Here is a 72,089-nt window from a genome sequence, read left to right as displayed (position 1 = left end):
GTGAGATACTCACGGATCAGGGGACCCCTTTTGTTTCCAAATTGATGAAGAAGGTCTGTAAGTCACTAGACATATCCCATATTAAAACCTCTGTTTACCATCTGCAGACAGACGGCTTATGTGAGTGCTACAATGCCACCTTAAAACTGACCTTAAAAAATGTGTTAACCTTAGAGGGCCGGGAGTGGGACATGTTACTCCCTCTACCTCTGCATGTCATCCGAAGGCAAACCCAAACTAGTCTTGGGTGTTCTCCGTTTAAGCTTCATTATGGAAGAGAACACCAGAGCCTCCTAGAAATCACCAAAGAAGTCTGGGAAAATGAAAAAGAGGAGGAGACCAGATCTTTTCTTGAATACACTTATAGCCTCCACACTCGACTACATAAACTGAGGGAGTTTGCAGATGCCAATCTAGAAAAGGCCCAGGTAAAACAACAATTGCACTATAACAGGGGAAAAAAGAGGCGACACCTAGCCGTAGGTGACTGGGTGTTTGTGCTCATGCGGTCCGCTCTAACAAAGACAAAAGCTGGCTGGCAAGGGCCATACAAAGTTGTGCAAAAAGTAGGTTTGACATCATATCAAATATAGTAATTGTAATTGTACAGGAATTTAAATAGCGCAAATCACCAAGCGGTTTCTAAGCGCTTGCTTAGGGAACCCGTCCTGGTATTCCCCTGTGAGATAACCCCAGCAGGGTATCCGCAAGGTGAAAGCCAGGCATCCCGCCGCGTGGGGCCATTGTGGAGATTAAGCAAGCTATTGCCCAGAGTCGCAGAGTGTGAACCCGTGAATCGAGTAGGCACCGGAGCGAGAATTGTCGAGTCCATGGACATTTTAGGACTCAAGACCCCGCCGACCGGGAATTGAACCCTGGTCCCGGGCTGACCTCTGCTTCCAGGTCTGCCTCCTCTAACCAGTGAGCCACACTTCTCCACATAGGTCAGCGCTAAACGCATACAGCTGTATCACATAAACCTACTTAAAAAGTGGCTTGGTCTCCCTCCCAAAGATGTACACGCAACTGATCAGGTGAAATACTCAGAGACCACTTTACAACAACTGGTCATAAACCCGGAGTTGTTGGACGAATAGGGAGAAGCTCTACACGAGACCCTCCGCCCCTTTGCCCACCTATTTTCCGACCTCTCAGGACGGACTTCTCTGGCAGAACATTCCATCCATACCCTGCCAAGAAAGATCTTGAAACAAAAACCATACTGCATACCTGCTGCTCCCCGAGAAGCCCTAAAACAGGAGGTGGAAAGCATGCTCGCTGTGGTTGTCAAAAACCGTCCCAAAGCGAGTGGTCCTCCCCTATTGTAATAGTTTCTAAACTGGACGGATCTGTCAGTTTCTGTATTGATTTTAGAGCAGTCAATTCCATTTCCAAATGTGACGCTTATCCCATTCTCCATGTCAATGAATTGATTCAAAAACTAGTTGAGGCTCAGTTCAAAACAAACCTTGACCTTACCAAAGGCTATTGGCAGGTGCCTCTTAACCCAGAAGATCAAGAAAAGACAGCCTTTTCTACACCAAAAGAGTTGTATGAATTCACAGTCTTGCCTTTTGGGTTACATGGCGCACGGCCTTTCAGAGGCTCATGAACAACGTATTGTCAAAACATCAAGACTACTCTTCTGTCATCTACAGTTCCACTAGAATATACACTTCCAGTATTGTTAGCAGGTCCTACGGGCCCTTTAGTCCGCAGCGCTCCACATTAATGCAAAGAAATAAAGGGCATCTTTCCGGAAAGTGAAATACCTGAGGTTCCTTCTTGGAAATGGCCTGATCGAACCACAGACAGAAAAGTTAAAAGCAGTTAAAGCAATAGCAGAGGCTCCTTTTCCGTCAGGGCGTTTTTGGGCCTCGTTGGCTATTACAAACGTTTCATACCACAGTATCCAGAACTGGCCACTCCACATACAGATTTGCTTCAAAACAGGGTTAAACCCAAAGAACTCCAACATCCACCCCCAGAAGCAAAGAAATATTTTCTAGCTTTAAAAGCTGCAATCACTTCAGCCCTGATACTATGCTAGCCCTACTTTTCCAAACCTTTCGTGTTACACACCAATGCCTCTGGCCATGGGCTAGGGGCAGCACTGTTGCAAACCTCTCCCGATAGTATAGAACACCCGATCTTCTTTATCAGTTGCAAGCTCTTCCCTAGAGAACAGAGATACCCAATCATCGAGATAGAGTGCCTTGCGATTAAGTGGGCAGTGGACAAACTGAGATACTATCTAGAAGGTACCCACTTTCTTCTATACACTGACCATGCCCAACTGCTCTGGATGAGCCGCAACAAGGGGAACAACCCACATATCCTCCACTGGTTCCTTTTCCTTCAGCCCTTCTCTTTTGAGGTTATCCACCGCAAAGATATGGACAATGGGAGTGCAGACTTCTTTTTCCGTCTCCCACTGTTCCCAGACCGGGAAATGACTGGGGAAGGGGTGTGTGACGACGGACGGACCATGGAGGTGGATTCGCTGGAGAGGGAATGCTTTCCTGCTCACCTTTCTCCCTGTCCCCTTCTTTATTCACAGAATGTGCCGTCGAAACACTGTCTCTTTAATCCTGTGCCTGTTCCGGGTCAAGTGGCTGACTCAGGTGACTTGCTCGGATTTAAAAACGAAGAATCCAAAGAAGGGATGTTCTCATTTGGTGCACTGGAAGAGGAGCACTGAGGATTCGAGGAAGACGGCCGCTGTGTTCAGACCTTTGTCATCAGGTCCCAGCTGGGAGAACGGAGGACCCTCTTGGCAGACGTGGATCCCCATCCGGAAGTAGGAGCCGGCGCTTGGGAGCCGAAGGAGGAGAGACAGACGGGATGCAAGACCCCATCCGGCAACACGAGGAAGCCAGCCACGGCCCAGGAGGGTCGTGGCTTGACAAGAAACGGGGACGCATTGGAGCAGTGTGGCGCCATACGGGTGAGGGTGGGAGTCGCAGGGGAGGTAATATAGTTGGGACGGGAGATTGAAGGGCTAACCTACGCCTAGAGCGCTTCCTGCTGCTACTGCGATCACTTCATTGGTGACAGTAACAGGTGTTAACCCCTGACACTCCCCCTGCAACCTGCACACAGATACCAAGATAAGGACATTACCCTTACCGGGTGTTTTCTTTTTGTTTTCTCCCCCCTACATGCTCCACTGGGTCTCAATGAGGCACTCATCTAAAGCCTGAAAGAAGAAGAAGTCGGAAGCCCCTTCCCCCCTATCCTCAAAGGACAGAGAGGAAAAGAAGACCGGAAGCTGGCCCACAATTCCCATAATTCCTTGTTTCAATTAAAAATAAAACAGCCCATAGTGAACACTTAACTGTTTGTCCTGGTCTGCTTCTTCACCACGCCACAGGAACATTTATATTTTCTTTACATTTCTTTTTCACATTCACTTTGCATCTTTTTGGCATGAAAGTTACTGAGGAGGAGCAGTCAATTGTTACTATACAACGTAATGTGATTTGGCAAAAGGGGAGTAAAATAGCATGTGTGGCTCACTTGATACTGGTGATAATAATAGTATGTGGGGTGTCGTGGTTTTTGGAGGATGCATACAGTGTACCCACACGTAGTACAGGCAAAGCAATTTTCCAGAGACACAATAAATGGGCTGTCCTGAGCAATGTGTTTGTAGAGACACATAAAAGGTTCTTTGGGAAAAGAATGCCTAGTTATCCCACCTGATCTGTCACTAGCCTTTGAACGGCATACCCGTTGTCACTTGTGAATTATACGTACACCCGAACACCTCACTTTGCAGAAGTAAGGGGAGTGTTTGGATTTGGTTACCCTGGACCATGTTTGTATCATATCATAAAAATCCACGAGGCATGGGTTACCCCAGGTGAGATAACAATACTTATTGTGATAATTTCTATATGGAAGCGAAGAATTGAACTTTGGTGGACTGGCATTACAAAGAGTTGACAGTATCCCGGGAGGCTGGTTATTATCCTGCTTGTTGCCCCATACTGAAGAGCACGGACACTTCACTGTACATTGATTGTTCCGGGATAATATTGTTTAAAGATACAGTTCCCTTAGTGAACAAAGCTGATTTGAGCACTTTCGGAATTAACTCTAGGTACTCTGCAGTAAACAATGACAGGCCAATATATGCACCCCCGAGGTTCTTTCCATCAAATGGGTCTTAGTCCAATGTCCACAATGGTACTGATGATGTAGCTCTTGGAATGGTGTTGCCATTGAATGTTCCATGTAAATATGCCCGAACTGAAACGAGATTGGTAAGGAGGACCTTAATGAAAGAATTTTGCGAAACGGGTAACAGATTTGAAAGTAAATAGCTATAGCAACAGAATTACATTTGGATACATCCTTTCTTCCATATTTACATTGGGTGGTACTGCCATGGCCATAGGTGAGAAAGCTAGGGAATATTTTGGATGTAAGCTACAAATCCTAAAAAATACCCCAGTAGCAGCCTTGATTGATATCACTACCCAGTTAGAAAGTTTGCGGGTGTATTCAGAACAGACTAGGTATGCAGTAGATTTTATCTTAGCAAAAAGTGATGGTGTATGCGCAGTAATCGGTGACCAGTGCATGGTCGGTATAAAAAATTTCGAGAAAAATATAACGTAGCATATTATGGATATAATTGAACATGTACAGGGAATGAAAAGTGGGAATTGGTCTTTTTTTGGCAGTTGGGGTTGGATACTTCAACCACTGATTTATATTATTGTGGTATTAGTGCTCTGTTGTATTCTCATACAATGTCTCCCTTGTTGTTGTTGTTACTGTGCTACTGTTTTCATGCCCAAAGAGAAGATATCAGCCCATGTTACAAATGCCGCCATGATGCTTCAGGCCGAAATTGATGATCTTATGAATATTGATGAGGGGATATTTGAGGATTCTTTCCTTCTTGCTGTACCATTTCCTAAAGTTGATTGTAAGGAGTGCCCATAATCTCACCCCAGTTATGTTTTTCAATTCTGATGCTCTATCAATTACTGACGTATTGATATTGTTATGATGATGCTGTCTGCTCTAATTCATTTTTGCATATTAGAAAATGTTTTTAGCTCATGCTAAAAGGAGGGTCTGTTAGATTAGGCCATTATTGCTGATGCAGTGCCTTGAATAAGTTTGTATTCGCTGCACCATTTTCTGTTTAGACGCCATTTTGAAAGATGATTGAAACTAATCCTTGCTATTTCTGAGAAATGCCCTTTGCTGAGTTTCGTTTCAGCAATGAAAAACTGTTAATGCCAGTGCATAGCTTTCCCACTTGATAGAGGCCCTCTCCCACTTGTCTGGTAGGGTAAACATCGTTTACCACACATGCGAGACAACGTATGCCATTAGAACTCGGTTGTTACAACGACTGCGTTTTTACAACGCATAACATTGCAACACAAGTCAGATTAACGACTTGCGTTAGGGGGCAGAAGGTGTTGGATTTAAAATCTGACACATTCCCTACTGTTGCACAGACTGAAGTTGGAATAGTAAATTATACTATTCAAACATGTGAATCTTTGAAATGATACCAATACTGGATAACTGCAGTTATAAGTAAGTAACTTATTTCTTATCCAGTATTCAGGTATCTTTGATAGATTCACCTGCTTCATTCAGAATAGCAAGTATTAATGTATAATAAATAAGAACCCTTAGTGGATGGTGGGTAGTACCATTAATATTTTAAAATAGATACACAAAAGTATCGTATTACGAAAGTGCTGAAATAAAAGTAGCTGCATATAAAGGTGTTGACATGTGAAATAAACATCTCTAAGTCAGCTTGAACAGTATACCAACCGTTATAAACAATCTAGAAACATTTTATTTGTTTTTTAAAACAAATCAAAACGGATAATAGAAAAAAATCCCCTAATTAAAGAGGCTCACCTCAATTAAATAAATTACGTAGAACAGCTTGTCCCACTGCTGCATCAGCACGTTGAGTCGTTTCCAGGCAGTGGTGCTGCGTGAACGTATGCGTTGTTTTCCACGTCGCAGTTTTGTAAATTCTTTCCAATGGCACTCCAGCGAACAAGGCAGCCAATGTAGAGACTGCCATTGTGGAGTAAGCTTTTACTGTCCTTGACAAAGGCTTGCCCGCTTTGTTCTTGTAAAATTGTATTGTAGCTTGCTATCCATCTTGCAATAGTAGTTTTAGACACTGCAGTGCCCTGACGACCTTGTCCATATGCTACGAACAATTGATCTGTCTTGCGGATAGATTTAGTCTTTTGCAGATAAAATTGAAGACATCTTTTGCTGTCTATAGTGTGTAGTGTTCGTTCCACAGATGTTGAAGGATCCGGGATGAAAGTCCTCAGAATGACAGGTTTGTTTAAATGAAACTGCACGGAACTTTAGGGATAAATTTCAGATTTGTCCTGAGGATAACCATTTCATCTGTAAAACGAAGGAAAGGATGTTTTATGGCGAAGGCTAGTATTTCCCTAACCCTTCTAGCTGATGTTAGTGCGAGCAAGAAAAGCCTATGGATGGGTTCATAGAGTTGCTTCATTAATTGGGATAGGACTACGTTCAAATGCCACTCAGGGGGCGGGCTTTAACATGTGGATAACTACAAAATAAGCCTTTCATGAATTGTTGTACCACTCTGGTAGAGCAAAGAGATAGATGTTTTGGGGAGCATCTATATTGACAGATAGCTGCAAGGTGAAATTTAATTGAAGAATATACCAGCCCAGTTTTAGCCAAAAACAGTAAGTATGATAGAATTTGTTCTGGATTGAAAGGTACGGATGCACCTTGTTTCCGAGACATCTAAGGCAGATTTGTTTCTATTTTAATCTGTACGTTTTGTTGGTGATGACCGCACGAGATCTGGCGATAATATCTTTACACTCTTGCGCAATTGTCAAATCCTTAAATTCAAAGAATTAAGAAGCCATGCATGCAAACAAAGAGACGCTGGATCCGGGTGACACATTTGACCTTGGTTCCTGGTCAACCTGGTTGGTGTCGGTAGTAGACGGATTGGTTGGGCCTCCGAGAGGAGGAGAAGCTCTGTAAACCAGTGCTGCTTGTGCCATCTGGGGGCTATCAGAAGTCGGCAGAGTTCCATTTTTATTTTTGTAAGGACCTTGGGTATCGGTGGAATAGGAGGAAAAGCAAAAGCATAAATTTCTGGCCAACACATTGAACGGGCATTCCCCCGAGAGTTTGGGAGAGGGAATCTGCTTGCGAAGAACCAACATTTGGAGTTGGTGTGGGTCGCAAACAGGTCCAGCACTGGTTTCTCCCAAAGAGAGAAGACCCTGTCCAGTTGGTCTTGTTAGAGCTCCCACTCGTGGCAGTTGTCTTTGGTTCTGCTGAGGGTGTTGGCAAAAGTATTCCGAAGTTCTGGAAGATGTTCTGCATTTAGGGATATTCTGTGAAGTGCCAGCCAGCTCCAGAGTTGTTCAGCATCCTGAGACAGAGTCAAAGATTTTGTCCTTCCTTTTTCTTGATATAAAACATGCTTGTGGTGTTGTCCGTCCGAACCAACATCGATGAACCTTTTATTTGAGGGAGGAAAGCTTGCAGGGAGAGAAACCTTCAACTCTAGCCTGTTGATATGCATCTGATGCTGTGAAGAGGACCATTTCTCCTGAATCTGAAGGTCTTGAAGGTGACCTCCCCAGGTTTCCATGAACGCATCAGTGGTGACTATGAATTTTGGAATCAAGGGTAGAAATGAAAGGCCCTTTGAGAGATGTGACTTTAAAGTCCACCATTCAAACGCCTTTCTTATGCATGGAGTTATAGTTATCATGTTTTCGAAGGATCCTGTAGTTTGAATCCATTAACGCTGTAGTTCCTCTTGCAAGGGCCTCATGTGAAGACGAGCTAGTGGCAATAGGTTGATTACTGAGAAGAGCATGCCCAGCGTATGTCCTCACAGAAGTGTACTTTTTTTTACAGTTTGAGAGCCTAGGTTTGCAACTATTCCTGCCTTTCTTGTGAGAGAAAAGCTTTGTTGAGAATGGTATCCAAGTTGGCCCCTCGGAAAACCATTGTTTGGCTTGGGAACACCAATGATTATTGTTGGTTTATAGACAGACCTAATCTGCAGAACAGATCCATGCATTCTCTTATAGCTTCAGCCACTTGAGAAGCCAATGGTGTTTTCAGGAGCCAATCGTCTAAATATGGAAACACTTGAAGACCCTGATTCCACAATGCAGCTTCTACTGGGGCCAGAAACTTGGTAAAGGTCCGTGGAGCCGATTTCAGGCCGAAAGGTAGGACTTGGAACTGATAGTGGGTATCAGCCACTGTGAAACAGAGAGCGTTTCTGTGTTTGGGATGTATAGGAATGTGGAAATACGCATCCTCTAACTCCAGCGATGTCATGTAGTCCCCGCTGTTCAGAGGCCGAAAGATGTCAGAGAGTGTAACCATTCAGGAAGAAGCTGGAATAGATGCTTTTCCTTCTTTGTGCTACCGGAACCCTTTCTATTGCCCCTTTCGGTAGCATATTTTTTGCTTCTTGCTTTAGTAAGTGAAGACAAGGAGGTGCGATCCCCTGGATGGAATGTTTGGTGGGCCCTGGACGAATTAAAACGGCCGGCTAGTTGTCAAAAGCCAGTTGTAGCTATGTCCATAGCGCAGTCTATAATCTCAGTCACTGTGCGCTCTCCTTCAGCCAAGATCTTACGAAATTCCTGTTTATTTTCGTCAGGTATAACATCTATCATGGCTCCGATCTTGGATCACATCTGCCGATTGTAGCATTCCAGAAAAGCTAAAGCATTAGCAGCCCTGACAGAGATAGCGGACATAGACGAGAATCTCTTACCGATGGAATCCAAATGATGCCCTTCTTTGTCCAGGGGGAGACGTGATAGGGGTGGAAGGGTTCTTTGATCGTCTTTGAGCCGCTTGGGAGATCACTGAATCCGGTTTGGGATGACCCGTTAAGCATGCGGGGGAATCCTCTGGCGCTCTGTATTTTTTATCTAATCTCGGCAGTACAGGCCCCACAGTAGCCAGTTATTTTATTACATTAAGCCCTTCCTACCAGATGTGGTCTACAATGGGTACAGATCTTACGGATTTCTGTGATTGCTCTTTAAAATCATAAAGGAAACAATCTGATTGCTTGACTATTGTAGGTAGATGAAATCTTGATGTAGCCCTGTCCATTAAATTATGAAATCCTCCACTGTCCTCAGGAGGTGAGTTAGAAGGATGACAAGGAGGAGTAGACGGTATAGGCAGAATATATGTATCCCATTCATCAGTAGTTGGAGGAGGATCATGGATTTCACCCTCTTCAGGCTCTTCTTCAGGAGAGGTGGGATTCTCTCTGGGAGGAACTGGGATGATGGGACGTGGCATTATCCTAGGAGTATCAGGAGGAGGCAGTGTTGGAGTAAGTGGTATTACAGGTGGTGCCGATGGAGGCGGTGGCACAATAATGTGTTCTTCCTGTGACTGGAACATTTTCATATAATCCGTGAGCATGGCCTGAAAGTCTTGAATTAAAGAGGAAGGTAATTGAGCAGGTTCTTGCCTTGGTGGATCAACATAATATCTAAAATGCTGATATTGAGAAGGAGGAACAGGATAGTGTTGGTAGTACTGCTCCTCATCATATTAGTCCTCATTCTACTCCTGACTCTTGACATTGAGTTTAGAAGGACTATGAGCAGCCCCAAAGGGACCATCATCATCCGTTTCTTCTGAGTCTAGGAGGTGACTTGGAAGCAAAGGCGAAATCTTGCTTGGTGATTGTAAACCAGGCTGCAGCAACACTCTAGACGATCTGGATGGTGTGGATTGCATCTGCATTGATTTCATCTGTGGAGAACTCATTGATGGGACCGCCGATGATGAGATAGTCGGTGACCCTGATTTCTTTGTCAACAGCAAAATCATTGTCGATAGTGTGCTCGTCGACGGTGTGCATGACGACGGTACGCCTGTCGATGATGGAGCTTTCGTCAATGATGGAGCGGTCCTTGATGGTGGAACTGTGGTCATTGGTGAAGATGTCGCCGCCGCCACAGGCGTCGACGATGACAACCTCAGCGCTGAAGCCTGAAGCTTTGATGCTCGCCGTTGATGTTGCAGGAGCCGTAGACGGACTCAGCGGCGAGATAGTCGTCATCGTTGTTGTTGCTGAAGAGACTAGCATCGGCTGAAACTGATGCTAACAAGGATCTATGGCTGGATTTAGGCTTGGAAGGGCCCAATTTTTCCTTAGAAGTCCCAGAATGATGAGTAACCAACTCTGAGGAGACTTTAGGTTCTTTCTCCTTTTTCTGAGCTTCTTTGGTCAGATGAGAGGCTTTCAGGTGTGTCTTTACCTCCTCAGGCTGACCATCAGGCGACCCGGGTCTCTTATGGGCTTTGGAGGAAGTGCCGCTCTCCTCATCAGAAAACGCTCCTTGAGTCTTCTTTAGCCACAACAAAAGTCTGCCTTCTCCATCTCTGAGAGTCTCAGTTGAGAAGGTGCAGCAGATTTTACATTGTTTTGCCTCATGATTGGGATAAAGACAATAGATACAATCCTTGTGGGTATCATCAATGTGAACCCTTTTTTCTCCACAGGATTTACAAAGGTGAAATAGCCATTTCCTATCAGACATTGTCAGAAAACAAATTAGACTTACCTGAGAAAAATGTAGAAAAAACTGAGCAGAGCTCAGGGAGACTCCCTTCACACACGATGTGCGATGAAAATCTGAGGGACTCAGCATCTCTTTGGGAAGGTTCTAGAGGGTGCTGGTTACTGATTGGTTGTAGTTGAGTTTGGTCCTTTTTTTAGAAAAGGAAGTATGTAGGCTATTAAATGCATGGTTTCTTCCATGATAGCCTATGAAGTTCTTTAATTACTGTTTTATTTATATTACCGTGGGACTCCCACTTCGACAGCGGGGAATAATTCAAGCATATGAATCTATGAAAGATACCTCATTACTGGATAACTACAACTATTCACTGCTGGAAGGGATAGAAAATTGTTTTTGGCATAGTTCTGATGTTTGCAGAGCATTCTAGGTAAGAAAAAACTGGAGGAATTGACACAAGACACAGCATTGGATTCCCCTATGTCCACTGGGTCTCTAATTTTCTCAAATGGCTTGGAATGGTGGAGCTGTACAACAACCTCTCCAAACACATAACCCTAGAGCTTGCTAGGGGAGGGAACTAGATGCTATGGGGTGTTCAGTGTGAGCTGGCCTCCAAGCCTAATATGTACACACAAAAGAAGCTACCCTGAATAAATCTCTGATTCTATACACAAAAACAAGCACACTCCCCGCAGCGGGTGAGAGGAGAAGGCGCCTATAGGAAAACATTGAGGGACGCACCTCGAGGCAGGTGTGACTACAGGGGTCCCTCAGCCCCCCTTCCCATGGGGCACCCCAGCCCCTGACTTGGGTTTCAAGGAAACCCCAACTTTAGGTAGAAATTGACAAAGGACATTCTACTTGGTGATAATATCTAAATCAGAAGAGATTAGAGAGGAGCCCTAGTATTCTCATCCTGATGAATGCCATGGACCCTCCGGGCCAACACGGCAGAAACATGTTGACGACATTGATGGCGATGGGGTATTAGTTCCCCATTTCTCCACACTTGCTTTTTAATATCTAGCAAACACCTAACAAATAAATTGCATTTGGTGTTCGCATTGATTTTTAACCTCTTACATTTTTTTAGATGCCCTGCTCCTCACCTAATCAAGTGTAGGGTGCTTGTTTTTGTGTATAGAATCAGAGATTTATTCAGGGTAGCTTCTTTTGTGTGTACATGGTAAAGCTGTCCCCAGGTTCAAATATAGCAGCCACCCTCCATGTGGAATGCCATGCCCAAATGAAACCATGAGAAGCGCAGAACCCAACGTCCTTTTGAAGGCACAGTCACTTTATGGATTGTATCACTCCAGAAAATATCCTTCTTCTTGGAAATAATGGCTAAAACGTGGGTTAGGGTATAGATTAAGCTAGGGTCAAAGAATAGAGAACACAGGTGTAGACTAGTAATATAGGGGATGATTAGGATATCGGGTGGACGACCCCATCGGACAACAGGACCACCCGAGTAGCTGTTAGCGGTCCCATCAGTGTGATTACAATGTAACCACCTCTAAGGCGGTCACACTGTCTATCTTTTGTATTGCAGCGGGTGCTGTGTGATGCAGCACACGCCGCAGTACGAAAAATAGACAGAAAATATAACCCTGCCCGACATGGCAGGCACCATGTGGTGCCTGCCATATGGAGAAGGGATATGTAGGGGGCATCATAGGTGCCCCCCAACACCCACATCCAAGGGCCAGGGGGGAGGGGGGCCACTACGGGCCCCCAATGTCCTTTTATGCCAGCCTTTTCATGGCGGGTAAACCGCAATGAAACAGCTGGCGGGAAGGGACATCTTAATCCCTACGGCAGTGCCTGACAGGCACTGCCACCATTGTAGGGATTAGGACTGCCTCCAACACACCGACGGGTACCTCAAGACAATTGGATGTGTGACGGTCGGGCTTTCCAACCTCCATCCTTCCGCCTGCCATTATTATATGGTGGGCGGAAAGCCTGCACACAATGGCGGTGAGACCGCCACCAACAGGTTGTCGTGGGGGTCTCACCGTCATTGTAATCGGCGCCATAGTTCCTGTGATGGGCCACTTCTTCTCTTTGGCACATTCACTGACAATGCACACTGCAACAAGGCATACATTTAGTTCAGTAAGGTTCAAGGAACAAATCATTCATGTGACTTCCCATCGATTATTGTATGAATGCTCTACCTGCTGGTCTTACGGGCAGTAGCAAATCTCTGGTTCAGTAGTCAAAAGTTTGATGATTTGTACGTTATTCTGGTTCAATGTGCTAAAGAAAGTATGAGGTCAAACCTATACTGTGGTGAGCACAACCCTCCAAGTCTGCCCTACTGTCTGGCTGTGTCACTTACACGACTGAACCTCGTTTGATAGTGACTATGCATAAATAACTTAGAATGCAATTTTGTGAATGTGAAATTGTTGACTAAATGCTGGATTATAACATATTACATTTGCTGTTGGAAATGATTTCAGGTCCTCCTTTGTGTGTCATAAAAAAGTATCCCTGGTGTTCAGGGTGCATTTCAGCTACCCGTAGGGATGCAGATAGTGACTAACACCCCTGTTATGTGAACACAGGCACACATATACTCTTGAACACCCTCAACTAATTCCAGTCGACAAAAGAGTTTACTGCTACATGCCTGATGTGGTGTTATATGATCACTTCCACCTACAAACTGAAACAGCTAATCTAAACCATTTCCCTACTCCAGATCCCATGGCCGGCCTGAGGAGTAGAAGGATTTGAGATGGGTTGGGGCGGGCAGTTGTCAGGAAGGCTGCCCCTCCCCCAACAAAGTTCTCATTGTTTTCACACTTTGTAACCACTAGTGTATAGACTAGTGTCCTATTTACTATTCCCACTTCAAACTAAGCAGTGGAAAAATTGTTGCATTCTGGGGACGGAGAAAAGGTAGTATTCACAATCCAAAATAAACAGAATTGTAGAAAATATTTGTCTTTGAGAGTATCAAATTTAGTATCCACAGTCCAAACTAATCACCATTCAGGAAAAAAATTGTAAATGTATTTAACGAAATAAATGATTATAAAGTAATTTATTACTTAATACGGTCAAAGAGGTAGCAAAATAAATGATTTAAAATTAAAAACTTTAAAGGTAATATAAAAATAAATAATTAAAACATTTAATAATACCTGACCTAAATTTATATTAACACAATAACTTCAGTATTGAAATGTAATTCTAAATTTTTTTTTATTTTTTTAAAAATCTTTTTATTGAAAGAGTTTTTTTCCCACATTTTTATGTACAGAGCACGGCAGTAAATTTCATTACAGACTAAACATAGAGTATATAACATTTGTTTCAATTTCCTTCTTATTTATCAAATCAGCTCTTTTATACTAAAAAAAAAAATATAATACAGTCATCAAATTACATATCTTAATATTACACACAGGCTCTTTCTTCCAGTGTTCCTACGCTCCTTATTTTGTCAATTAGCCAGCAGATACAATTAACATATAACCACTGAGCAACCAGGACAAAAAACTTTACTAATGTTCCTGTTTGTTGCAAACAGTACGGTGTGGTAGTAAGGTGTGAATCAATAGGTAGTATTCACACCTTCCTTTTTATAAGTGTTTTGTGTACTGTTTGCAACATTAGTAAAGTTTTTTATCCTGGTTGCTCAGTGGTTATATGTTAATTGTTAAATGTTGTAAGTGTTGTACATATAATTTTTTTTGTTCACTGCACCGTTCACTGTCATTTCTTTGGGTTTAGGACACGTTTCCGTTCGGGCTTGATGGCACCAATGATGATAAAAGGGCCATCCTGGTGAGTACCAACCAGGGATCCCATTGGTGGTGCGCCCGTGAGGTGCCATCCTGCCTTTCTCACCTTTTTCTGTTGTCAGTCTAGGTGAATGTGGGCTGTATGTTGGTGTAAATGTTTGTTAACCAGAGGTGGGCTATTTTAATAATGGCAGCAGACTGAGACATCCCCTACTTTCATTTTCTGCAAAAGGAGAGGTGTGTTGTAATTGCGATACAACCAGTGATGTCTACAGATCAGTAAATAAAAACTGCCTTGAAAACTAGGGCAATTTGTGTTTGACCACCCAGGGAATGCCAAAGAACAGCCCGCCAGACAGGAGAAATCTCCTAATCTGGCAGGCAGTTCAAACATGGGTGAGACAGTGGGGATACTGGGCTGTCCCACTCCTGTTCTGTCTAACTCATAATGAGGCCCTAAGTCTTTTTTTCATTTCTTTTAACCACTTACAGCAATTGACACAATCGTTTGCAATGCAATAGGTCTTGCATTTGTGAGGGTTTGAGCTATTTTCATTGTAAATGACAATGTCTTTTATTTATGTGTTTGAAAACCTGCAAGCGGTGCATAAACATGCACTTTGTAACTTATAGTCCTTTCTTACGAGAAGCAAGTCTGGCAGTAAAAGAGGTGCAGTTATTGCCAGACTTACATTTCGTAAGCAAGGACTATCAGTACAAAGTACAAATTTACACACCACTTGCAGGTTTTTAAAACACATAAATAAAAGGCATTGGGGCATATTCTCAAGGAACTATCGCAGCATTATTGGCACTTTATTGCAGCAAAAGTTGCGATAAAACTAACGCTCCATTCACAAGCTGGTGCTAACAGCCCATATTACCAGTTTACCTGCAATAGCAGCCGCAAAAAACATTGCCACAGATGACCCCCGCAACTTTCGCTAATGAGATGCAGAGTAGGCGTTCCAGTGCAATAAGCCGCGACAACACCACTTCTCAACATTCTCAACGACCAGCCAGATCAGCAATAAGACCACAAAACATGCGATAAGGCGTGTTAGCTGTATGAAATTAACACCTGCTCTGACCTGGTGTAAAGTCGGACGACAGCCTACACCAAAAAAGGGAGCCCAGAGCCACACCTGAAGGGCAACAGATGCCATGGAGCCAACGATCATGCAGTCCTGACACCCAAGAGGGCTACAACACCCACCGCCACCACCCCCAAGACCACCCCCACCCCTCGGACCCCCACCGCCCTCCCGGACCAACACCGAGGCAGCGCAGACAAAGAGAGTGACGCTCAGAAAACGCACCAACCTCATAGACCCAACACCAAAGAATGCCATTGCCCACTACAGGCTCACAGGGACAACCATCCTGACCACCATTGCCTACAGACTGACGGTACCAACACAGCCAACCACCAACATACAACCTCAGACAAAGCTGCTGGCCGTGCTGCACGTGTGGGCCACTGGTACCCTCCAACCAACAACTGTCAGAGTCGGAGGAGTATCACAGCCAGCCCAATCCATGTTCCACACAACGGTCGTGGAAGACATCATCAGCCTGGTATACTTCCCCCACACTGAGCAGGAACAGCTGGAGACCAAGCAAGGTGACTATGCCATAGCTGGTTTGGTGTGAGGGTGCAATTGACTGCACACATGTCCTACTTCTGCCCCCTGATAACACTGTAGACAATAACCGCAACAGAAAGCACACATATTTCATCAATGTGCAGGCAATAGTGGACCACCCGGGAATCTCCACCCACGTCGACGCCAACTACCCAGGCAGTGTGCATGGAATGGAATGGAATAGGATTTATAAAGCGCGTGGTTTACCCGTGAGCGTCCCAGCGCTAAGAGGAGAGATTAAACCAGAGCTAGCGGAACGGAAGAAAACCTTTAAGGGAAGAGGAAGGTTTTCAGAAGCTTGCGAAACTTCTGTAGACTAGGTTCAATACGAATCTTGAGAGGAAGGGAGTTTCAAAGCTTCGCGGCATTAACGGAGAAGCGACATCCTCCTGTTTGAGCCTTCTTTACTCTAGGGACATTAGCGAGGTACAGGTGGTCAGATTTGAGTGCCCTATTGGCTTTATAGGGGCTGACCAAGCTTCTTAGAATGGAGGGGGGCCTTGCCCTGTAAGGATTTGTGCATAATGCACAGGGATGTGAATTTGATTCTCTCCCTTATTGGCAGCCAATGGAGGGATCTGAGGGCGGGTTTGGCTGATAGCTTGGTTGAGGATCCAGTTAGCAGTCTTGCCGCCGAGTTCTGAATATGTTGTAGTTTATTTATAGTGGCTTCTGGAGCACCCAAGTATAATGCATTGCTGTAATCCAACCTGGAAATGATCAGACCCTGCACAAGAAGCCTCCTAGAGTGGAAAGGTAGGAGAGGCACGATTTTCCGTACAGTGCGGATTAGGCCAAAACATACCCCGGCCGCTTTCATGGCTTGGGTTTTGAACGAAAGATCTTGGTCAAGCCATACCCCAAGACTTTTGATTTCAATTTTTGGTATTGGAGTTGGTCCCAGACATGTGGGCCACATGGAGCTCGACACAGATGTGGTCCTATGGCCTAAGAGCATCAGCTCTGTTTTGTCTCCGTTTACTTTGAGCATGGATTTTTTCATCCAGCCAAAGATTTCTGACAGACAGGACCGTAGGTTCTCGGAGCAGTGATCAGATTGATTAGGTGAAACGACCAGTTGTGTGTCATCAGCGTAGGTGACTAATTTAATCCCAAAGGGGGTGACAATATCTTCCAGTGGGGCCATATATGCGTTGAAAAATGTCGGGCTCAGAGACGAGCCCTGTTGTACACCACACTGGAGAGGGGTAGAGTTAGAGCAAATGTTGCCTTCTGATACTTGAAAGGTTCTAGAGTGTAAGAAGGATTCTAACCATGCCAGGGCAGAGCCCATGATCCCCAAGTTACTGAGGTGTTTAATAAGGATACGGTGGTTAACCGTATCAAAGGCCGCGCTTAGGTCCAGGAGGATCACTGCCACTGATCCTCCTGAGTCCAAGATCTGCCTCGCCTCTTCAACCACCACTATAAGGGCGGTGTCAGTGGGCGAAAGCCTGTCTGGGAGCTGCCCAGCCGCTCACTTGCTTCCAGAAAAGCAGACAGTTGCTGGTTGGAGAATTTCTCTGCGATCTTACTAATCCCTGGCAATAACGAGATAGGTCGATAATTAGCCATCTCTGAGGGATCTAGCTGTGTTTTCTTTAGTAAGGCTTTCATTATAGCCTTCTTCCACCTGAGCGGAACAATACCCTGGGAGAAGGAGGAATTAATTAAGTCCGTAGCTAAGGGGGTGATGGTTGCAGACACCAATTTCATGATATGCATTGGTGCCGGATCTCGCGGGCATCCGCTTTTTATTGATCCCAGTGTTTTTTGGAATTCCTCCCTATTAATTGGGGAGAAAGCTTTCAAACGTGGTCCAATCCCTGGGGCATTAGGAGTGTTAAGGTCGAATGTGTGGTCGCTGCCGGGTAGACTTTTTAGAATATTTAGGATTTTGCTGTTGAAAAATTCCGCGAGTAGATTACATCTAGATCCTGAGCTATCGGGAACTAGGGGAGGTTCTGGAACTTTCAGGAGTTCCTTCACTATCCGGAATGTCTCTCTGGAGGAGTTTGATGAGACATTAATTCTCTCCTCATAGAAGGCGGCCTTAGCGACTTTAAGTGCGGTTTTGTAGGACCTAAGGGCTGACCTGTATGCGGCTTTCGTGTTGTTGGCCCAAGCTCTCCTCCATACCCGTTCTAGTTTTTTACATCCTTTTCTTTGGTCCCTGAGTTCTGGCGTATACCAGGGGGATTTAAAAGGTCTACTTTTCTTCTCTACTCTTTTCCTAGGGAGAGCATAGTCCAGGGAGTGTTCGATCCAGAGAGTAAAGTTACTGTCCGCTATCAGCGGATCTGGATCATGTGTAGGAACAGATTGCTCTTGCATAATTGCTACATCTTCAAACAGTCCATCATCAACCAGCACGACCAAGGTGGCACCTACGGAAAAGCACTGCTCGTTGGCAAGTACTTAATGAACACACCACACACCTCAACTCCACAATCATGCAAAGCACACCACTGGGAATGCACAGGTTGCAAACTCACATACAACATGCCAAACAACATGCCCACCCACCAGACAAGACAATACAACTTACCTGGGACATCAATGTACATAAGCCATCAACAGCATTACACCTCCGCCAGACAATAGCAGAATGTGGGGAGAGGTGGGAACCAGGCATGTGCGAAGAAGGCAATTGACCCATGAATGAGATTGTACACAATGCCAAGTGTGGCATGGATGTGCTGGCCAGACTGCAGTATGTAGACCACACACATATCCATGTCGACACACACTGCTGGTTTTTGGAGTGTAGTCAGCAGTGGACGCAACCGTGCCACCCGAGCCAGTGGTGAAGCTCATGGAAATGTAGCTTGTTAAGTCCCCCCGTAAGCGTGAGTGGAGTGGAGTGGGCTGGCCTGGCGTACGCCAAGCCAGCGTAGGGGTGTGAATAAAAAGAACGTAGCTCTGGGCGTGGTTCTCTCCTGGAATGTCCAATGTCTCTGCCAGGGCGGCTCCTCTCACCCTGCCATGAGGCTCACACCGTCGCCTTGAGTTGTGTTGCCTATGATCCTGTGTGCCTGCTGCACCCCGGGCCGCTGGTCTCCGAACCAGTCTTGCCCGCCCCTGCGCACACAGGCCTCAATGTTCACCTCCCGACACTGGCGTGTGTCGAAGAGGGCCCACCAACGGCCGGTGCAAGCTCCAAGCCTGAGGCCCCCGACCCTGGCAACCTGCTACGACCATCACGGCCTCCTCGAGCAGGGCCCGCAGTATTCCTTTTTCGTTGACATACTCTACTGGCTGACACAGCGGAATAGTAGGTCACACGTTTGGAACCGAGTCTTGATTACACTATGCAGAGAACATTATTTATCTGAGAAAAACAAAACAGGTACCAACCAAACTATGTTTCAACTCCCGTCACTGCAGGAAAATAACAAACCAATTTTATTTTTAGGCTTGTTGGGCGTTTCTTGCCCTTTTAATTACTTTTTTAGACTTTTTTAGCAAGATTTTTATGTGTAAAAAGAAAACAAGACATTTTAAAACATTTACACAAAAATACAAAACATTCCTCACATATATATACACAAATTAAATACAAACTGTACAAGATATTTCTTTGATCCAATTAATGAACTCAGATGCTTTTCTAAATTTGACAAAGTAACGCTTGATGTAGAAGACAAGATATTTAAATAATTAAATAATATAAACCATAGTCCAATTCATAGGTCTATAAATCAATTGATGTCATATTTTCTGTGCCTACGCGTTTCGAACCAGTTGACTTCAATTCATAGGTTCTCTTCAGGGCTCTGTCATTTAGTGAGTATCTGCAAGTATGTACAGAGATGAAAAAAGTTTTTAATTTTTAGTTCTGAAAAAGATTTTTCTTATTCAATACTCCAAAACCATCTCTATTTCTACCTGTTTATCCAGCAGCCGCCGGTCTACAGGTTTGACATCCTCTTCTTTTCTTTTTAGTCACTCTTCTTTTTAGTCCTGTACCTTAATAGGGAATAGACTTATCACTATTCTGTTTAGACGCTTCTTAAAGTCCAACCATGTTTAGCCTTACTTTCCTAAACATACCTTTTTAATCCCCGTGGGTCTAATGCACCTGGGTTGAGGTGTTCCTCTTATGGGTGTTGTTCCTTTCTATAGGAGACCTGTAAATTAGAAAGGTGTTTTTATCAGCCCCCTATTATTGATAGCTTTTAATACTGACATTCACGATTAGTCATCCGGGCATACCTGTTGTGGTGTATCACCCTCGTGGTGACAGCGCGTTCAGTCTCTATTTATCAGCACAGTGTGCCATCCTTCAATATGTTCACACGTTCTAGGGAATTAAAATATTTCTATGAGGTTGGTTCGATTTAAACTAGTTATCACACTTTAGCACCGACTTTCACGCGGGGGAAGGCATACCTTCAGTATTCAGGCGAGGGTCCGATATTGTTCACCCTTGCGCTCGTTCGTACTTGCAAATACACTTGTGTCGTTCACCTGTGTGGTTGAACGCTAGAGTTAGTCTCAGATTTGGTCATTTTTACCTTTTACATTTTAAATTAACATTTCTGGGTTGTTCTGTCTGGCCCTTACCTCGATGCGGCGCGATCCGGCAACTGCAATAGCAATCCGTGGATCCCGCCGCCATCTTTGTTTGGGTTATTGTAGTCAATCAGAAGGATTGTATGTCGGCCATTTTGGAAGAGGTTATCTTCATTCTTTCAATCTTTTAAACATTTCGATCTTACTAGTTTACGTTAAAATCATTGTGGGCCAGTGATTTATGTTTATGGTGTGGAGTGGTCCAGAAAACAATGCGTTGGCATTTTAGTCGTTGTTCATATTTATAACCTTTTTGACCGCCGTATTTTACACGGGGGATTCATTTATCATTTCTTTTGCATAGAATCGCTTTGTATGCATCCTGGCATAGTTTATAATATTGATCAGTCAATTGTGCTTGGAAGCCCGACATATTGGGTTTGGAATGGGAGGGTTCATTTCTATGTTGACAGCGGTGGCCATCTTTAAATGGACCTAGATACCAGCTGGCAGCCTTATATGCCCATTGTGTGTGTCTCCCTATGCTTATAGACTGGAGATTTCAGATAGTGAGTTGAGGCCTGAGAGGGCACTATTAAATTTCAATATAAGGTATGCTTCTTTTTGTAGTAGTACTCTCTCAGGGTCCACTGACGAATTTCTGCCTTGAACATTAAACAGAACTGACCATTGAAAGTCATTTTCACCATTGCAGTTCTCTACAAAATGCTCTACCATTGGGGCAGTTAAAACTTTATTTTTTATTCGGGATCTGTGTTGGGTCATACATGTGTTTACTTGCTGGGTGGTCTTTCCAATATAGATCTTTGGGCAGGGACATACAATTACATATATAACGTTTTTGGTTTTGCAATTTGTAAAACCAGAATGCTTCCATTTGATATTGCCATGGGAAAATTCTTCGCCTTCCATTGTGTTGGCACATGCCACACAGGTGCAACATCTCCGATGTCCCGTTATGGGTTTTAAACCCCATTTTGTAATTAAATCACTTTTTGGCTTTGGTATCATTATGTCGGCTCGCACAACCATCTGGCCTATACTTCTGTTTTTCTTGTATTCGAATAAGGGCCGGGGGAACAAACATTCCAGGTTCTCCAATAAGTGCCAGTTTTTTAATACTGCTTGTCTAATTTTGCTACTGTCCGGACCAAAAGTGGTCACACAGACCAGTCTGTCTAGCTCTGGCTTCTCTTTTGTCTGTAAAAGACATTCTCTTGGTGTAAAGTGGGCCCTTTTGCTTGAATGCTTTAATAGTTTCCAGGGGTACCCTCTTTCTTTTAATTCGTCGCAGAAGGTGTCTGCGTGTTGTACAAAATCTGAGACGTCAGTACAATTTCTTCGTATACGAAGTAATTGTCCATAAGGCAAATTCGCCTTTAGATTTCTTGGATGGGCACTTTGGTGGTGTAGTATTGTGTTCTTATCCGTCTTTTTTCTATACAGAGATGATTTGAGTCGTCCTTCTGTGCATGTAATTTCGACATCAAGGAAGGTCATTTTGGTAGTACTAGAATCTATTGAAAACTTGATGTCCTGATGTCTAGTATTGAGCCACATGTGGAACCGCATCAATTCCGTGTGGCTCCCCTGCCACAGGAGCCACACGTCGTCGATGTAGCGGTACCATTGCTCTATATGTTCACAGTAGGGGTTGTTATGATCAATGAACTTCCTCTCATACTCTGCCATGAACAGTACGGCCATTTCTGGCGCGTATGGACAGCCCATAGCAGTTCCCTTGGTTTGCATAAAGAACTGCTCATTAAATCTGAAATAATTATTTTTTAGGGCGACCTCGGCTAATTGCAGGATGAATGAAGTGGGTACCCGGTGGGTCTGGGACGGGCTTCCAAGTACAATTCCATTACTTCCAGAGAACATTATTTATGGCAGATTTTATGTCACTATACTCCATTCGATGTGGTGCCACCAAGTCTGTGCATAGGACTCCAACCACACGTGTCTGTGTGCCCACGCGGACAACTGCCCTTGGGGCACACTAAGCTCGAGTAGGTCAAACATTTGGAACTGAGTCTTGATTTCTCAATGGCAGAGTAAATATCATTGCACGCTACGAGAGGTGTAAGAGGAAGACGCGTTTCAGTCATGAGACAAAAAGGATCATCGTTATGGAGGTGATCGAACAACACCAACAACTGCCCTGGTGTCGCTAACTCTGTGCATGGCGAGCCAACCACTTGTGGCTGTGAGCCACTGCTGACCGCTGCCTCCGGCATACACTGCGGTCGAGTAGGACACACAATTGAAACTGAGTCTTGATCATGCAATGGCTGAGTTCATTACATTGTACTGGCATCATCGCAGACTGCATCCCCTCTCAGCCCCGGTGCCACTAAGTCTGTTCCCCGACATTAATGGACACTCTCTGGTAGAACTTTGGTGGCGTCTGAGTTTATGGACTGCGGGTTGTGTTCATTGTCATGTAGCTGATACCGACGTGCTGGTAATGGCGAGGCTGTAGCATTCCACTCCTCAATTTTCCACTTCCGGATGGTGTCTGCCCTCTGCATCATGCCCTGGAGAACACCCTCCACTGTCCCCTGCATCCCTCCACCTCGGACATCGATGAGGACCTGCTCAGTCCACGTGGCCCTACCTTAGTGCACCACAACTCACCATCTTGTGGCAGTGTGCCTGTGCCGGCCACAGTGCATCCTGGGCCACTAACTCTGTGCAGCTCAAGTCAGGGACCCGGTCTTCAAAGATATTGATTGGCCTCTGAGACAATGGCCTTGGGTCATCAATACAGAATGCAGTGTCAGCCAAATGGCACTGTGCCCTGTAGGCACTCCTCTCGAGACGCGTTCTCTTTCAGTAGTAATGATGTAATCTAATTTTGTTTAAACAATGTAATCAACACAAGTTCATGATAACTCCAAAGGACTTCTGTTTATTCCAAATGTGATGTGTTATCACTTAATGGCATTCGATTTTAACACACGAAAATTACATTTTCAATGAAGATTTCGCTTTTTCATTTGATATTATCTCAAATCGCGATTTGAGATAATATCAACTGAAAAAGCAAAATTTTGGAGTGCCATTTGGTTGACACTGCATTCTGTGTTGTTACAATTTTCCATCCACCAGGGTCAGAGGGGACTATACCCGGAGGCACCCAAAAAAATCCATTTGAAGTATAACATTCAAAATAACAGAAGGAACAAACGGTGTGCCGCACACTCCAAATTATTTCTCTTGGGTCATCAATGCCATGTGTCTGTGGCCCTGCGCTGTCTGCTTCCTCCGACCTGCACTGCGGTCCACCAGGGCTCACACATCAAATCGAGTCCTGACCGGCCGAGACGTCACATCACCGCAGGAGGCACACACGACCACCGCCAGGACCACCTCCAACCGCCAACTGCCAGAGTCGAAACAGTTGTACTGGCTGACTAATGGAGTTGAGAGTCGTGGATGCCATCATCTGCCTGATACCCTGCTCAGCACTCCAGGTGCCACTAACTCAGTGCACCACGAGTCATCATCCATTTCTGTTTTGGTTATGTGCTGTGAAGAGCTCACGCAGCAGTGTCACCTCAGGCAATGTGGGAGACCTGGGACGATGGTGAGGAAGATAATGCAGGTGTGACAACCCCCACTGCAGCTGCATCAAGGATATCTCAAAGGGACACAATCCTAGACATTTTCTTCACATGAGCGTGCTCAGCTCTAGTGCCGCAACCTCAGTGCACTGCAACTCACGGACACTTCTGTTTGCTCATTAGGTGATCTCTGTACTTGCTCCGGCTACCACCATGATACTCCGCTGTTGTCTCTGCAATGCTGGTGTTTTCTGTTTCTGTTTTAATGGTGTTCACTGTTGTATTTGTTGCCAGCACCAACAACTCCGTTAGGTCTGGCTTACACCACCCCACACACATCCAGCACAGGCGTCACTGTACATGTGACCCTGAAAATAAAGGGGCCGGGCGCACATGCCCGCAGCCAGTTCCACAAACTATATGAGTGTGTACGTGTGGTCATAATGTATGCATTAGGCCCCGGGTCCTACCACATTACATTGTGCTGTGTACAGCAGATGCAACTGTGCCGCCACTGGCAGCGGGTACTACCTTGGATATATAGCTTTCTCGTCAGCCACTCAATACGTAAGAGGAGTGTACTGGGCCTTCGTACGGTGGTCCAGCGTGGGTGTGTGAAGAAATGCGTTACTTACCTGTAACTGCAGTTATCCAGTTTTGGTGTCTTTCATAGATTCACATGCCTGAATAATTCCCCGTTTTCGAGACGGGCGTCTCCGGTGCATAGAAAAGTAATGTCCTATAGACATACATAGAGAATAGTAGGCCTAAAGGCCTCACCTTAGTAACATATCCATGTCCTTTTGTAAAAAGGACCAAACTCTAGATAAGAGCCAATCAGCTATCACCTCCCTCTAGAACCTTCCTGGCAGGAGCCTCAGTCCCTCGGATTTTCGTACGCACTAAGCTAAGTAGGCGTGACACTGAGAGAGTTAGTTGAGTCCTTCCAGGGAAGGCGGGAGGGTTGCTTATGAATCTATGAAAGACACCAATACTGGATGACTGCAGTTACAGGTAAGTAACGCATTTCTTATCCAGTATTATGGGTGTCTTTCATAGATTCACATGCCTGAATCAGAGTAGCAAGCAATGCAGAGTGCACATTTCTGATGGAATAGCATATACAAGTCCTTAGATTTTTTTTTTTTATTTAAATTTGTTTTTATTGTTGCAGTAAAGTATATCAGTGCAGAGTAAACAATCCGCCGACGTGGCCTCAACATTCAGCCACGAACAGCTATGTGTGCAACGTTTTCTCATTTTATAGACTGGTACACATATACATGACTTCGGTTAATCAATGCATTATGATCGTGCAAAGATGCCTGCAGGCTGGAAAGCGGTGGAACAGTATCGCCATGGGGGCGATGAATAGTAACAGGCGGGCACACTCCTGCCATAACAGTGCCGGATCTGGGTCTGTACTGTGCATATAACGGTGTTACCAGTGAACAGAGGGGGAACAGAACTGTGGGAGGGAAGCATGTAGGCGCTAGCAGGGTTCAAACAGGGGGACATTGGCGGCGGGAGTCGGGGGGGGGGGGGAACCCACGGAGCCACGCACCCTTCGCCCCAAAATGGGGGGGGGGGAAGAAGGGGATTGGCAGGGGGGTTGATGTATCTCGGGCAGGCGAGGTGTTGGTCGGGTGGCAGGGCATACGAGAGTTTGCTTAGGATACAGGGGGTTATCGGGACTCGACTCTGGGGCGGCTTACACCAGGTAAAGGCTACCGGTCTTCTCGGGCGGGGGGAGGGGAAGGGACAGGTGGGTCTTCTGCCTGCGTGGATTGCCGGAAGCTGTGAAGGAGCATGGCCCATTCCATGGAGATGGGGAGTTTACGCGCGCCCTTGGCTTCTTCTTCCCTCAGGGCGTCTTCCTCCGCTGCCGCCCATTTACTAACCGCCCCCTTCCATTGTGCTATGGGGGGGCCCTCTGGGGATCGCCAGCGCATGGTTATGCATCTATTGGCCAACAGGAGCGCTAAGGACACGAAGCGTCTATGCACCGGTTCTTGCTTAGAGACGTGGAGGATGCCTAGTGTGCTGGACTCCCAGGTGGCCAGCGTAGTGAGACCCGTGAGTTCCGATAGTGTGTCGTGTACCGCCCGCCAAAAGGGTTGAAGGTTGGGACAGTCCCAAAACATATGACGGAAATCTGCGGCAGGGGAACAGCATCTGGGGCATAGGAATGGTGTGGAGGGGTAGAACTTCTGTAATCGCGCTGGGGTGAGATATGCCCTGTGTAGTATATAGTATTGGATGTTTTTGAAGCGGGCGTTCCTAGAGACGCGTTTTGGGGCCTCGAGTGCTTTAGTCCACTCCGAGTCGTGTAGAGCGCGGCCTATGTCCTCTTCCCAAGTAGCACGGAGGGTCGTCAGGGGAACGTGTGAGAGTTCCCGGATGGATCTATACAGCCATGTGACCAGGTGGCGACCCACCCCCATATGTAGGATAGTATGTATTACTGGATGCGTGTCTGGCTCGCCCGTTTGGAGATTGAAATGGGGCCGGTATCCATCGAGCAGTTGTCTATATCTAAGGAATTGGCCCGGGGGGAGCCCGTATTCTGCGATCAAGCGGTCGAGCGGCTTCAACTGACCCTCCTCGAAGAGCGATTCCAGATCTGTGATGCCACATTGGGACCATTCGGCGAACAGTGGAGCCGTGAAGTAGGAATCCTGCCTGGGGCTGCCTATCAATGGTAGCAGCGGGGAGTACAGGGGCCTATCGGGGGATAGCCGGTGGATCCGCATCATGCACCGGCGCGCTATCGCCACATGGAGGGGGTATGTGCGCCGCGGCCTGGTGCCCGGGAGGAGTAGACGTGTGAGCTCCGGGGTCGCGATTCTGCCGGTGGGGGTAACAGTCTCCTGAGGGTAACGGTCCGCCGTCCAGTAGGACAGCCATTGGAGCTGTGCCGCGAGGAAATATGCCTCGAAGGATGGTGCTCCGAGTCCCCCCTGTGTCGTGGGGAGTTGAAGAGTTTTCAGGGCGACTCTGTGTCGGCCCGCACCCCAGATAAGTGTCCCTAAGAGGGAGTCAACGTCGCGGAAGAAGGAACTGGGCGGTATTACCGGTAGGTTTGTGAAGTGGTAAAGGAGCCGGGGAAGCATCCCCATTTTTGCAAGGGCTATCCGCCCTATCGGGGCTAGCGGTAGTTTATTCCAGAAGGCGACTGTCGGGCGCAGACTAGCTAGTACATTGCGGTGATTGCCTTCAAAAATGTCTGCTGGAGAATGGTACAAGCGGACACCGAGGTACCGGGGAGCCTCCGCGGACCATGAGAGTTTATGCGGTCCGAGCTCTACTTCTCGGGGGGGCAGGTCCGGGTGTAAAGGGTAGACTGTGGACTTGTCCCAGTTTACTTGCAGTCCCGAGGCGTCTGCAAACTCCGCCAGTGTTGCCCCAATGGGGGTTAGGTCCGTTTCAATGTCTCGGACGTATATGAGAAGATCATCCGCGTACATGGACACACAATGGGTGCCGTCTGCAAGCGGTACGCCCCAGTCTACACCCTCCTGGCGCAGCCGAACCGCCAGCGGTTCGACCGCCAGCGCGAATAAGAGGGGCGACAAGGGGCACCCTTGTCTTGTGCCTCGTCGAACTTCAAACGCCGGTGAGATGCGTCTCCCGATACGGACTCGAGTGGTGAGATCGGTGTATAGGAGGCGTGTATACGCCATGAGCGTCGGGCCGATATTGAGGCGCCGCAGGACCGAGAACAGATAGGGCCAGGTGAGGGTGTCGAACGCCTTTTCCAGGTCCATAATGAGGCAGGCGGTGCGGGGAAATCTGTTGCGCACTTGGTCTTGAATATGGAAGACTCGGCGGAGGTTCTGGGAGGTATTTCTCCCTGGGACGAAGCCGCATTGGTCGGGGTGGACCAGCGGGCGTATGATCTGTACATATCGATCAGCCAGGATCTTCCCTAGAATCTTACAGTCAGTCGACAGGAGCGTGATGGGTCGGTATGACCCCATATGGAGCGGATCTCTGTGAGGCTTGGGAAAGGTGACAATCACGGATTCTCGTAGCGACTGGGGTAACCTCCCTAAATGGAGTGACGCCCCGAACATCCGTGACAGACGGGGGACCACCAGGGGAGAGAATGTCGAGTAGTATTCTAGCGGGAAGCCGTCTAGTCCCGGCGCTTTATTCCGAGACATGGCGCGTATCGCCTGGGTGATGTCAGAGGGAAGTATCTTGGCGTCTAGTGTGCGCTTGTCGTCATCCGATATCGTGGGCAACGTCAGAGGGTCTAAAAAATGTTCCACGGGAAACGGGGAACAGTGGGCCGGGGCTTCGTACACTTGCGTATAATGGCGTTGGAATGCCAGGAGAATCTCGGCCTGTGATTGCACTAATACTCCCTCCGGGTTGATAATGTCCGTGATTGGCTTGATTTCGGTGTCTTGCTTCGCCATCCAGGCCAGAAGCGCCCCGGTTTTGTCTCTGTCTTTGTGTACCCTAGAGGCGTATGCCCTGAAATTGTACTTTCGAAGGTCAGCGCAGGCAGTCTGATACTCCGTTTTAGCCTCGGCCGTGAGCACGGCGTGTTCCTCCGAGTCGTCAGGCCGTTTAGTGAGATCAGCTAGAGCTTGCTCTGCAGTTAAGAGCGTCCGTTCTAAGGTGCGGCGGACCCCCACTATCTGTTTGATGCATTCTCCCCTCGCCACCACTTTAAACGCGTCCCATTCCACCAGTACCGATGACGCTGTGTTCTCGTTGTGTGTGAAGTAATCGTGTATGCTGGTTTTGTGTGCGTCTCTGAAAACTGGGACCGTTAGACAGTCTCTAGGGAGGCGCCAGGTGGGGACCGGTGGGTGTGGGGGGCGCCAGGTAAGACGTATAATGTGGGCGTCGTGATCTGAGAGGATCCGTCCCAGATAATCTGTAGACGTTATCTTGGGGAGGATTGGAGCAGAGCAGAGGAAACGGTCTAGGCGAACTCGGAGGTTGTGCGGAATCGAGTGGAAGGAGTAAATGCGAGCCAGTGGGTGTAGGTGTCGCCATGCGTCAGTGAGCGCCCAGTGTGTGGTCCATGACCTGAAGAGGGCTGCCTGTCGGGGGGCCGGGGAGTGTGCGGGGGGAGGGTGTGAGCGGTCCAGAAAGGGGTCTAATGTGCAGTTAAAGTCACCTCCTAGTATCCACGGGACTGTGGTGAACTGGGCCAGAACTCCCGTAAGGTGATCCCAGAATTGATCCTGATCCGTATTAGGGGCGTAAATGCTGCCGAGGAGTACCCCTTGCCCATCAAGAATTCCTTCCAGAAGCGCATACCTGCCTTCTCTGTCTACCACTCGCCGGAGCACCCGGAAGGGAGTACCTGGCCTCACCCAGATTAACGCGAGGCGCGCGAACGCTGAATATTGTGTGGCACAGATGGTCCCTCGCCATTTGGCTTGCAAACGATTGAGTTCAGCAGTGTTAATGTGTGTCTCCTGTAGAAACGCTATACCGGCTGACATGCGCCGAATGTAGGAGTACACAGAGTAGCGCTTGCTGGGCGTGTGTAGACCCCGTACGTTTAGTGTAAGGATATTAATGTCTGAGTGGGGGACTGCCATTCCTAGGGTGGTGTGGTTGGGGAAGGGGCCCCCCTACAGTTACCGTGGGCCGCCCGTGTATGTGTGTCACATGTGTTCCTGCGCGCCAAGCTTCCTCAAACGTGGGGGGGGGACTGGGGGAGTTAACAACAACTAGAACCTTGGGTGGGCAACTGTCCCAATACTGAGGATACGTCACTGGGGGTGGCATATCCAAACTAGTGTCCCACTAGGGGGGAAATTCAACAGAAATCTGCGGGGGTGGCAGCGTGTGTCGCTGCTGGGCCTGTGCGCGGGTCGGGCTCTAGTAGGAGAAGTGTCTATCGCTCGCTGGCGCTTACAGTCATCCGACAGATTAGTCTAGGCTTCTAGACGTCGCGCAATACAACAGGCAACCATGAGAAGGATATATCAGTTGACAGTTCAGCTTTCACGAGGAGGTGGCAGGCTGGCTGGCCAGGGCAGCGTCCAATGTGAGTGCCACAACGAGGGGGTAAGAGATTGGGCCAAATCCCAACATAGTTCCATCACTGTCCCGGTCTTTCTCAGGTGTGAACAGGTGCGGCTGACCTTCCAGGTCCGAAGCCGGGGGTGACGTATGCAGTCCGGTTGCCGCCCGTAGGGCGTCTCGTCGCTCCTGCATGATTTGTGTGAGGTCGGGTGAGCCCGTGGGGGAGGACGCCTGGCTCTTGGGGTGGCCAGATCGGGCACGGCTTGCGCCCCGTCTCCTGGATCGTCTGGAGTCATTGGTGCGTGTCTTCTGGGGTCCGGGTTTAGGGATCAGTGGGCAATGAAATTCAGTCCAATCCTGCGCGTCCGCCGCCGTATTGAAGAAGAGGGCTTTCCCTTTGTGGATCACCTTAAGGCGGGCAGGGAACAGCAGGGAATATTGAAGATCATTTGCGCGGAGGCGCCTCTTGACTTCCAGAAACGTGGACCGTCGCTGTTGGACCTCTCTGGCGTAGTCCGGGAACACCATAACGTGTTGGTCTTCCACCCGCAGGGGGCCCGCCGTCCGGGCCGCTCGGAGCACCGCATCCCGGTCTCGGAAGTGCAGGAACTTGGCTAGCATGGGTCGTGGGGGAAGACCAGGTTTGGGTGCCCGGGCCGGGACCCTGTGGGCCCTCTCGATGGAGAAGTACGGCGACCGGTCGCAGTCCGGGGTGAACGATTTAGTCCAGGATTCCATGTAGGTCAGAGGGTCTGAGTTTTCAATCCCCTCCGGTAGGCCCAGGACGCGAATGTTACAGCGTCTCGAGTGCCCCTCTAAATCCACTGTGCGCTCTTCCAGGGTCGTCACGCGGCGCAGGATCTCCTGCATGTCTGCTTCTTGCGACTTCACCGCGGGTTGTAACTCAGTCACGATCCGCTCACCCTCCTTCACCCTGTCCGCCAACTTACGGTGCTCATCACGGATTAGGCTAATGTCTGTCGTCAGGGTGCCCAATCTCTCCTCCATCGAGAGGCGAGACATTTCTATTGCCGCCAACACCTGGTCCAGCTTCGCTGATAGCGTAGGGTCGGGTTGCGACGTATTGGTCTGCATCCATGCCCTCGTCTGTGGCATCTTCTCGACGGCTGTTTCCGGGACCGCCGCCGTCTGAGTGGCCCTCGGCTTCCCCATGGGTGCTGTCAGAGGGCAGAGGGGGGGGGTCCCCCTGGTCGTCGTGTGTCTCGAGGGCGGTAGGTCGTCGTCTCGCAGTGTCGCCGGGTAGGCGGCAGTTGAGTGTCGGTCAGCTCCCTCAGTCCTCTCCGGGCCCAAGGCGAAGCCCGCTCCACCTCGGGGAGCCCCCACCAGGGGTGTCAGGGGTGGCTCGCGGTCGCCGGGGCCAGTGGCTCCGACTGTGGGGGGGAGCGCGTGGGCGTCCTCTCTTCTCCGTGGGGTGGGGCTCAGTACCAGCGTTGATCGGCAGGGCAAGGTCGGGTGGCGTGGGCCAGGGGGCTCCGGGACGTCGGATGGCCACCGGTAACGTCTCTAGTGCGAGTGGGGCACTCCTGCCCTCAGGGCGAGGCTCGCGGCTGTCCTCGGCGCTAGGCCTTCATGGGCGCCATGTTAGGGTCAGGCACCCGGGTCCACCGGGCAGTTTGTGGAGGTGAATATGTCCCGGGCCTCCTGATTGGGTGGCGACGTGCTTAGTGGCTTCCCACGAGGTCCGGAGAGAGGAGGGGGCCACCGGCGTTGAGATCCTCGGGGGAGGGGGGGATAGCGCAGCACTCACCGCTCTCAATGATGGTGGCGGGCTTCTGGAGTGTCTAGCCCCGTGCAGGTGGCGCGCTCCTCGCAGTCCGCGGTGGCAAGCTGTCCAATTCTGGGGGCCGATCAGGCTCCTGGCGGGGAATTAGCTCCGATGTGTCGGAGCCCCGGGGCGGCGGCCGCCATCTTGTGAGTCGGGGCTCCGGGACGGGGGAGGGCGCTGTCCGGTGCCACCGCCTCCGTAGGTTCTCTCGCGGCTGTCGGCCGGCCGCGTTCTCCGGGGCCGCCGTGTAGGGAGTCACACGGGTCCGCAGGTCGAGGCCGGGGCGCCGGCGTTGAGATTTCCGGGGGGGGGGGGGGTGGGAGAGGACAGCACTCACCGCCCCCGATGAGGATGTCGGGCCTCTGGAGTGGTCAGCTCCGTGCAGGTGGCGCATTCGCCGGCTCCTGACTGAAGGACTGGGTTCTTTAAGACCCAGCGGTGCCAGGGAACAACACCTGAAACCTTCGTGGGTAACCTGCTCCGGCATACGAATGACAGAGACACGGGACACTTCCTTCGGCGTCAAAGATTCAAGGTTTATTTGCTGCAGGGAAACACAGAAATCACAGAAGTACAACGAGTGTAGTTCGGGGAGACTGCTTCAAATTGGTTCTGTGGATCGCTCCTTTTATACATGATTCTCCCATAGGTTTGCATAGCACACAAAAGTTTACAACCCGGTTCCCACAACTATCCCCGAGAGGGGTCGCTTTGGTCACTTTGATATTCATAAGGTCCGGAACATAAGTGCGGAAACATTTGGCGGTTCCCAACTGTAAAAACCCATCTTCCCACCATTAGTACATTCCAATCAGCAGTAAAACAGATCGAAGAAGGAACAAGGACAGGTGCGGAGGAAGATGGAAACAGTGGGGAGATTGGAAAAGGTGTAAAAGGGGAGGTATCGTGAAACACGAACTACAGGCATCAAAGGGACGTGCCTAATGAGATGCACGGCTGAGACAATAAACCGGCACGGCGAGATGAGCCTCGAGCGGGGGCCATCTGCCTTACAGTATCATCCCCCTCATCATAAAGACACTTACAAAGGACATGTGTCTTCCGCAAATATCTTGGGAGTCCCAGGGTCGCGAAGCGGACAACGTCCGTTCGCTGGCTACTTGAGGGCAAGAGACAAAATGGATGCCGTATCTAAGATGGAACCCGTGGGTACAGATGAAAAACCCACGTAACAAACGAACGGTTTAAGTTAGCACAGCGAAACTGCGCACACTTACTAAACTCATCATTTGCGGTTCGTAGATACCAGACTCGACCATATTCGTGCGAGTCGAAAACACCACTTACAATTGTCACGGAACCTCAGACGCTCCTTTTGCCCTCATGTAGGCAAGCACTAGTCGGAATCATACTCGATATTCATCAGACCATCTAGATGTTGCTGTAGCATAGCTCTATCCAACCGAGTTCCATTGGTAGCAGGCGGCTGTCTCATACACGTTGTAGCACAGAGGCCACATAAGGCAGGACCACACTGCACACAAAGGCAACACGTGAACAGGAACGCCACAACAACTCCGATGATCATCAGAATCTTCCAACCCCAAGTCGACATCAGGCCCCAAAACCACCCAAGTAGCGTCCAATCCCCTACATCCACGTGTATGGATTCAGAGATTTTATGCAACTTCGAGATGGCTTGATAGACAGTCGGAGCGTTATCAGGAATGAAAATACAGCAGCTCGAATGGATCACCTTACATACCCCACCTCGATCTGCTAAGATCACGTCTAAAACCATACGGTTTTGTAACGTCATAAGTCTATCCGCCTGAAGTTCTGTGGTGATATTACCAAGGGCACTGGCAGTAATATTAGCTGTCGATTCTACCACTCGAGTCAACTGTCTCAGGTTCCTACTATTAACCATAGGTCCCCAAAACGGGAGGAAACCCTTGAAGAAGTCTCCTGCCTCTTGACCGGCAGTATCCTCTTCGCTAATTACGCCTCTCACAACTCTAGTCTTGTGATAATCTGCATCTACAGTAAACGTCGGAGGCAACAAGTTTGCGATAAAACATGAGCCCATGAAGTCAGTGGGCAACCATGCATACGCACGATCATGACAGACAAAGTAGGTACCCTTGGCAGCCAGAAACACAGGAGACGAGATCATCGGCAGTATGTAATTTTCAGTGCAAGCACTCTCTCCAAGTCGGGCTTTCGATCTTCGGCCACGACCCATTAGACAATAATTACCAATGTGGGGTACGACCCATATCGGAGGCGAGCTTTTAAGCTGTTTATCACTCGTGAGCACACTGTACTCGACCTTACTCAGGACCCTATAGGCTTGTACCTCTTCCACTGGGATGAGCGACGGCTCATAGATATCTCTATCTAAGTCTTCTATCGCTATAGACAAAGGCTTATAGTACGAGCCAGGGCCAAGGTAGGGAGAACGTGGCTCTCGATTGGGTTGAGACTCTAGTGCGCTTCGAAACATTGTTTGAAATGCTCGAGCGGACCCTTGGGAACTATACGGTAACACCAGATATGGAATTCCCTTATCCGTGGTATGTGGCATCAACCCACACACCCAACAATTAGTAGTGTTAATCACTAACTGATGCTGGTGAAGGAGCTGAATAAAGGAATTGTTGCGGAATTCTGCACGTCTAGCCTGTTCGTGTTCGGGTAAGAAGTGAAAAGAATGGGGAGATGCAACAGTGGTAAATTGAGGATTAGAGGTAGGAGTAGGTATGGCAGGAGATAAGAAACAAGACATCATGTAATACACCCCACCCGCCAATAATGCAGAAACAATCAAAAGCAATACGAATATTTGGAACATAAAACATTTGGTACGACTAAGTTGTTGCAACTTGAACCTTTGCGCCTGAGCTTCTTCCAAGTCCATCAGCTTCGAAAATGCCATCCCCTACGACCGTCCACAACGTTTCTTGACGCACTTCGTTCTGTGTAGCAGTAGTCAATCCCTAGGAGTTCCCAGGAACCGACGGTCTTTAACCTAGCGTCAAGACCTACTAACCAGAAGGAAGTACACGCGCGGCCCTACGGCCTTTATTCACAATTATGTGTATGCAAAGTGTCTCTCAGCTGTGGAAGCAAAAATATGAGGAACGAAACTCAGTGTATATATACAAAAATAATTACAATGATACGAGTGTTCAAACTGATCGTGGAAAACTTGATAATGCAATTGTCAAGGGACAGAACAGGATCTTTTATTAGTCTTTAGTGCTGGATCGCAAAAAGTATCGGGTTTTCCCAGGACGTGTCTGCTCGTCAAACAAAGGATCTGTTGAAGGGACAGCGTTCTGTTGATCAGTCGAATGTCCTGGTCTTGAGTCTTTTGATGACAAATGTTCAACAGTGTCTTTCTGCTGCACTGAGGATTCTCCGACAGGTTGTGCGTCGCTGAAAGGTACAAACGCCGGCAATCCTTCGGTTTCAGTTGATACAATGCCTCTCCTCACCCACGAGTCTGCCGGCAACGGAATAGGGACTTTTTTGGTATGGGTGGCATGCACCCAGTTTTTCCGCCCCTCGAGACGAACAGCAGTTCTCGTGGCAAGGAGGACCTGGTAGGGTCCTGTGAATCTTGGCTCCAGATTCTTCTTGCGCGAAAAATTGCGCGTCACCACCCAGTCTCCGGGCTGGAGCTGGTGGCCTGGACCCTCCGTCTGCGTCGGCAATGTTTCGTAAACCTGTTGGTGAATTAACCTCAGTTTAGCAGTCAAGTCATGAAGATAATCGATCAACATTGGATACTCAAGATCACAGAACACACCCGGTCTAGGGACCCCCCAAACATTTGCAGGACGACCGAACACTATTTCATAGGGGCTAAGCCCTACTCGGGAGTGTACGGTTGCCCTTGTTGACAGTAATGCTAAGGGTAAAGCGTCAGGCCACGAGAGACCAGTCGTAGCCTGAATCTTTGCTAGCTTCAGTTTAAGGGTGCCGTTATACCCTTCAACCAAACCAGCTGACTGGGGATGATTGGCGCTATGGAATTTTTGATTAATTCCAAGGCCCTTACACACACTCTTCATCACACTCCCCACAAACTCACTTCCGTTATCCGACCATACAATCCGAGGCATTCCATACCGAGGAAAGTATTCCTTCAGTAGGATTTTCGCAGTTGACAAAGCAGTGTTGTCCTTAAGAGGGTAGGCTTCGATCCATCGGGAGAACGCGCAAACCACAACTAAAACGTATTTCAGGTTATTGCATCGCTCCATATGGATGAAGTCTAGTTGGATCACCTCAAAGGGACATGAAGGGGGAGCAAAACTACCAGGAGGAGTTGGGGTTCCCTTACCAGGATTGTACAACATACATACCATACAATTCTTAACCAATCGTTCAGCACATTTCGTGATACCATCATTCTTCCACACAGGAGACAACAACTTGCAAATACCTTTCGCGCTAATATGTGCTAACCCATGTGCCATTGTCACAACAGCCAGCACATACGCATCAGGCAACATCCATCTTTTCTGGTCCGACAAATCAATCCAACAACCATTCGCATCCAACTTTCCCGTACTTTCTTTCCACTTCGTCTTTTCAGTCTCGGTGGCCTCATTCTGAATTGCTTTCACACTCTCGATAGTGTCCTCACACATACTCGATTCTGTAGGCCACCTAACCGAACTCGTCACATACATTCGAGTGCTAAGGTTCCGGGCAGTCTCCTTAGCAGTCTCATCCGCAAACGCATTACCACGACCAACATCATCCGTCACCTTACGATGCGCACTACATTTAACAATCGCTACTTGCTTAGGCAACGTAAGTGCATCCAAAAGATCATTCACAAGCTGACCATGCTGAATCTTCGTACCATGCGATGTCAGAAAACCTCTCTCTCTCCACAACCGTCCAAAACTATGTGCGACGCCAAAAGCATATTGGCTGTCGGTAAACACATTCACACGTTTCCCTTTTGCTAACACACACGCTCTAGTAAGAGCGATCAGTTCTGCAGCTTGGGCAGAATTCTGATTTAGTCGTGCAGTCTCAACAACAGTATTCAACGTTACAACAGCATATGCAGTAGTCACATCGCCATTCGGTAATTTAAAACATGAACCATCCACATACAGCGTTCCATCTGGGTCTTCCAAAGGAGTGTTTTTAAGGTCCACTCGACCTTTTGTTTCCTCTTCTGTCCTCAAATAACAGTTGTGTTCTGTTATTTCATCTGACTCTGAGCTAATTGGTAACAAAGTCGCCGGATTCAGGACATTACAACGTTTTATCTGAATGTGGCTTGCCAGCAACGTCAGCTCGTACCCAGACAACCTTGCACTCGTCAAGTGCTGAGTTTTCGTACGATTTAAAAGAGTGTCGACTGCATGCGGAACCATCACCGTAAGCATATTATCCATGACCAATCCTGCTGATTGTCGGATGGACACCGCAGCTGCCGCTGTTGCTCTCAAACAACTCGGCAATGCTCTAGCTACCGGGTCCAAGGTCGAGGAAAAATATGCACATGGACGTTGCTTACCACCAAAAGGTTGCGTTAAGACACTCAACGCACAACCTTCCCTCTCATGAACATATAATGTAAACGGCTTGCTATAGTCAGGAGTACCTAACACAGGAGCCGAACACAATGAGTCACGTAGTTCAGAAAAACTTTTCTGACATTCTTCCGTCCATGGTAAAGGAGTTGAAACATCCTTGCACGTAAGAGCTACCAATGGTTTCGCTAGCAATGAAAAATTTGGAATCCATTGCCTGCAGTACGACGTGATACCTAGAAAGGCACGCACATCTCTTTGGGTTGTTGGCACAGCCATTCGCGCAATTGCTGCAATTCTCTCTGGGGTCAACCGCCTTCCCTCCTTTGACAATAAGTGACCTAGATAGGTTACTTCTTGACAACAATATTGGAGTTTAGAAGGTGACACCTTGTGATTTAACTCGCAGAGATGTTGCAGCAGCGATACCGTAGCAATTTTGCAAATGTCCTGAGTATCTGCAGCCACCAATAAGTCGTCGACATATTGGATTAAGGCCGCACCAGCCGGCAATGAAAACGCATCCAGCTGACCCTTCAAGGCTTGACTGTAAATCGATGGACTCTCACAGTAGCCCTGAGGAGCGCGTTTGAACCGGAAGCTGCGTCCACCAAGAGAGAAACCGAAAAGGTCTCTGCTCTCTTCTGCAATGGGAATGCTGAAGAACGCATTCTTCAAATCAATCACCGAAAACCAAGATGCAGAAGCTGGAATCAGAGTCAGTAGTGCCGTGATGTCAGGCACAACGGGGAACTGAGGAATCACAATTTTATTCACCTCCCGTAAATCGATAACAAAACGATAAACAGGTGGTTTTGAAGGATCAGTACGTTTAAGAATGGGCAGTACAGGGCTGTTGCACACGTTTCCCCGCGTCTCCTCAATAACGTCTTTCTCGATCAAATCATAGATGATCGCTAACAATGCTCGTTCACCATCAAGAGAGATACGATACTGGGGAATACATGGCAATCGCACATTGGATCTCAACTGAACTACATAAGGGGAGATGTCAAGCAGGCCCACGTCATTGGGACCTGTTGCCCACAAAGATGCAGGAAGAGAACTCAATTCCGGTGGAAGCTTATCGAAAGACAAGTACATAGGAGAGACAACCCTCTCTCCTAAAGTAAGCTTTACACCCGCAGGAGAACAATACAGAGTTGCATACAAACGTTTAAGCAAATCCAGGCCCAAAAGATTTTCACCACAACCCGTAGTCAAAATCAACGGAGCTTCTAGCTCACGAGGCCCAATTGTAAGGGGCAAAGGGCGCGAAACTGGATTGCTAACGGGGGCGCCAGAGAATCCAACGGAAACATTTGTTAAGCCAGACAAAGGTGCGCCAGGGAGTTTCGAATGCTTTATGGAACTTTTCGCTGCACCAGTGTCCAACAGAAAAGGCTCAACGACGCCCGATGTAGCAACTGCGACGTAAGGCCCTCTCTGATCAACCGGAACTGATACCACTCCCTCTCCTTGTCTATGGCTGTCCTAGTAATTACTGTCGTCAGTTCCCTGATCGACGTAATAATCGTCTACATTGTACTGCGCAGATCGTCCTTGCGATGATCCACGTTGATCAAAACAATTATCGGAATTTGATGAGTTATCTGGGCGGTCATTTGGAGCACCACGACCTCTACCGCGTGGTGCCTGCTGCGAACCACCACAACCTCCTCTAGATGAATTAGCGTTATTACGATCGTTTAGAACAGAACAATTGAATTTGATATGACCCTCCTGTCTACAATAGGCACATTGATTGTACCCTAATGAAGATCTTTGGGAAGAGGAGTCATTTCGAGATTGTGATCGATTCGAGTGTGGCTGCGATCTATTTTGCTGCGAAGCATTCTGATTCGAACGTGGAGGATAGGCCTGCTGTAACAACACTTTAGTTTTGAGTTCTTTCGTCTTTTTATCAGCACGGTCGTTCTCTTCTTTCTCTCTATTCTCATAATACTGTGCCGTAGCCAATATTTGAGCCGAAGTAGAAACGGCCCACGCACTTTCTGAATTCTTCAATTTATTGCTCAAATCGGGCAATAAGTTTGAAACAAATTTGTCCACAAACAACCGTTGACCACCCTCAGTGCCCATATCCTGACCACTATGGTCGATGAATGCCTCCTCGAACCTCGTAAAGAAGTCGGAGACACTCTCGTCCTTCTTCTGTCTACAAGCCGACAATTTGTCCCAATTCACCCTCATAGCTGGCATAAGAGTTTTCATGAGCGTAATTATTCTTTGAGGAAGAGCAGCAATCAACTGCTCGGGTTTAGCACCACCAGTTTGCAACCCATCCGCCGCTACAATGGCAGCCCAATCACCACCTAATTCGTTTGGATGATTCTCCTGACGAATCTTAGCCCATACCGGTTGAGGCACGACATTGCCGAACAACATGTCGATATCAGCAAGATTCATTATCGTAGCGTCTACGAGCTGCGATAATTCTTTATAGTACCCTGCAGGATTTTTGCGAGGGTCAGGCAAGGATTGCTTCACCTGTAACACTTCAGAGCGTTTCCATGGGAGATGTATCCACACTCTCTGGAAATGTGGCAGAATAATAGGAATAGCATTAGCATCACCTGGCATCCATACTGGTGGAACTTCACGCATAGGAAATTGGCCAGACTCATCTGGCTGTCTTTCAACATCCTCAACAAACAGGGCTTGGGGTATAGGAGTGGGACGAAAAGATAGCAACCGCTCGACAGCACGTCGAACGTTGGTATCCACTATCAGTCCAGTCGAGAACTGAAGCTGCAAATCAGACAAAGCGGTCAGCACCTCGTCAGGTGCGTCGGCCGATATCTGATCACGAAGGACCTTACACATTTCTTCGAACACGAATCTCTGGGTTGGTATATTAAATTGACAGAACGTATCGAGTACAACACGCGGTGGATTTCTAAGAGGATGTGTCATCCAACCCATCGCCATATTATATAGCGAAGCGCGTTCCCTGTTACCAGGAAGCTGACTACGTCTCTGAGGACCATCTGAACCAGCGGACCCAAGAACAGGTCCGAGAGAATGAAAGAAGCTAGCCGCAAGAGGAGAAGTACGACTACGAGTAGAGGGAGAAGTATAGGACACAGGACTAACAAGCGAAGGAGTAGAAACAGAAGCAACAGCAGGAGTTAACAAAGCAGGAGCAGTGGCGGGAGCAGGAGTATGTGGAAGCGGAGGAGCAGTAGGGATAGCAACAGGCAAAGGAGCAGGAACAGTCGGAAGAACGGGTGCAGGTTGAGGAACAGGCGGAGGAAGAATAGGTGGAAGAATAGGTACAGGGGGAACCACAGGAGCTGTGGTACCCTGTACATACGGAGGGGGCGACTTCATAAGATAGGACATTAAAGGATCCTCAACTGCTTCTTCCTTCTTCTCCGACTCCGTAGGCAAAGCAGGATAGCATTTATCTATAGTCATGCGCTGTAGTCTATCGAACACTTCCTTTTCCTTAACCTCCTTATCACGCTGAAATTGCTCTGCTTTCTTTACAATAGTAGCAACACCATCTCTTTGATTTCGTTTAGTCTGTCTGATTTCTTTCTGTCGGGCTTCTTTACGCCACAACCGAAAGGTATCAAACATGGCCGGCCTTGACTTTTTCTCGAACAATTTAGCCTCTAGGTTATCTAAGATCGGGGTCTCAAAGCTACCATGAGGTGGCCAACTAAGGACACCGTCCTTCTTAGTATAGCGAATCCAATAATCATTAAAAGTAATCGGGCCTAGCCCATGTTTGCTGTACAGTTCATAAGTCGGAGTTCCAACCGGAGGTATCGGACACGAGTCCTCCAGTCGGGAATCCGCACCACAACGTCTGAAACAACTAAACAAAGTACTACGACCAGGCATCTTGCACACTAGCCGAGTTTCACAAACTTCAAGGGTTACGGGATTTACCAAGTCCCAGCAAAAGCAAAAACCCTCGGTTTTTGGCGGCTGCAGTCGTCAAACAACACAACAAAGTACCAAGAACTACAAATGCAATGGAACCATGCAACCACTAAGCAACCACAACCAAGAACTCTGGGAGCGACCCACAAATACTTAACTCAAAGATCGATGGCGTCACCAGGAAGGCCCGTCAGTCGTCTCGCTCTACCAAGGTCTACGCCAGGCGCCAAAACAGGTCTACAGTCAGGGCAGCAGTCCGTCGCAGCCGTCAGGAGGCGGGAATCTTCGCGGGAAAAGTCTTCGGGCCACTTATTTCGACAACAGGATCGATGAAGCGGAGTGCACCTTCCCTCGGAAATTTCACACGAAGTTCCTCACGATCGTCGGGCTTGGACCGGTACCACTGATGCAGCCCCACGTTGGGCGCCAACTGAAGGACTGGGTTCTTTAAGACCCAGCGGTGCCAGGGAACAACACCTGAAACCTTCGTGGGTAACCTGCTCCGGCGTACGAATGACAGAGACACGGGACACTTCCTTCGGCGTCAAAGATTCAAGGTTTATTTGCTGCAGGGAAACACAGAAATCACGGAAGTACAACGAGTGTAGTTCGGGGAGACTGCTTCAAATTGGTTCTGTGGATCGCTCCTTTTATACATGATTCTCCCATAGGTTTGCATAGCACACAAAAGTTTACAACCCGGTTCCCACAACTATCCCCGAGAGGGGTCGCTTTGGTCACTTTGATACTCATAAGGTCCGGAACATAAGTGCGGAAACATTTGGCGGTTCCCAACTGTAAAAACCCATCTTCCCACCATTAGTACATTCCAATCAGCAGTAAAACAGATCGAAGAAGGAACAAGGACAGGTGCGGAGGAAGATGGAAACAGTGGGGAGATTGGAAAGGGTGTAAAAGGGGAGGTATCGTGAAACACGAACTACAGGCATCAAAGGGACGTGCCTAATGAGATGCACGGCTGAGACAATAAACCGGCACGGCGAGATGAGCCTCGAGCGGGGGCCATCTGCCTTACAGTATCATCCCCCTCATCATAAAGACACTTACAAAGGACATGTGTCTTCCGCAAATATCTTGGGAGTCCCAGGGTCGCGAAGCGGACAACGTCCGTTCGCTGGCTACTTGAGGGCAAGAGACAAAATGGATGCCGTATCTAAGATGGAACCCGTGGGTACAGATGAAAAACCCACGTAACAAACGAACGGTTTAAGTTAGCACAGCGAAACTGCGCACACTTACTAAACTCGTCATTTGCGGTTCGTAGATACCAGACTCGACCATATTCGTGCGAGTCGAAAACACCACTTACAATTGTCACGGAACCTCACTCCTCGCGGTCCGTGGTGGCAGGCTGTCCAAGTCTGGGGGCTGATCAGGCTTCTGGTGGGGAATTAGCTCCGGTGCATCGGAGCCCCGGGGCGGCGGCCGCCATCTTGTGCGTCGGGGCTCCGGAGCGGAGGAAGACGCTATGCAGTGTGTACTCCCGTGGGCTGGCGTCGCCCCCTCTGCAGGCTCTCCCGTAGTTGTCAGCTGGCCGCGTCTGCTGGGGCCGCCGATTAGGGAGCCGGACTTCGGTGGTTCACAGGTCCGCAGGTTAAGGCAGCGCCCGCCATTTTCAGGGTCGGCGCCCCTCGGTCCCAGTAAGAGACAGTCCGGCTCGCACCGTCTGCCCGCAGCAGTTGCAGGTTACTCGAAGGATGCCCCAGTGCACGGGGGCATCCCAGGTGTTGTTTTGGGTGAGTTGAGGCTCCCGGCGATCTCGGGAACTGGGCAAGATGCTAGCCCGATCGCGGAGCCTCAGCAGGACACAGCCGCCATCGTGGCCTGCTAAGCCACGCCCCCATATACAAGTCCTTAGATAATACACATCATGTGAGCATGAACCATCATTAGACATCCACAATAAGTATTAGTAAAGAAATGTGCATATCAGAGTAGGATGGAGGGACGGAGGAAGGCTCACCTTACGGAAATAGATGGTGTAACACTGTTTGTCCCACTGCTGCATCATTCATCAGCTCCGTATCCAGGCAGTAGTGCCAAGTGAAGGTATGCGGCGACTTCCATGTTGCCGCCCTGCAAATGTCAATGACTGGCGCCCCTGCAAAGAGAGCCATAGAAGTGGACACAGCTCTCGTGGAGTAAGCTCTCACTTTGAAATGCAATGGCTGTCCAGCTTGGTCATGACAGAAATCAATGGCTGCAGAAATCCATCTGGAGATGCTCTGCTTGGTAAATGGTAGACCTTTCCTAGGTCTGCTGTAAGCTACGAATAGCTGGTTAGATTTCCTGAATGTTTTCGTTTTGTCAATGTAAAACTTCAAGCTTCATTTGTGATCCAAAGAATGCAGCGATCTCTCAGCTGCCATGCTTGGGTTTGGAAAGAAGGAACGTAGAACCACAGGTTTATTTAGGTGAAAGTCCGACGGGACTTTTGGGATAAACCTAGGATTGGTTCTCAGGATTACTCTGTCGTTTTTAAAACTGTAGAAAAGGATCCTGGATTGAAAATGCCTGTAGCTCACTGACACTCCTTGCATATGTGAGCGCCAGGAGGAGTGCTGTTTTCCACGAGACATACTTTAGGTCAGCTCTGTGTACTGGTTCGAACGGATGCTTCATGAGCTGGTTAAGAACCACATTGAGATGACAGGTAGGTGGCAACATCCTTACTGGCCGGAAAGATCTGTATAATCCTTTTAGAAATTGCTTAATCAACCTGCTTGACCAGAGAGATTGACTCGTTGAAGTTCTTTTATAATGAGATATTGCTGCCAAGTGTACTTTAAGTGGGCTAGACCCGACTGTGCCAGATGTAATAGATAAGGTAAGATTTGCTCCGGTGAGGAGGAGAAAGGCCGAATGCCTTGAACTGCACACCAAACACAAAAGCGCTTCCATTTCAGGGAATACGTTTTGGTCGTGCTATCCGCCCTTGCTCTGGCAAGAATGTCTCTACAGTCTTGTGGAATATTCAGATTGTGGAACTCTCAGAACTCAGGAGCCCGGCAGCTAACCTGAGAGACTTCAGATCCGGATGTTGAACTTGATTGTTGTTCATTGTGAGCAGAGATGGATACTGCCGCAGGTGGATCGGCGGCTCCAGGGATAGACGGTGCAGCTTTGTGAACCAATGTTCCCCCCGCCAAGTTGGGGCTATTAAAATTAGAGTACAAGGTTCCACCTAAATTTTCCTGAGGACTCTGGGAAGCATTTGGAATGGTGGAAAGGCGTACGCAAAGACGTTGCGTCATGCGATGGAAAATGCATTCCCTAGAGACCCAGACTGGGGATGCCAACTTGCGAAGTGTGGGCATTTGGCGTTCATTATTGTCCGAATAGATTGATTTGCGGCGTGCCCCATCTGGAGAAGATCTGGTCGATGATTTGTTGAACTAGCTCCCGCTCGTGTGACAATATTTTCTGCCTGCCCAACGCGTCGGCGAGCACATTGTTCGTGTCTGGGACATATTCCACCCTTAGGGTTACATTGTGGAGTGTGAGTCAATTCCAGATTATTTTGCGACTCGCGAGAGAGCGTCAGTGAGCGTGTCCCTCCCTGTTTGTTGAGGTAGTACATAGTCGTGGTGTTGTCTGTCCGGACGAGCACCAGGGAATGTTTGATTCTTGGCAGGAAAGATTGAAGGGCCAGGAAGACTGCCCACAGTTCGAGCAAATTGATATGTAGTTTCTTCTCCGTAGGAGACCACTTCCCGCTTATTTGTAGCTCTTGAAGAAAAGCTCCCCAGCCTTCCAAGGAGGCGCCTGTTGTGACAACATGAGGAGCAGCCGGAGGCAGGAATGACAAGCCTTCAGACAGGTTTTGAGATGACAGCCACCATTGCAGGGCTCCAAACATCTGAGGATTCACTTTTATGTGGTCGTCGAATGACCCTGTGCATTAGACCCACTCCTTTGAGAGCTCCTCCTGTAGAGGTCTCATTCGTAGTCGACATTGAGGAATCAGGAGGATACCCGATGACAACATCCCCAGGAGGGATTTGAAGAGGCGGACTGTCAAGACTTTCTTCGAGGCTACTAAAGCAGCTAGTGCAAGGAGCCTGTTCATCCTCTCTCTTGATGGGAAAACTTTTGCTGACCGTGTGTCCAGGGTTGCACCTAGGAAATTGATGCACTGAGAAGATTGTAGGACCGATTTTTCCTGATTGAGGGTGAGACCCAAGCAATCAAAAAGCTTTAAACAGGCGTTGGAAGACCTGGACGCGTCTTCTAAGGATGGAGCCTTGACCAGCCAGTCATTAAGATAAGGAAAGATTTGGTGATGGCACTGTCTGAGATATGCCGCCACTGGGGTACGACATTTCGTGAATATGCACGGTGCAGACTTGAGCCCGAAGGGCAGAATGCGAAATTACAAGTGTCTGTCCGCTACTGCAAATCGCAAGTACCTTTTTGTGATTCCTGTGAATTGGGATATGGAAGTAAGCGTCCTGTAGGTCTAGGGGCGCCCTAAAATCCTGCTCTTACAGTTGTTGCAAGACCTCCTGGATCGTTATCATGCCAAACGACTGCTTCTTAGGAATTTATTGAGGCCTCTGAGGTCCAAGATTGGTTTCCACTTTTTGTCTTTTTTTTTTTTTGGATCAAAAAGAAGCGGGAATCATACCCTTTCCCCTTCTGAGATGGAGGAACTCTCTCTATTGCTCCTTTTTGCAGCATAATCGAGATCTCTCATAGAAGCAGCCGTAGATTTTTGTTATTTCCGCTGTCCTTTACCTTGAAAGGACGACTTCCCAAAAGAGGTTTGCTTGTTTTGCTGTTGTTGGCGCTGTTGGTATTGCGGTCTGCTCTGGCCTGAAGAGCAGGAAGACTTGTATTGATAATTTCCTCTATAGGAAGACTGTCCTCTTCCTCTATTTCTACTAAAGGACTGGTTCTTATACTGAAGAGTGCTGAAAGCTCTCGCAGTGTCTACTTCGTCAATTTTTTGTGCCAAATAGTAACTGGCTATCATATGGCAAGTCCAAAATCTTTGTTTGCACCTCAGGAGGACAGAAAGAGGTTGCCTTTAGCCATCCTTGGAGCCGCAAGACTGCTGCTCCAGCCAACTGGCGGAACCCTGTCATAGCGATATCCATCGAGCAGTCTATAGTTTCTGACGCCAATGCTTCACCATCTAGCAGAATCCTCTTTACTTCCTCTTTGGATGAATCTGGCAACTCCGACAGGTATGGGGCTATGTGTGCCCACAATTGTCTATTATAGCGTCCCAAGAGCGCTAGGGCGTTCGCGGCCTTTACCGTCATTGCCGACATTGAGGAAAACCTGTTCCCAATGTTGTCAACTCTTCTTCCCTCCTTACCAGGAGGAAGCGACAAAGGGCCCGAAGGATTCCTGGAGGTCTTGTGGGCCACCTGTGTCACCATGGAGTCCGGCTTAGGATTCCTGTTAAACACGCCGGTGCTGTATCTGGCGCCCTATACTTCTTATCCAACTGAGGGATCACTGGTGATACAAAGGAGGGGTTCTGCATGACCTTTACCCCTTCTGACTATAGGTAATCCAAAATCGGTATTGACCTTACTGCCTTCTTGAGAGGTTCTTGGAAGTCCTACAAGAAGAAGACCTGTTCTTGAGAGACCATTGAGATCTTAAAACATTGAGCAGCCCTCTCTACCACATTATAAGAGATTCCAGAATTGTCGGAATTTCCCTTGTCGACGAGCCCATCGACGAGATCGCTGACATAGACTATGCCGTCGTAGACGAGCAGTCATAGACGAGGCCGTCGTAGGCGACGCCATAGACGATTCGTCGTAGACGAGGCCGTCGACGACGACGCCGTCATAGACGAGCCATCGTAGAGGAGCCATGGTAGATGAGGCCATCATAGACGAGGTCATCGTAGCTGAGGCCATGGTAGACGAGGCCATGGTAGACGAGGCCATGGTAGGCGAGGCCATCCTAGACGAGGCCATCGTAGATGAGGCCATCGTTGATGCCGTATACATCATAGACGAGGCCGTCGATGACGAGGCTGTCGTAGACGAGCCATCGAAGACGATCCCTCGTAGATGAGGCCATCGTAGACGAGGCCATCATCAATGCCGTAGACAGGCCGTCGTAGACGAGCAGTCATAGACGAGGCCGTCGTCGGCGATGCAGTCGTAGATGAGCCATCGTAGACAAGCCATCGTAGACGAGGCCATTGTAGACGAGGCCATCGTAGACGAGGCCATCGTCGACGCCTTAAACAGGCCGCCGTAGATGAGCAGTCATAGACGAGGCCGTCGTCGGTCGACGAGCCGTCGTAGACGAGCCATTGTAGATGAGCCATTGTAGATGAGCCATCATAGGCGAGCCATCGTAGAAGAGCCATCATAGACAAACCATTGTAGATGAGTCCATTGTAGGCGAGGCCATCGTAGATGAGGCCATCGTTGATGCCGTAAACAGGCCGTCGTAGACGAGCAGTCATAGACGAGGCCGTCGTCGACGAGGCCGTCGTCGACGAGCCGTCGTAGACAAGCCATTGTAGATGAGCCATCGTAGATGAGCCATCGTAGACGAGGCCATCGTAGATGAGGCCATCGTAGACGAGGCCATCGTAGACGAAGAGGCTGTAATAGGCAATGATGATGGTTTACTCATCGACGATCCTGTTGACGATGTTGGCTTCTTAGTCTTTACCTCAGGAGGTATAGAAGACGCCTTCCTGAAGGGTCCTATGACCAGAGGAGGTGATTTTGACGGCTCAGAAGTATTCTTTTACATGATTTTTCTCCAAAAACAAGTCCTTTACTCTCCTTTTCCACAGAGTGAAGAGATTTTGAAGAACTGCGCCCAGAAGACCCATGAATGGTCTTTTTGAGGGCCTTCTCAGGACGTTCCCCTGAGGAATAAATTTGAGGAGATTTTCTTCTCTTTTGAGATCTCCTAGATGTTGAGGTCAACCCCTCATCACTTTCACTGGAGAAAATAAAAAACCTCCTTTCTGGTCTTAGTGTTTGACACCATATTAAAAGTCGCTCTTCACGACCTCTCACAAAACTTACTTGAGAAAGTGCGGCATACCTTGCAGTCTTTCCTTACCAGACCTTCTTTAAAGAACGTATTTGAAGATAATCCATAGTAGAAAAGAAACCTTGACAACAAAGTGAAAAAACAAAGAATCTGAGCAGAGCTCAGAGGAGACTCCCTTAGCATAACGTGCGGTAGAAAATCTGAGGGACTGAGGCTCCTGCCAGGAAGGTCCTAGAGGGAGGTGATAGCTGATTGGCTCTTATCTAGAGTTTAGTCCTTTTTACAAAAGGACATGGATATGTTACTAAGGTGAGGCCTTTAGGCCTACTATTCTCTATGTATGTCTATAGGACATTACTTTTCTATGTACCGGAGACTCCCGTCTCGATGACGGGGAATGATTCAGGCATGTGAATCTATGAAAGACACCCATAATACTGGATAATGGTAATTCCGGGGCTCTGGGCGTGGTTCAGTACAGGAAATGTGCAGGTGCATGTTCTCTGTCGCAGTGTGGGTCTCTTTTGTGGGGTGTAGGCGGTCCCCGATGGGACGTAGACACTTTGCATGTGATGTAGTTCGGCTTCCATGAGCTCTGACCCCACATGCACCTGTTCAGCCACCTCCTTTTGGCATTCTGACACCTGACCTTGGAATGCGAAGTGTGCCTCGGTGGAGTGTTGGGATCCAGCCGTGGTGGCAAGTGCTTCCTTCTGTATGGTCTGTGCAGGGGCTGGGGTATCCTCTATGTGGCTTGGCTGCCCTGCTACTGGGGGTGGGTTGCCTAAAATGTCCATGAGCTATTGTAGTGCGTCAGTGTCGAAGGTGTGGTGGTTGTCTCCAGCATCAATGATGAGTTGTCTGGCCTGCTCTGCTGGAGGTGTTGATTGCCCCTCTGCAATGTGAAGGGAGATGCATGTTGACATTGTGTTGACATGTATGTTGGCGCATTGTTCTTGTTGACATGCAGACTGTATGACAATGTCCATTGTGACTGTTTGGGCGGTGCTGGCAATTTGATGCAGGACAGTGGACATTTGGACTACGTGACAGATGTGAGGTTGTACATGTACATATGAATCTCACAGTTTCCTGCTATGTTAGATGTGATTGGCCTGTTTCTGCGCATGAGCGGACCCTGTTGTGTGCCCTATTCTGCAGTGTTGGTGTTGCACTTTGTACCACATTATGGTGGGATGTGCTGTGATTGCTATGTGTGAGTGCTGCAGTGTGCCACAGGGGTCAGAGACATGATGCTGGGTCATTGTGGGTGTGCAGTGTGCTACACATCGTTGTGCATGTGTGTCATTGTGCCCTTCTCCCCGTTCCCCCGTCCCTGGACGTTACTCACCCTGTTGATGTTGTGTCAGGTCCGATCGAGCTGTGTCCCTACTCCCACCTCCTTCTACCGTCTCCACACTGATGACTGTGGCCTTCGTTTCCGCCAGCTCCTCCTGTGGCGCTGGGCTCCCACCACCTGTCACCGTTGTTGCCTTCCTGTTGGCAGTGGGTCTGTGCTTGGTGTGGCTTTTCACATCATGCCAGCGCCTCTTGACCTCCTCGACACTCCGACTGCATTCACGTTAGTCTCATTGTGGGTCAGTTAATGGTAGTGTACTGTCACCTCCGTGACGTTGATCTAGTTTTGCCTCGGACTGCACGGCGCCTTCCTCTTCCTGGAGGTCTGTGGGGCTTGTGGGGTTTGCTCTGGCCTCTGCACTAGGTCCGGGTGCATCCACGGTGCTACGCGGTTTGGATGGTTTTTGGTGTATTCCTTTTTTTGCATATTATAGTACATTTTCCAGCCTGACTCGTGGGATTTACAGGCCTGTCGGCCTTTTTTGCTGCTTTTTGTATCGTGATCGGCCTCATCGCAACTTTTTTTGCATTGGTGTTTCGCATTTTTGCGGTGTTGCATTGTCTTTATCATGGACATTTGGCGCGTTGTCGTGGGCCTCTTGCATAGTTCCGCAGTGTTGTGAATACTGAGTTAACATGGCGTTGTTTTCCCAGATAGACTGCAATATGAAGAGTTGCGTTAAGCTACTTTTGCAGTAATTATCACACATTCTTGAGACTATCCCCCATAGTCTTTTACAGTGCCAATAGCACAAACTCTTGCAAATGTGAGATCTTTTGCAGTGAAAAGGCAGCAGCAACCATAGGAAGGCAGGGACCGTGACACCTGGCCGTGCATTTCATAAGCAGGAGGGAGGGGGAGGCAGCTGCAGCCAAAACAGACCTTGGACTTTGAATGCACAGCAAATGTGGCAAGAAAAGAGCCAGATTTACAGCCCTGTTTACAACAGAGCTCTGTAAACCACGAGCACTCGTCTCCAGTGCTCCATCTTAAAGAAAGAAATAGTGCTTACAAGCTCTGAGCATAAACACATGTAACAGGGGCAGTCTTTGAAAATAAGCAGAGCTTTTAAAGCCCATATCCTGAATACAGCATGTCTCGCAGGGACAGCGCAGGTGCTGCCTAAGCAAGACCTACAAAAGGAGGGAAAGTGAAATAAAATAACTTCCTAGGATCACACGGTTTGGTTAAGCCGAGAAGCTGGGATTAATCCCAAGTTTTTAGTTTCACATTGTGCAATTCAGACACTAGCTTTACACCCACCTTACCACAAACTCCTCCCCGAACAATGACTGCCACCTGGCTGGTATTGATGAGGCCCTCACTCACATCACAGCCCAAATGTATGGCCCCTTGTAAAATGTTTGTGAGTACCCATGCTTTAGACACTTTAGACACTTAGTAAGTAAAGACCAATAGTGGGTTTTCACCCTCTGGCACCCATGCGGTATCAAAGTCCTCCACACCCCTCCCACTATACATACCCTCAAAATGGGCAACTCATTTATCAGGCAAGATTGTACAGCCACTCTAGAATTAACGGATCCCGTGATGAAAGGTCTCCCAGAATTTGGCACAATTGGCTGTAACACTAGGCAGAAGTAACTCTTCCAAGGCCTGTCCTTTTTATTCCCTTTTTCTCTGCTACATCGCTTGTTTGTACGCTTACCTACATGCCCTAATCTTGTTCTCCTCTCCAGCTGCTGCTTCAAGGAGGCCATCAGATTTCTATGTGTCCCGGAGCAGCTACCATCAAACCACCTGTCTTTGTTATTCCTGTGTTTGCCATGGGTCAAAATATTTGTGGCAATCTGCTCACACTGTCTGTTGAAGGCGTTGCGTCATCCTGCGTGACACTTTCTAAGCATACTATGAACAAATGAGTGACAAACGGAGCAGGGAGGCTGATTCTTCCAATATAGTTGGTTAATTAAAATATACCACCTATAGAAGACGAAACAGAAACAAGAAATTAGCGTGATTATCAGGATATCCAGGACATCCATATAATCAAAAGGGTAGGGAGGAGGAATTAATGTCCATTTATTTCCCCAGGTAGGTATAAGGATAATCAAGTGGAAGAAATGGACACTTGTAACAATTCTAAACCATTGGTTTAAAAATACTATGGTATCCTCAAAAAACTCAATGTTTGCTGGTAGTGCGGTATATTTCTTTCATTCGCCCCTACATTGTAGTTTTTGGCAGTTATCATGGGATACCATAGAGAGTGGTGGGTGCCTGCCTCATCCAGAGGCTCCTCTGGTCTAGATTGCAGTGTCCAGAGATGAAAAAAAGGGGGGGGGATTAGTGCAGAATAAGAAAAGGATAAAATAAGATCGACACCTGAAGTGATTTTAATGGATTGGTGAAGATCTTATGTTTAAAAAAGGTGAGTACTTGTACTAGATCGAGTTACTAGATCTAGAAGTGTGGATTTCCAAAATGTGTCGACATGTTTCAGCCCCCTCTGGCTCAAAGGAGTCTGTGGGGCTTTCGTCAGGACAGAATAGACAAACAGAACATAGAATTTACTCACACTATTTGTGTATTGGTATTGGATAGATAGAGGGTAAACATTGACCACTCGAAGCTTTTTAACCTGAAAAAGATATAAACATAGACATATTGCACAAGGGTTATAATCCTCAAAACTCATTATGCTAAGAGGGGTTGGGGGAAGGCTGCAGAGTTAGCTATAGTCTAATCTGCTGGTTGAATGTATTATTAACAATATTAGCAAAGTAAAGCATGTAAATTAACATGGTGAGGAAAACCATGTCTAGCAGAGGAAAAAGCGGCAAAAGTAAACAATTTTGCAGGGCAAAGATAGTTGCTATGAGGAAAGCAAACATCAGGTTTATGGAGACTAAATGGCCTCAACTGTAACGATGTGCCTTAAAATCACGCTGTTCAGGTGTAAATGGCAGGAGAGGAAAATGTCAACAAGTCTTATTTAAGTAGGGCTGGTTAAACGCAAGGAATTCCCATGGTGTAAAAGGCAGGGATGCCTGTGTGGATAAAAGTAACTGCTCATGTGTAATGTCGAAAAGCTACAACATGAGGCAATCCAAACAAATGAATGGAAGTAAATGACTATATCACATACGGGGAACAATTGTTCAGGAGTTGTCAATGTAAAGCCCCAATGGCGTAAAAGGCGCATGGCTGGAAGTAGCGCTATCCATGTAAATGTTACACTGGCACATTGAGCTAGGTAATATGTCAGAATCCCGGCTGCGCGGTAAAAAATTACTCGTTGAGAAATTAACTCATGAAATTAATTAAAGCGCAAAACTCACTCGTAGAGCAATAAAGGCGCACACCTTATTTAAAACTTACCCCAAGTTGAGAGGATATGCGCTTTCATCAGGGAAGCCCAGAGCTGTAAAGAGGGGTAGAGAAAGTGTAAGCGTCTCCTTACTTATTTAGAAGAAAGATGCGTTCCTGTGTGATAGACGCCGCCATTACCCGCGTGTGTTGTTGCATTACCGCTTGTGCTGACTCTGCCCCCGGATGTGGAACACACGTCAGGAGGGCGTTTTTAGCGGTGTTTTTTTCTTTTCATGAATGACAACTGCAACTTTGTTCGCTGTGTTGAAGAGACAAACAACGATGGAACTTTGTTTATGTTATTGGAAGACAGGACAAACGTCTTCACGATCTCTGTATGTTAACTGGCATGGAAGGTGGATAATTATCGTGATAGGTGCGACATGAAATTTCAGCATAGCTCAGTATAGATGTCCTTATCATGTCCAATGACTTATCTTAATTTTAATTTTAAAGCTGAGATGAAGTAAACTTAGTGAGGTCAAATTAATGAACTGCAAACTGGTGCCAGGGGATGTTATCGTTCAGACCTACAACGTTGGTTTTCAAGCGGTCTACCCATCTCTGTTCTTTCTCATAGAGCTTTTTCTCCGCATTGGCAGTTTTTTCAGTTAGCATTTCAATTACAGTCCATCTGATGTCATCACAGGAATGGCCAGCCTCTATGAAATGGGCAAAGAGTTTTGTAGTAGTCTTTTTGAGCCGGATGTTACTTCTGTGTTCTCCTATTCTTGTTTTTACCTTCCTGCAAGTCATCCCTATGTATAGTTTTTTACACGGACAGTTAGCCATATATATTACATGGGAGGAGTTACAGTTAGTGTGTTGTTTTTGGGTCCATAGGAGAGTCTCTGAGAGTTGTAATTGTTTAGAGTGAGTGGTGTATTTGCAAGCTGTACAATTACCACATGGGTAATGTCCATTTATTGGTGACATGGTAATGTTTCTGGTTACCTCTTGGATTTGCACGCTTTTAGGTCGTGTATGGACCAAAGTGTCCCGTAGATTCTTCGTTCTCCTATTCGCAAACCGAGGTTTAGGCCAGTTGAATTTTCCTGTGTTGAGGATTTTCCAATTTTTGTTTATCAGTTTTTGGACCTCATAAGTGGAAGGGCAAAATGTTGTAACACATGTCATGAGATCTGGTATGGGATCCTTTGGATAGGTTTGAAGGAGGCATTCTCTGTGTTGATTATTCGCACGTTTCATGCATTTGCGAATAGTGGTTTGAGTATAATCTCTCTGTTTCAACTTAACACTGAGTTCTATAGCTTGGGCCTTGTAGTCTTCAGGTTTTGTACAATTCCGTTTTATTCGTAAAAACTGGCTGTAAGGCAAGTTGTCCCTCAGAGGTTTTGGATGATGGCTTTTGTAAGATAGTAAACTGTTTTTTGCAGTGGGTTTGGTGTATGTTTTGGTTTTCAACTGGTTGTCTTCAGCAAAGATAGTTAGATCCAGGAAATCTATTGATGAACTATTGGCCGTGTATGTAAACTTTAGCCAGGGATCCCGTTCATTGAGCCAGTTTATGAACAACTTCAAATCAAGTTTTATGTCCCAAATAAGGAGGATATCATCTATGTATCTCTTCCAGTATAAAATACTGGAAGAGTACGGATTGCCTTCATTGAGTTCATGTTGTTGCTCAAAGTGGCTGACGTACAATCCGGCCACCGAAGGGGCAAAGGCACTGCCCATTGAGGTTCCATGATTTTGTAAATATAGGACTCCGTTGTATTCAAAGAAATTCTCTTTGAGTGCTAGTTGGCAGCATTGCAAGATGAAATGTCTTGGTGTGTGGTAATGCCAATCTTCATTGTAAAGCACATCTTCCAACATTTGCAGGGTCTCGTCTTGCGGTAGGCTAGTATAAAGCGACTCCACGTCGAGGCCTACTAGTAGCATTGTCTTTTGGTCAAAGGGTGTATCCTTGATTTGTACCAGTAAGTCTCTTGTGTCCTTAAGATAGGTGGGCGTCTTTTGCACCAACGGTTTCAGGTATTCATCAGCGAATTTAGATAAGGGTTCGAGTAATGATCCTATTCCTGCCACTATAGGACGTCCTGGTGGCCGTGACTTATTCTTGTGCGTTTTGGGTAAAGAATAAAAGAAAGGAATTTTGGGTTCTTTTGCACATAGGTAATCAGCTTCCTTTCCTGTAATCCACCTGTTAGTTTCAGCTTCATGGACCATTATGGAGATGGTATTTATGAGTCTTTCAGTAGGATCTTCATTGATCTGTTTGTAATACTTTGTGTCAGAAAGGAGTGAGAGGCATTGTAAATTGTAACCCTCTTTGCTGAGGATAACAATTCCTCCCCCCTTATCCGCGGGTTTGATGACTATGTCTTCATTAGACTCTAAGGTTTTCAGTGCCTGCCGTTCTTTGTTACTCAGGTTTTGGAAGTGATTTTTCTTTTTTGTTATTCCATCTACGCCCTTTAGTAGCGCTTGCTCGAAAGTCTGAATTTCAGGTGGAATACTACCTACTGGCGGATTAAAGGTAGATTTTCTTTTTAGGTTTGTGTCTCCTTCAGGTGGTAAAGATAGTTTGTCCGCAAAGAATGCCTTGAGTTTCAAGGTGCGGCAGAAATCTGCCAATTCGCATTTCAGTCTGAAATTATCAACTGGCGGTGTGGGTACGATTGTACGTCAGCCACTTTGAGCAACAACATGTACTCAATGAAGGCAATCCGTACTCTTCCAGTATTTTATACTGGAAGAGATACATAGATGATATCCTCCTTATTTGGGACATAAAACTTGATTTGAAGTTGTTCATAAACTGGCTCAATGAACGGGATCCCTGGCTAAAGTTTACATACACGGCCAATAGTTCATCAATAGATTTCCTGGATCTAACTATCTTTGCTGAAGACAACCAGTTGAAAACCAAAACATACACCAAACCCACTGCAAAAAACAGTTTACTATCTTACAAAAGCCATCATCCAAAACCTCTGAGGGACAACTTGCCTTACAGCCAGTTTTTACGAATAAAACGGAATTGTACAAAACCTGAAGACTACAAGGCCCAAGCTATAGAACTCAGTGTTTAGTTGAAACAGAGAGATTATACTCAAACCACTATTCGCAAATGCATGAAACGTTCGAATAATCAACCCAGAGAATGCCTCCTTCAAACCTATCCAAAGGATCCCATACCAGATCTCATGACATGTGTTACAACATTTTGCCCTTCCACTTATGAGGTCCAAAAACTGATAAACAAAAATTGGAAAATCCTCAACACAGGAAAATTCAACTGGCCTAAACCTCGGTTTGCGAATAGGAGAACGAAGAATCTACGGGACACTTTGGTCCATACACGACCTAAAAGCGTGCAAATCCAAGAGGTAACCAGAAACATTACCATGTCACCAATAAATGGACATTACCCATGTGGTAATTGTACAGCTTGCAAATACACCACTCACTCTAAACAATTACAACTCTCAGAGACTCTCCTATGGACCCAAAAACAACACACTAACTGTAACTCCTCCCATGTAATATATATGGCTAACTGTCCATGTAAAAAACTATACATAGGGATGACTTGCAGGAAGGTAAAAACAAGAATAGGAGAACACAGAAGTAACATCCGGCTCAAAAAGACTACTACAAAACTCTGTGCCCATTTCATAGAGGCTGGCCATTCCTGTGATGACATCAGATGGACTGTAATTGAAATGCTAACTGAAAAAACTGCCAATGCGGAGAAAAAGCTCTATGAGAAAGAACAGAGATGGGTAGACCGCTTGAAAACCAACGTTGTAGGTCTGAACGATAACATCCCCTGGCACCAGTTTGCAGTTCATTAATTTGACCTCACTAAGTTTACTTCATCTCTGCTTTAAAATTAAAATTAAGATAAGTCATTGGACATAATAAGGACATCTATACTGAGCTATGCTGAAATTTCATGTCGCACCTATCACGATAATTATCCACCTTCCATGCCAGTTAACATACAGAGATCGTGAAGACGTTTGTCCTGTCTTCCAATAACATAAACAAAGTTCCATCGTTGTTTGTCTCTTCAACACAGCGAACAAAGTTGCAGTTGTCATTCATAAAAAGAAAAAAACACCGCTAAAAACGCTCTCCTGACGTGTGTTCCACATCCGGGGGCAGAGTCAGCACAAGCGGTAATGCAGCAACACACGCGGGTAATGGCGGCGTCTATCACACAGGAACGCATCTTTCTTCTAAATAAGTAAGGAGACGCTTACACTTTCTCTACCCCTCTTTACAGCTCTGGGCTTCCCTGATGAAAGCGCATATCCTCTCAACTTGGGGTAAGTTTTAAATAAGGTGTGCGCCTTTATTGCTCTACGAGTGAGTTTTGCGCTTTAATTAATTTCATGAGTTAATTTCTCAACGAGTAATTTTTTACCGCGCAGCCGGGATTCTGACATATTACCTAGCTCAATGTGCCAGTGTAACATTTACATGGATGGCGCTACTTCCAGCCATGCGCCTTTTTCGCCATTGGGGCTTTACATTGACAACTCCTGAACAATTGTTCCCCGTATGTGATATAGTCATTTACTTCCATTCATTTGTTTGGATTGCCTCATGTTGTAGCTTTTCGACATTACACATGAGCAGTTACTTTTATCCACACAGGCATCCCTGCCTTTTACACCATGGGAATTCCTTGCGTTTAACCAGCCCTACTTAAATAAGACTTGTTGACATTTTCCTCTCCTGCCATTTACACCTGAACAGCGTGATTTTGAGGCACATCGTTACAGTTGAGGCCATTTAGTCTCCATAAACCTGATGTTTGCTTTCCTCATAGCAACTATCTTTGCCCTGCAAAATTGTTTACTTTTGCCGCTTTTTCCTCTGCTAGACATGGTTTTCCTCACCATGTTAATTTACATGCTTTACTCTGCTAATATTGTTAATAATACATTCAACCAGCAGATTAGACTATAGCTAACTCTGCAGCCTTCCCCCAACCCCTCTTAGCATAATGAGTTTTGAGGATTATAACCCTTGTGCAATATGTCTATGTTTATATCTTTTTCAGGTTAAAAAGCTTCGAGTGGTCAATGTTTACCCTCTATCTATCCAATACCAATACACAAATAGTGTGAGTAAATTCTATGTTCTGTTTGTCTATTCTGTCCTGACGAAAGCCCCACAGACTCCTTTGAGCCAGAGGGGGCTGAAACATGTCGACACATTTTGGAAATCCACACTTCTAGATCTAGTAACTCGATCTAGTACAAGTACTCACCTTTTTTAAACATAAGATCTTCACCAATCCATTAAAATCACTTCAGGTGTCGATATTATTTTATCCTTTTCTTATTCTGCACTAATCCCCCCCCCTTTTTTTTCATCTCTGGACACTGCAATCTAGACCAGAGGAGCCTCTGGATGAGGCAGGCACCCACCACTCTCTATGGTATCCCATGATAACTGCCAAAAACTACAATGTAGGGGCGGATGAAAGAAATATACCGCACTACCAGCAAACATTGAGTTTTTTGAGGATACCACAGTATTTTTAAACCAATGGTTTAGAATTGCTACAAGTGTCCATTTCTTCCACTTGATTATCCCTATCCAGGACATCCAGTCACGTGCATCTCCCAAGGTTTAAATCCATAATAATGGTGACGAATTATAAATAATCAGACTTCGGTGGCTCCCTTGTCCTCAAAGAGAACACATATATCAAGAAATTTTAAGGGTTTCCAATCCGGAAAGTGTAACCGGAGGACCGCAAACTAGCAGAAACACCTAACCTAACGAAGAACAGAGGGTTAGAATATGATAAAATCCTCAAATTTAATACAGAGGTTGAAAAAATTCCACTTTTTTAATAAGAATTTTGTCCTGGTGAAGGTGTTAATACAAGTACCGAAACACTGCGTCGACAACTTGCATTTTTATCGCTCCTCGTGTGGATTGACACACTTTTAATTTTTTATCTTTATTGTATGGCACTTCTCCTTGTGCAAAATATTGTATTGTATGAATAAATTGTACAATTTTTACTTAAGTTTGAAGTGATTTCATGTTTTTTAATAAATCTATCATATAAGAGAATGTGGCACTAATGGGTTCTTGAGTAACTAGTGGATGCCTAAATAGCTTCATTCAACCTTGGAAATATAGGGACCTGTTCTGTTGTATACTTACTTTTCCTTGTCCCTAATTGGATTTATAAGGAGACCTCCTTGTTTTTTGTTATTGACTCCTCTAAATAAGCCACTCTCAATAGCTTGTTCAGCCTCCTTCCTGTGTGTCCCTGGGAACTCTTTAAGCTTTTCAATTGCCCTTACTGAACGATTGATGAGCCTGTAAGCTTGTGGCAGAGTTACTTCATCCCTTGGCAGTGCTTCTGACAGTGTTCCAATTTCATGAACATCGTCTGCAACACCAGCTAGATTCAGCAAAAAATCTGAAGATGTCAGGATTTTATTCAGCCCACTGAAAGTAGACAGGTGTTTGGCATCACAAGAACTACTTACGCTGGACTGAACACAAAGCTGATGAAGGGCTGAGCATGCCTTCCACACTGCTCGTATTGCCCTTTTGCTAGAAGCAAACCACCAAACTGAAAATACTTGTCCAATTTTCAGAATTTCAATTTCTAACACTTTCGTACATGCAGAGAGTTCCTGCTGATTTTGGGAGACTGATGGTACAAGGCATACCATTTTTTTTTTAAATGGCACAAGGTGCTTAAGGCCTGGCACTGTATCAACCCTGTCCGCTACACTGAGCTCAAGCCGGTGGTATAGATAGTGCCATTTTACAAGCTAAGGGTATTTACAACATAGCCTCTCCAAACACCAGAGTTTCTGCCAAGCATTACAATGGCACCATCACTGCACACCCCTATCCAATTGTCTGCAAGGAACTTGTTGCAAAACCCATGTTTCCTAGGACATTTCAACAGTGAGGACTCAATGCACTCTGCATCTCCCCAAGGCAACTCAAGCAAGTCAAGGAAAAAGGTGAGGGGCTCTTTACCATTGATTGCAGCATGGACATACATAATTAAAATTGTCATGAAAGAATTGGTTGTTGACTCATCAATATAAACTGAATCTTTGGAGCCTGTTGAACAATGCTGATGCAAAGCTTTCTCTGCATTTAATTAGCAATGCAATCGGTTATCTGTGCTGCAGTAAATTCGCTGTGCAGAATCGAGCCCATATCTGCCTCATTAGCAACCTGTAAGCCTACTAGACCTGTAAAGTCTGAAAAGGGGCGATTCATTTTTGCACATAAGTAAAGCGTGCGAAACACCTTAACTGGTGAAGTATGGCAATGCCTCTGCTTCTCCAGGATAGTTGACCACAGTACCTCCTTCTTGGATGGATCACATGCTTTAGAATGTGCTTCAGAAAGTCTATGCTTATGGATTTCTTTCCTCAGTGGGGTTAACTGGCTAGCTTTTGTTGGGCCAGCTGCAGCAATGCTCCCAGTGACCCATATAGACAGACTCACACCCTGTGATGCTCCAAGTAGCTTAACCTAACTGAAAATGTTGCAGCCAAGGCAGCCATTTTCACTACTTAGCCATGGATACTTTTCGTTAAATTGAGCCCACTGATTTTGGTCCCAACACTATGGCAAGCTGGTATCCCTTTTAAAACTGGCGCCTGCATCTTGGCTCTTTGTTGAAGGGTCTTCTAGCGGAGTAAGTTGAATTGATCCTTGACTTGACATCATACTCTCTGAATCTTGTGCAGGCACATCTTTCCAGCACGCACTGGCCTGTACTAGTCTACTTTCTGAATCGAAACGTGGTCTCTTGTTTGCATTTGCAAAGAAATCCATGATGCTGGATATGCATTTGCTTATTTCTGTAGTAATCAGAAAGCAAAGGTTCAGCTATATTTTTTGCATTTGTCACCCTCATATTCACTGATGGTTGGTGAAGAGAGAAAATTGTAAAGCTGCTTGGCAAAAATATTTTCAGCATTATTGGGCCTAGGTGACTAACTTTGCACTCAGAAAAATGTTTGTGGCTCAAAAAGACAATGTTTAATCTGCCCAATAAGCCACCCATCCAGGTTCGTGGTGGTATTACAATTTAAAAAAAGAATTGAGTCACAAGATGCCCTTTTAATACAAAAAGCCCTCAATTAGCAATTATAAACCTGGAAATTTACTATTGTACTATTGCTCATTTAGTTCCCATGTAATGTATGAACATAAATTTACAAAGATTTTTGTCATAAATGAACCAAACATTTTCTGACAAGGAGCACCAATGCTTTTTACCTCTCTTGGCTACCACTGTTGCAGACTCTATGCTAGGGAGAGATGGCAAAGTTTCCTGTCTGTCAGCAGCTGGCTGTGCCACTTCCTGGTGATCTGTGCTGTCTCCTGGGTGTGCATGGGACCCGTCGCAGCCCTGCTGGGTTGCAGGCTGGACCATGGTAGGTGTGAGGAGGACAAATGCAAGGCAGGGAGCTCTGTTGAATAGGATGGCTCGCAAGATACTGTAAGCTATGGCACAAATAAAATACTAGCTGAACAAAGAGATGGAAACTGTTCCTCTAGGCATAGAAGCCACCCACCAGCAAGTCAGTGGTGGTGGAGGGGGTGTCGGACTAGCACTAGGAGGAAGAGGGATGGGGATCCTGCTTTGACTGAACTAGGGTCCTCACACACCCAGCAAGCTAGGTGTCATGCTTCATCATCTGGACCTGCTCCTCATTGGGCCGGCGCTGCAATGCCCAACAGGCACCCGCAAAGGGGCTCTTTGTCGGAGATCTTTTGTTCCTTTGCCGTTTGATGAAGTGGGGATGTGTGGCCCGTGGATGTGTAGATATGGTGGAGTGCAGTGAGTGCTTTTTAAAAAAGGTTGGATATTCCAAATAAAGTTTATTCCGGCTGGTAATCCACCTTATTAAAATGGTTTTAGAGTGTCAGTTCCCCTATGGAGGGCTTGTCATTTGACATAATGCTCTGCTCTCTGGGTTGACATGTTTCTTGCCCTGTTGGTTGTAAAATACTGTGGCAATTCTTCAGGACCTAGTGATGTGATAAAGTGTAAAAAAGCTGGTGAATATATATCCACACTAAATAGTGCTGCTAATAGCTAACTACCATCCAGGAAGCACTACCTGGGTATGCTATGGTAGTGTCTGTAAGAGGACCTAGGGAGACAAAAGTATGGGGAGAGAAAGGCAATAGTCATAAGTCTTCCTCAGTGGTGCTTGTGTCTACCCATTCAGTCATATAAGACGTACGCAACTTCCTAGTGTGTTGTAATACAGTGAAGCGTTAAAAGTACATAAGTGCATTGTCAAACATTAAAATCAATAAAATCTCTCTTTGATTCATGCTCCGTCCTGATGTAGGGGGCAATATACTGTATGTGGTCAATTGGTATCAAAAATGGTCAAACAATCATGCACACGTCAGTACGTCGATATTTCATACTCAGCATGTTGAGATCCATGTGGGTAAGCATGGGCGGAAAATCCGTTTCGCTCGCGGATTTTGCGGATTTTCGGTAAATTCGCAATCCGCGAGATTCGCGAATCACCCGCAAAATCCGCAAATCCGCGAGCAGCGGATTTTGCTCGCACTGTTCGCGTGAGTTCGCGGCTTCCCAGTACAACTTCGCGCCCCGCGAATAAGTGCAAAATTGCAGAAATACGAGCAAAACTGAAACTACTTACCAGGTTCAAAAGTTCAGGCTCATCATTAGTAGCCATTTCCTGTAGTGCTTCCTGAGGGGCCCCTCCAGAGTTCAGTTGCCAGTTGCAACAATTATGTGACCCTGCTCTGAACCTCAGAATAGTTACACATATGCCACAAAGGTCCTGAATTACAGCTAAGGGAGACAACCAGGAGCCAGGCTGGAAGTTCAAATCCATTAATCAGCCCCTAATTCATTATTGTCAGTTGGGGCAGGGCAGGTGTTGTAACTAATTTTGCAACAATGAAAGCACTTAGCAAGTGCAAAAGATCACTAATCAGGAAGCACTAAGGAAGCAGGTGCCAGCTAAAAAAATATTCTGTGACACATTAATCAGCCCCAAATTAATTCAGGTCACTTGAGGCAGGGAAGGTGTGCTTGCGTTGCCACAATAATGTACACTGACTGGACAACCAGAGGGTGCTGTGATGAAACAGAGGGTGGCATGGGTGGGCCAGAGGGTGGCATGAGTAGTCAGAGAGTGGCAGTGGTGAAAGAGAGTGGCAGTGATGAAGAAGAGTGTCCCAAACAGGCTGGACACGTAGAAACAACAAGTTTGCGAAACTTGCGAGCCGACCGGTAAGTTCGCAATTTGCGACATTGTACAAAACCCTCGCGAACTGGCAGAAACCCGCGCAAACACAAAAAAAAAAATCCGCAAATTCGCGAGAATTCGCAGATTTTGCGGATTGCGAGTTCGCAAATCCGCAAAATTCGCGAACGCGAGATTCGCAAAATTCGCCCATGCTTACATGTGGGTCTATTAATGACTCTAATTCAGGAAGAGGAAAAGCACGGTGTCGCGCTATAACTCACCTCCCTATATTCAGGGCTGTAAAACCATACCTGGATGTTTCCTGCTGCTTGCTGGCCACAGAGCTTTGGGGGCACTTTGGACACTGCTGAGGAACTGCTGAGGCGCGAGGACACATAGCACCGGTCTCACCCGCTGCTTTTTTTTTAATCTGGTGCACGGCCGTCGAAGGGGGAGACTACATCTCCCAAGGGTCATTGCGGCTGGACGCCGCCCATACGCCCGTTTCGTGCCAGGTGGCGCCTAAAAGAACGTCGGAGCTTCAGGGGAGTGGGGGCAGTAAAACCTTACCTGGATGTTTCCTGCTGCTTGCTGGCCACAGAGCTTTAGGGGCACTTTTGGGCTCTGCTGAGGACCTGCTGAGGTGCGAGGACACATAGCGCCAGTCTCCCCCGCTGCCTTTTTTTTTTTATCTGGTGCGCGGCTGTCGAGGGGGAGACTACATCTCTCAGGGGTCCTTGCAGCTGGTCAATTGGTATCAAAAATGGTCAAACAATCATGCACACGTCAGTACGTCGATATTTCATACTCAGCATGTTGAGATCCACGTGGGTCTATTAATGACTCTAATTCAGGAAGAGGAAAAGCGCGGTGTCGCGCTATAACTCACCTCCCTATATTCAGGGCTGTAAAACCATACCTGGATGTTTCCTGCTGCTTGCTGGCCACAGAGCTTTGGGGGCACTTTTGGGCACTGCTGAGGCGCGAGGACACATTGCGCCGGTCTCCCCCGCTGACGCTGCCTTTTTTTTTTATCTGGTGCGCGGCCGTCGAGGGGGGAGACTACATCTCCCAGGGGTCCTTGCGGCTGGACGCCGCCCATACGCCCGTTTTGCGCCAGGTGGCGCCTAAAAGAACATCGCAGCTCCCGTGTCGTGGGACGCGCACGAGCTAAGCCCAGGCAAAGGGCGGGCCGTCTGTGGCCATCAGGGGCCGAAGGAGGCCGGGCCATCCCTCTTGGATGGACGGGCAGTGACTGGACTGGGCCCTTTTACTGTGGTAATCATTATTATATTCAGTCAAAGCTAGGCTCTAATGTGATGATTTTAAATAGAGTACTGATATTGTGTTTAGAGGGTCTTACTATTTCTAATTGATCAGTTCCTTTTTTTCCCCCATTTTCTTGAACGTCAAAATTGGGGTCCCGTTATTTTAAATGTCCAAGAATCCTACGCTGAGTACCATGGGCTAAACGAATCCTCCAATCTCTAGCCCTCTCACACGGCAAAAAGCAGCTTTAATAACTCCAGTCCCAAGTTTAACGGCGATTGACAAAATGTTACAAAAAACAATAGGGGTGGTCGCATCGGCTATAGAGCTAACTGAAAGACGCCTTTCTCTTACACCTGCTATGCCCACCCCTCTGCCAACCGGGAAAGTATCTTTAGCCACTGTTAATTCCCCTGACTCAATGTTAGCGTCCTCTTTTGCTTAGCTGTCATGCGCGCAGATTGTGCCAGATGTTAGCTGTCCCATTAATCCTGCACCCTCTACAGTTCCCCAGGTAGCTAAAAAGGTACCTAAGTTTCGGCCCAGAAATAAGAAACCGAAACCATATAAAAAATTACCTAAGACAACTGCCTTAGTTACCTCTCAGGCTGAGTCAGGCCCCCTCTTTTCCACTCTTGCACATCCGGTTTGGGCTACTCATTTATTAACTGATTTCCAAGCACAAATGGAACAGCTTATCAAATCTCATTTTAAAATCTTGCATGAGTAGAATTGATAACGTTGTTTCATTGATAAACAACAAGAGTGGAGGAGGAGAACAGTTATCCACCCCTACTGGGAACAACACTGTGAAGCTGGTCCTGGGAAATACTAATCAGGTAATCCAAGGTCCAAGTTCAGGTGAAGGCCCTCGAACAGACAACTTGGCACACGGATCGGTTTAATTGAATACGTGTAAACGTACCCCCAACACCACTCTTTCCAGCCTCGCTATTCCACTTAGGGTGCACCCAGACACAGCTAGTTTTACCCCTCGTGATCCATCCCTAATCCAAAAGCCATTAGAAAACAGCAGCCAGCCTCAAAAGCCTGCCATGAAACCTTCCGACAATAGAATTCAACATTCACTACCTTGCCTCCAGTTACCCCCTGAGGCTTTCCCGTATGCGGTGGTATTAACTGGAGTTCCGTTGCTGTCAGGCGAGCGAGGTGAAACATTCCCCGAGCTGAAATATAAAATCAGTTTTTGGCTGAACAGATATAGACCATTAATGAGATCGGGCCAGAGGGAAATTTTATTTGCCAGAAGAGTTAGCTGGTTGGGGACTAAACTCAAAGATATTGTAGGGGATTGTGTAATTGTTAACTTCAGGGATCCCTGAGTGGTCAATCACATCCTTGAGTGGGGAGGTCCTTGTCAACTGGGTACAATCAATCCACTTCTCCTAGGGTATTTTTACTCACTGGAATCAGCACCTGGTGGATTTGGACCAACTTACTTCCATCAAGGTGGACAGGAGGTAGAATATAATATACCCGTAGCCAATAGATTTAGCGCCTTGAATAATGTAGTTTGACTACTACACACACTAAGGCCCAACGAATTCGACTCCAATGTAGCTGGGTGTCCTGTGGAGGAGGGCGAGAGGGCTGAGGAGGGCTTACCCCTGATGGCCTTCGGGGTTAAGGAAGATGGAATAATAACAAACCCATTAAGTTTACCTTTAAATTCATGCCATCCAGGAGATCGATCTGAGCCGGATAACCTCGCAGGAACTCCCCCTATCAATGTGCTTTTACCCACTATAGTTAGTGTTGTTAGGGCTGAACCCCTTAGATAAATAATAGGGACCTGGAACTTAGCAGGGTTAGGATGGGGTGAGTTGGTGGACCAGTACGATGAGTGCTTGTTCCAAGAGACTTGGATGTTGACTGCCCCCATAAGGGTGGGCTTTGCAACATTCTATATACCTGCTGTACAGGGACCCAGGGGAAGACCCTCGGGGGGCTGTGCATTTGGGTAGCCAAAGATCAGGAACCCAGAGTGATGGATTCAGAGACCTAGTTTGTGTGTTATGGTCACTGCATGGATTACGTCAGTGCTTACCAAAAGAAGAAAGAAAAATGTCTTTCTAGAGTCCCCTCACTCACCGGGGTTTCCCCACGGTGACATGCTTCATCATTGGGGCCATCCCAGTTCTCTACGAAAAGGGGCGTGCTGCGACTAGCGAACTACGCAGGAGCACTTTATTTGTGAAAAGACAATGTGTGGTGTAAAGTGATGTGTTGGTGGAGTGGGTGTGTGAATTAAAAATACTGTGCTAGTGGGCCTCAACAAATTTATTCTGCTCCTAGTTTGGTATATTACAATGGGGGTGACACTGCTATTTAACCTTAAGTAGGGTCAAATCAGTGTTTTTTGGTCAACATGTTTCAAGCTCCCCAAGCTTTTCATCAGGACCATACAGGGTCCAGCCCTGTATATACCACTCCTATATTCTAATGAATAGGATTAGTGAGAATACTCTTTGTACGCTGTTAACTTTAAAACATGCGTGTTATACATACGATTTGTACTTTATCGATGTTTCTGTAAAAAAGAATGACACATGGTTAGTGGCAAAAGTTCCGTCCTTAAGAGGAAGGGGGTCACACATATGCTTCACATTTTTTGTAGGGTAGTGGTGTCCCTTGTGCACCTTATTGGTGCGTGCAGGCTTTCCAGTCCAGTGCATATAAAAACGAGCGATGTGAGATTTGTGGTTTTGTGAATTCACACATAGAAACAACACAGGACTTAATGTGACTATAGACAAGACACACAACACGTATATCAATTTTCATCATGGTAAAAGCATATTTACATGTATTGGTGCCTAATATCACTTCATGGTCTCTGGCGGGGGCGGGATCACCTCATGGAAGCATTGCTGTTGGGTTTGAAACAAAGTTGTTAAAATAGCGTTTTTCACAAGGAAATCGCGTATTTGTGGAGAGTGTGGGACCCTCGCTTCGGATGAGAAGTGATCGTATCCGCTTGCCCTTTGCGCAAAGGTACTTACTTCCTTATCGGCGAAACCGCACGGCATTACCTACTCGTTCCCCTCCGGACCGGATATTGTCGGCGGTAGGGTGGGCGGTGTATTTGAGGTTGCCGCGTTTCCGGGTTTCAGGAGTTTTTGAGAACTAGACTGTTCTATGCTTGGCGGCCATATTGGGAGGACGTTTGCTTAAGCGGAACAGTTAAGGCATTGAAAATATAAACGGAAAACGTTTATTTGACCAAACTAGGAGCAGAATACATTTGTTGAGGCCCACTAGCACGGTATTTTTAATTCACACACCCACTCCACCACCACATCACTTTACACCTCACATAGTCTTTTCACAAATAAAGTGCTCCTGCGTAGTTCGCTAGTCGCAGCACGCCCCTTTTTGTAGAGAACTGGGATGGCCCCAATGATGAAGCATGTCACCGTGGGGAAACCCCGGTGAGTGAGGGGACTTTAGAAAGAAATTTTTCTTTCTTCTTTTGGTAAGCACTGACGTAATCCATGCAGTGACCATAACACACAAACTAGGTCTCTGAATCCATCACTCTGGGTTCCTGATCTTTTGCTACATGTAACTGGAGGCCGACCTAGTTTTGTTTATCCTCCTTCTCCCTCTATTTTCCTACATTTGGGTAGCCACACATTTGGGGTGCTAAGTCAAAGTAATAGATTCCCACTCCCCGGATATTCTTTGTATTGCCCTTAAATATTTGGATGGTTCGACGGTGGTTGTTTTTAACATTTACTTGCGCCCACTCCCCACACGCTGGGGTCATCTATGTTAGAGGCTCTTGATGAACTTCTTTCATTATTTTCCTCACCGACACATAGAATTATCGGGGATGATTTTAATTGTCATTTTGAACTCCTGGCTGGGATCCCTTCTGTAATCTTAGATGAGGATTCCATTTGGCATATACAGCAGTGCTCCATGTACCCGGCAAAGCGCTTGACGCCATTGGCCCTGCAGATCAATAAGATTTTAGTAACTCACTCTCTCAGAGCCTGAAACGGCAGACTCCCTCCTGTTGTCCCAGGTAAGAGTACCTATAATAGAGTGGGGAAAAGTACAACCATTGACTATATCATGGTCAATGTAGAATTTTGGTCTCAAATCAGGGCCTTCACCGTAATTCAAAGGGTAGATAGTGACCATAATCTATTGCCACTAGAATTAAAATATACACTGGGATACCAACATGGATTGGGGGGGATGGAGACCCATGCTGACTCAAATCTAATCACAGCTGTGGGTGGTAGACGTATTAGGTGGGCCAAGTTTGCACTAGCTCCCTATAAAATAGCTGAGCTATATCAACACGCTGCCTGCTCCCTAGCAGAGGCTTTTGAACTCCCGGCTGCCAACTATGATCTTTCTTATTTCCATGCGTTTGAGAATATCCGCACTAATCTAATCTCTACTCTGGCCAACTATTTTAATACCACAGTCAACAAGAGGCCACGGCCAAAAAATCAGGCCCAATGGTTCAACAAAACCTGTAGGGTGGCTAAATGTGCACTTGTTAGGGAGGTTAGAACTGGTTCTGTGCAGAGTATTAGAGTGGCTAGACTTACTTACAAAAGTCTAATCGCGGCGTCCAAGTCGGAATGGGAGGCTTTAAGATGGGCAAGTATAAAAGAAGCCTTGGATGGACGTGACTACAGGGCGTTCTGGAACCTAGTTAGAACAGGCTCGTTAGAGTGGACGTCCGCTGTAATACCTAACCAGAGCGAAGAGGTCTGGATAGCCCACTTTAAGCCTCTCTTTTCCCACACCGATACTGCACCTCTAGTAGACCTAGTTCCACCATCGAAGAGTACACTCACTCTAGTATTATTGAATGCAAAGGATTCCGATTTTCAACCTTGAACTATGCTGGAAATCCAGGCGGCCCTTAGAAGATTGTCTTCCGGGAAGGCTCCGGTATTGGACAGAATCCCTGGATATCTATTTTTGAGTGAGCAGAAGGTATGGGTTCCCTATATTTGGTTATACTTTAATGCCATCCTTCATGGTATGGAAATCCCCCCAACTTGGTTGGGGGCAGAGATTATCCCCATCCATAAAAAGGCTTCCCCACTCGACCCGGCTAACTACCGCCCTATTAGTCTCATTGACGTCTTGCAGAAATAGTTTGCTCGCCTTTTACTAACGAGGTTGCAGTGTTGGATGGACGAACATCACATCCTGACCTCCCTCCAAGCGGGCTTTCGTGCTAAGGTCTCTACCATCGACCAACAGTTTAGACTACAATTGGTCTACTGGAAGACAGTGACTATGGGGGATGGTAGTCTTTATCTGATCTTTGTAGATCTTCGATCTGCATTTGATTTGGTACAGAGGGATATGCTCTGGGCGATATTGTTAGAGATGGGTGCCCCAGTATATCTGTGCCAACTGTTTAAACATCCACATCAAGGCACTTTTGTGAGGGTGAGGTATGGGAGGAATGGGGAGCTTTTTGCTCCCTTCCAGGTGGAAGAGGGTGTGAGGCAGGGGTGCGTGTTGGCCCCCACGCTCTTCTCTTTGTTCCTCAATGGATTGATTGAACATCTGTTGGGTGCGAGGTACTTACATTCTCCTAGTTTAGCAGCCCGTAAGATACCAGCCCAGATATTCGCTGATGACACCCTTTTGCTATCAAAATCTCCTTTGGGTATACAGCGAACACTGGAGGCGTTCTGCTCCTTTTGCAGATCTAGAAATCAGGAGATCAACCTCTCTAACACCAAATATATGGTTCTTAACGCTAAATCACCCAATTGGCCCCACCCTCACTTGGATGGCTCGGTGTTGGAAAGAGTCTCCACTTTTGACTATTTAGGGGTAACACTGAACGACAAGATGGAATGGGGGTCGCACATGGCCAAGGCAAATATGAAGTTGGCTCAAGCCTCTGGTGGTATTTTAAAGGTTTATAATGAGTGTTCATTTAAAACCTTGGGACCGCCAGTGGAAATCTACAAAGCTCAGGCGAGAGGTGGGGCTCTCTATGGGGTAGAGCTATGGGGCCATGTTAGCGCCACCTCTCTGTCTATCACCGAGAACAGCTTCACCAGGCGCCTATTGAGACTTCCAGAGCACACCTTTGATCCCTTTACGGTTAGATTTGGGTTTGGCACCCAAACAGGAGGTTATCTCTAATTGCCCTTTACTGTACTGGAGGCGACTCTTGTCTACTCCAGAGCTGCTAAGTTATAGGGAGGACCTAAGGGATCTATTGACCATAAGGGGCGTGGGAAAAATCCCCTGGCTAAAACATGTTAAACAGCTTTGCCATGCACTGGTTAGGGGAGAAATGTGGCTCTTTCCAGAGCAAACTTGCGCCCTGACCCCCAAGAGGTTGCTGGTCAATGTACTCAAGCAATATGGAATGGACCTTATACCATTAAATCCTTCTCTGGGTAAGTTGACCAATAGATTTCTGGAGGTCAAGGATAATTATCAATTTGAGAAATTCCTGGACGATATCCAGCCCTTACTGGCGAAGAAATTATATTTCCAATTCAGACATGGAATACTTCCAGTGAGGGCAGTGACAAATAAGTGGTCAATCGCTCCCCATGTACCTAGTTCATGCCCAGGGTGTGAAGGTAGTGAAGAGACGGATCTGCACGTTCTGCTCTTCTGCCCTTTCTACTCTAAGGCCAGAGCTAAATGGATCATTCAACTATGTAAGTCTTTGGGTCTCAGGGATTACAGGGAAGCATTTAGAGTACTGAAATACGACACCACCCCCTTGATTGTGTTTGCGACTTCCAGATACCTTTTGTCTATGTGGTGCGCAAGAGGCGCTAAAATTAAAAACGCCAAACTGTTACAACCGCGCTAGCGTAACCACTGCAATCCACAAGGAACTCATAATACTAAAACGTGAAGGGGCTGATTTTTTTTTCTCTTTTTTTGTATTGTTTTAAACTGTATAAGATCTTTTTATGTATTTAATGCTGTATCTAAAACAGTTTTAGGAGTATTGTCCTCTATTATGAGTACATTGTATTGTTGTATAATGGTATGTTCTTATTTAAATTTTTGCATATATGTGCTTTTATGGTTTTTAGCCGATAATAAAGCTTTTTGACTGACTGACTGACTATATTCAGTGAGGCGCCTCAGCTGGGGCCGAAAAGTTGTATGGGCACCTTCAAGTTAGGAGCCCTGTAGAGGTGACAAGAGGGTTGGGTAAGCCTGGCTGAGTCCGCTGTTAAAGCCATCACGATAACTCTCCCTGTCTGCACATGGGCAGGCGCCCGCTCTACTCGTCCGGCGAGAGACCCGCTTTCTCACTGGTGAGATCAGGCGAGGAGCCGGTCGCGCATCAAGATGCGCAGCACAGGCCCTCCCGGTGGCTCCCAGGTTCCGGCAGTCCCCCGGCGGGGCAGAGCGCGGAGTTCACCCACGCCCACGAGTACACGGTGTAAATTAACAAGAGGCTGCCAAGTCCGCCCCTGTGCGTTCCCATTCAATACTCACATGTCCGAGGAGGAACCACGCTGGATCACCTACCCTCGCAGTCCGTCTCAGGGAAGATGGTGTCGCCTCCTAGATGTGATACACTTT

This window comes from Lissotriton vulgaris, chromosome 1_1 (assembly GCF_964263255.1).
Source record: "Lissotriton vulgaris chromosome 1_1, aLisVul1.2, whole genome shotgun sequence".
NCBI classification, from domain to species: domain Eukaryota; kingdom Metazoa; phylum Chordata; class Amphibia; order Caudata; family Salamandridae; genus Lissotriton; species Lissotriton vulgaris.
This window is presented reverse-complemented; position numbering follows the sequence as displayed.